The 71,477-nt window shown below is 45.1% G+C and overlaps 2 protein-coding genes and 1 long non-coding RNA gene across 15 annotated transcripts; 1 reads left to right on the forward strand and 2 right to left on the reverse strand.

Annotated features, from left to right (window-relative positions):
* The first annotated feature begins 7,219 nt into the window (after positions 1–7,219).
* Positions 7,220–28,100, forward strand: Ppt1 (palmitoyl-protein thioesterase 1). Its single transcript, NM_022502.3, is given in 9 exon segments — positions 7,220–7,357; positions 12,758–12,867; positions 13,183–13,310; positions 14,615–14,685; positions 17,393–17,495; positions 22,718–22,808; positions 23,496–23,594; positions 24,982–25,053; positions 26,650–28,100. Coding segments are annotated over 9 exon segments (921 nt in total). The 5' UTR covers positions 7,220–7,233; the 3' UTR covers positions 26,773–28,100.
* On the reverse strand, positions 12,446–17,316 carry LOC120102972 (uncharacterized). Its single transcript, XR_015621106.1, has 2 exons — positions 16,659–17,316; positions 12,446–13,393 (listed from the first exon to the last, which is right to left on the reverse strand). It is a non-coding gene; the product is annotated as an uncharacterized LOC120102972 (long non-coding RNA).
* A 63-nt stretch (positions 28,101–28,163) lies between the features above and the next one.
* Cap1 (cyclase associated actin cytoskeleton regulatory protein 1) lies at positions 28,164–54,816 on the reverse strand. Of its 13 annotated transcripts, none has more exon segments than NM_001430086.1 (14): positions 28,164–29,269; positions 30,072–30,215; positions 30,550–30,632; positions 30,744–30,867; positions 31,039–31,223; positions 33,142–33,319; positions 33,746–33,851; positions 36,196–36,281; positions 36,364–36,507; positions 38,144–38,221; positions 39,868–39,968; positions 40,841–40,962; positions 46,787–46,953; positions 54,226–54,267. In NM_001430086.1, coding segments are annotated over 12 exon segments (1,425 nt in total). In that variant the 5' UTR covers positions 40,953–40,962; positions 46,787–46,953; positions 54,226–54,267; the 3' UTR covers positions 28,164–29,185.
* Between the last annotated feature and the right edge of the window lie 16,661 nt (positions 54,817–71,477).

The raw sequence follows: 71,477 nt of genomic DNA on the forward strand, positions 1-71,477 counted from the left end.
TAAGATATGAGCATGAGTTTGAGGCAAACCTGATTGACAGACACAGTAAGACCCAATCTCTAAACAGAATGGGCTAAGGACCTAGCTCAGTGTAACTCAGTAGTGGGGTCTGACTCACAAAACCAGCAGGAATAAAAGTCCTGAAGGGTGAGCTGTGGAGGGGAAGGACAGAGATGAAAAGATAAAGAAGGCAGAGTTAGGACCAGAGGGTCTGGCATAAGCTAATGGCTTATGTCAAGCAAGTTTATTAAGAACCATAGCATCCTATATATTATTTCCAGGGGGAGAATGGAATAGATACAGTAGAAAGCTAATTAAGCAATGTTGGCAAAGAAAACAAAGATACCTCTGACACAGCTACCTCAGGGCTGATAACCACAGCCAAGGAGGAAGAGTCTGGTTCTCAAAAACTATAATATTGATTCTTTTCAGGCTCTGGCCCCAGCCCAAGACTGACCTTGCCAAGCCTGGCCCTAGGCAAAGATACAGAATTAATGTTCACTTTGTCCTTTCATCAGGCCCTCAGAGAAAGCCTTGGATAGGCCTGGCTCCCAACACCTGACAGCTATGCCCAACACCTTGTGTTCAAGCCCCAGTGCTAACAAATAAGTTGTAAGGGCAAAAAACTATCTGTTGCTTAACAGTTTCCTCAAAATTGAAACATCCAGCAGGGAAGTGCCTTATGCAGGAAGGTAAACAACTCAAACTAGCTTTAGGAAGTACCTGAAACTGACCAGATTCACAAGGTCCCTCCCTGCCAAAATAAACAATACTGGTTGCAGATCCTTCTCAGAGGAAGGGAAACTGAGCTGCAAAGAAGACTCTAAGACCAGACCAGCTGCCTGGAAGAAGCAGAAAATCAGCTGAGCTGCCTGGAAGAAGTTTAGTCCAACTGAGGTACCTGGAAAGGACACTCTCCAATCTGTTGAGCTGCCTGCAGGTTGTGCATACATAAGCTCCCAGTTACCAGCTTTCTGATGGGGTGGGCTTTGGTGATGCAGCTATCTGAGTCATTTCCATTCCTGTAAGCAAGCTTTCCCCACATATTCCTGTAAGTGACCCCAGTAAAACTCACCAAGCTTGGCTTTGGTGGTATCTGTACTTTGGTCTGCAGTGAACTTACTCTTTAGGGTAAGTAAACATGTGTTGTGTCTCCTCAGAAAAAGCTTTGTCACACAACACTATGCTATAGGACCATTCAAAAGACACAGATGGTGGTGGTTGTGCATGGCTTTAATCCCAGCTCGGGGGCAGCAGAAGCAGGCAGATCTACAGCCTTGTCTACAGAGCAAATTCCAGGACATCCAGGACTACACAGAGAAACCCTACTGTCTCAAACAAGCAAACAAAGCTAGAAAGCCACCCTTGACTTTAGAGTGTGGCAATCTCAGTAACAAAAAGAGTGAAGGGGGTTTGGAGGCTTGAGGATAGTTGAACTTGCAGCACAAGACATAAGGTGTAATGGTTCATGTTGTGACCCCAGTGCTGGAGAGGCAAAGAGTAGAGTCTACCTGGGACTTACTGACCAGACAGTCTAGCCTAACCAGTGAGCCCAGGGTCCAGGCAGATGGCACATGTACACATACACCTGTAACAGCCCCCCAAACATGTTTATATAGTTGCACATACTACACATCAAAAAAAAAAAAGAAAGAAAGAGAAAGGAAAAGGGAGAGATATATATTCAAACACAAAGGCAATAAAGATGCATTTTGTTCATTACTGCAATAAGGGAGATGGATCCAGGAAAAAGTGAGTTCAACTCCAAAATATACGGAAAACATGGTGAGGCTCGGTGGGTGGAATGTATGGATATAGAGATAGAGACATATGGTTTCTTGTGTGCATGGCTGGGCTTGAATTCGCTATATAGCTAAAGATGACTTTGAACTTCTTCTTTTTTTTTTTTTTTTTTGGTAGCTGGGGACCGAATCTAGGGCCTTGTGCTTGCTAGGCAAGCGCTCTACCATGAGCTAAATCCCCAACCCTGACTTTGAACTTCTAATCCTCTGGCCTCCATCTGTCTAATGCTGGTGTTCAGGCATGCTCCACCATGGCTGGTTTGGAAAAAAACTAAGATCAGACCTTTCTCCTTTCTTTTTCTATTTCTCTCCTTGTGAATGTACTGTGTGCATGTGTCTTGGTTACATGCACTTCCAACTCCTCCCTCCTGTTCCTCTAGACTCCTTGAACATGTGCCCATCACATTTCCTGACTGCTACCGCCTTCTCTTCCTCCTTCTCCTCCTCCTCTCCTCTTCGAAACCTGAGTTGTCTATTCCCTGATCTGCCGAGCTGTAACAAGCTGAACTGCACACTGGGCAGTTGTGGACAGGAGCTGCCCTTAGTACCTACCAGGAGGGCCACCACTCCTTCCATTATCAGACTGAATTACTCTCCCCTCCTCTTCTCCCTCCTTCTTCTCCTGCCCCACCCCCATTCTTTTTCTTTCTCCTCCTTTTCAATAGTCCATTGAATCCAATTAGTGCTGCCTGTGTGAGCATGTGTAACCTAGCAACAGTCACACCAGATAAAAAGTGACTCCCTCTAGCCCCAGCAGCCTTCAGTTGACAACAGCTCCTCGGCTAGGGGCGGAGCCTCATGAGCCGGTCCCTCAAACATGCCGGGATTTTTGATTGCTTGATCTTGTGCGGGTGAGCATTGCTGCCTGTGTTCAGGAGTACAGTGGCCATGCCATATTCAAAAGACAGCTTGGCACAGCAGCCCTCCCCATCCTCCCGCTCTTACTCTTCCCACCCATCTTCTGAGTTACGCCCAGATTTATGGGGTCAATACAGTGTTTCATTTAGGACTGAGCACTCAATAGTCGATCTCAGGACCTTGACGGTCATGAATTTCCACACTGACTGCTGGCCAATGTCGACAGCAGCACTAACTTATGAGCCTAAACATAAGCATTTAGTTTATAGCCAATGCTCGTGTCTGTTTTGCAAAACAACAGTAGTGAGTTCCCCCGTTAGGGCTTATAAGCGCCTATGACCTTACAGCAGTGGTTCTCAACCTTCCTATTGCTAAGACCCTTTAACACAGTTCTTCGTCTGGCGCTGACCCCCAACCGTAACTATTTCATTGCTACTCCATAACTGTAATTTTGGTGCTGTTATAAATTGTAATGGGAATATCTGATTTGGAGGATACCTGATTTGAAAATCCCCGCCCCTGCCCCCGACTCCCCCAAAGGTCATGACCCACAGGTTGAGGACCACTGCTTCGTAGGCTTTTGAGCAGGTTTCAGTACTCCTGATAGCATTCTGCCAAAGACTTAGGCTCTGAGGGCAGGGAACGTGGAACATGGTCAAATAGTATCAAGGCAAGAGGGTGATTCTCATTAAACTGACTCAGTGGGATTCTTGCTCTAAAATTGGACAAGAGATTTGGAGGTTTATGTAAGTGGTAACATTCTTGCCTAGCGTGGAAAAGACCTTGGATTCAATGTCAGGCGGCAGAAATAAGCAAAGGAAACCGGATGTGAGTGGCGCTCAGTCTATACAGAGCTTGCTTAGCATGCACACAGGCCTGAGTACCAACAAGTGACATTAAAATGTTTAAGCTATAAAGTGCTTTTATTTCTTGCGTACAAAAACGAAACCTGAAATTTGAGAGCATTTGGATGCCTCTCAGTTCCCATAATCTCTTGCATGATTCAAATTATTTGGGGAACAGTCAGAGAGCTTAATCGCTTTCGGTTCTATCTGAAGTTAATATGGAAATTCAGGCTTCCAAATGTTGGGGGCTCCTTATTAAAATCACAACTTAAATTGAGAGAACTATACCCATCTTCCACTAAACATTTCCTCCTAAAACCAAATTCAGAGGAAGTAATAACTCTCCTCAGTTCTCCTATAGACAATTTTAACCATTTGATTAAAATATGTGAACATGGGACAGTCAAGAAAAGAGATGGGCCAAAGAGAGAAAAACCCACCGTTATTACTACAAGAAGAGATTTTAGCATGTTTCCTCCAAACTCAAAAATGAAGAACACAAATGTTACATGGAAAATCTGAGAAATAGGAACAACTGACCTCATGGGCATGTGTGGAAACTTCAATCCACCGTACACACAAAACTACCTTCTTCCTCTTTCTCCGTCCCTCTCCAATGCCCCAGATTCAATTGCTCTGCCTTTGAGCTACACTACCAACCCAAGAACATTCTTCTCCTACACAGAACACAAAGTACTTGGGCAGCAAGATGGCTCGGTAAGGAAAGGCACATGCCACCACTGGGCAACCATCTCTGGGACCCACATAGTGGAAGGAGAAAACTGACTCTTGAAAGTAGTCCTCTAACCTCCATATGTGCACCATGGGATATGTACATACACACACACACACACACACACACACACACACACACACACACACACACACACACAAATATACCAAAATTTTATTTTAAAAAACTATACCTGATTTAATGTGATTCTCAAATTATTTCATTTTCTAAACTAATAATTGTTTTTCCTTCCATTACATAGGCTTTGGCCTTTGGAGTGTAGTGTGGCTGCAATTAGGAGGGGGGAAAATGGTGCTTTCCCCCATGTTTGCCAACAGAACAAGCCTCTGCCCTTGCTGCTGAAGCAGCTTACATGCGAGTTTTGATATGTCTATATCACTACGTTCTGATTTTAGAAGTTATGTTTCCAGAGACAGTGGTGAAAATAGTTGTAATTCTAGCAAGGACGCAGAGGCAGGAGAGTTGCCTCAAGCTGAAGGCCAATCATAGTGTCTATAGCAATTTCTAGTCTAGCCAGGACCAACTGTGTGATTCTATTTTTCAAAAGGGGCTTGGGGGCTGGGACATAGCTCAGTCAGTAAGGGGCTGACCTGGAAAGCTTGATTCCCCAGAACCCAGGTAAAATTTTCAGGCGTGGTGGTGAGTGCTTATAATCCCAGCACTGGGCAGGTAGAGACAGGCAGATCCCTGGGGATCTCTGGCCAGGCTACTTGTCAAGTTCTGGGCCAGTGAGACCCTGCCTCAACAAAATAAGTGGATGGCTCCTGGGGAATGACACCTGAGGACATCCTCTGTCCTTAATATGCACTCTGTCACATGACAACACACACACACACACACACACACACACACACATACACACAAACACACACACACACACACAGTGTGAGCTTTGCTATGCATCCACTCTGTAAAAATACAAATCATACAGCAATGTATAAAGTAAAAAAATGGTGGCCCAGGCCTATAATCCCAGCACTTTAGAGGCAGGGACAGGAGAAGCAAGAGTTCAAGGTCATTCACAGCTACATAGAAACATAGAAAATTCCAGGCCAACTCGGGCAACTGAGACCTATCTGGTTTCTTTCTTAATCCCTCTCTTGTCCCACTAAACCTGGAACCTGGTGACCTAATTAGACTGTCTGACCGACAAGCCCCAGGGATCCCCTTGTCTTCACCTCCCCCACATTGGGATTACAGGTGCACTTCCCTACACCTGTGGGTGTGGGCTCCAACCTAGGTTCTCACGTTTATGCAACAAGCACTTTAACGACAGAGCTGTCTCCCTAGCCCTGGGCCTATTTCTTCTTTTCCTTGTTTTTATTATGATTTATTTGTTTACTTTGTGTGCTTTTGTGTCTCTATGGGGACATGTGACTGTCTGTGTGTAGAGCTCAGAAGACAACTTGTACAACTTGTTTTGTTTTTATCTTCAGGCCATCATAGTCTCTGGAGGAAAGGATCAGGAATGGCTTAGTGGCCATTGTTTTATCCAACTGAGCAATCTTGCTGGCCCAAAGCTTATCACTGTGCACTGTATAATGCATCATAAGCCTGTGTTTTAATTGGCTTTTCAATTACTAAGTAACTACTAGTTTCGGTGATGGGGTACAGAAGGGTTTCGTGTGGGTGTGTGACCGGCTATTCTTCTGGAGTTTTCATATGTTGCTCTCTACAAGCTGGTGGCAGAGAGTCCCACTGTGCCATAAATACACCCCATTTAACAGATTCACCTAAACAATCTTAATGTTTTTTTGGGAGGGAAAAATGTTTGACACCGTCAGTGAAACGCTGAGGTTGCACTGAGAGAATCTAGAAAAGATGTAGGGTAAAGGCAAGAGCCTCTGGCTATAATAAACCGGATAGGAAGTGGCTATGTTTCCCCATTTTCCTAGTACACGAAATGCCAAAGAGTCCATGACAGCCTAGAAGGCCTGACTAGATTTTTTTTTAAGATTTATTTATTTTATGTATATGAGTACACTGTAGCTGTCTTCAGACATACCAGAAGAGGACATCAGATCCCATTACAGATGGTTGTGAGCCACCATGTGGTTGCCGGGAACTGAACTCAGGATCTCTGGAAGGGCAATCAGTGCTTCTCCCCCCCCCCCCCCCCCCGGAGCTGGGGACCGAACCCAGGGCCTTGCGCTTCCTAGGCAAGCGCTCCACCACTGAGCTAAATCCCCAACCCCTGCAGTCAGTGCTCTTAACCACTGACCCATTTCTCCATCCTCCCCTGACTAGATCTTCGATAAGATACTTCACCCCCTCGGGAGTTCAAACTTCCTCCTCCCTAATTACATCTTTGTCTGTTGAAACCCCATCTGAGCTTTCTGATCCAAAACAAAACTCACCATGATATAACTTGCCCTGAGTGAAAATCAAGTCTCTCCCTTCCCCAGTCCCAACATTAAGTACTACAGCACAGAGCTGAAGAGTTTTCTGCCTCTGTGGACCTTTCTTAATTTCTCACAGGGATCTACATACACACTAAAATAAAAATAGTCTCCTGGGAGAAAAGTACCTGCAGACAAGACAGATGACCTGAGTTCAATTCCTCAGACTGACAGAGTGGGAGGTGGGAAGCCACTCCTGCAAGCTGCTCTCCTGATCTCCACACAAGCGCTATAGCACGCATGCCACACCCATATGAAACATCCACACACAGAATTAAAATAAGATAACGTGCAAATGACAGATTTGTTAGAGAATAAACAGCTCTTGTCTGCTAATACACAGCTGAAAGAGGAGACACAATTTCGTAGGAAAAAAAATTGTCACCTAGGCGTCCTTGGGTGTAAAATGAGAGCAGCACATAAGATCAGATAAAAGATGGGAAGCCCTTATACAGTTAGTCCGGTGGGTGTTAAGCAAAGCGAACGTCAATGTCAGGCTGCTGAGCCCGGCGGGGGCGTGGCCACCGGAATTGCCTTGGTCCACAGTCCCTGCTCGCGGTCATGTGATTGCTAAGATGGCGTCGCCCGGTTACCGGAGGCTGCTAGCTGCGGCTCTGCTTCCTTGGTGTTGCGCCGCCTGGGCCCTGGGACATCTGGACCCACCTTCTCCACCACCGCTGGTGATCTGGCATGGGATGGGTGAGTGGGTGTGGACGGAGGCATCCTTTTCCCGCCTCGGTTCTTAGACCGGAAGGGATGTAGGGATTCCACAGCATCCTCGTACTCTAGCGTTTTCGGATTTGGGGGCTGTTTTGCGCTGACGGCAAGGGAGACAGGTGTCTTTAGTGAGTGCTCAGGAAGTATCGTGCACTGCTGGGTTTATGCTTTGTTAAAATCCTAGCTGCGGTAGCATCAGCCTGCAACATCGCACAGTCCCGCCAGCCTGTCCCTGCAGAGCTGGGCAGCACACTCAGGCTTTCATTCCTTCACATCTGAATACCAGCACCTGCATGTCCTTCACACAGTTACCTCGCAGCACCAGCTCCACCTGAGCATGAAGCATTCTTCATCTTTCTGGAACTTGCTTTCCAGTGGGGGAAAACCTAACGAAATAAGGGGAACTTGTCAAATGGCCGTGGGTGCAGTGAAAACAGGCATAACACCTGGAAGAAGTTAGAGCCTATATGGATGTGTGGTCAGGGGAGTAGCAGATGCAAAGTCCCCTAGCTTGGTATCTCATTGTCCAGATCAGTGTAGCAGAAGCAGAGGGAGCAAGGGAAGAGAGGGTGCGCACATAGGCTGGGGCTTTTAAGACTAGTGTGAGGTGGAATTGGACTCAAACGGGTGAGGACTTGAATAGCAAGACGTACCTACTTTACATTTGTAAAGAATGTTTCTAAACCCATTGTGCTAACCAGTGACTGCCAAGAGCTTGTTTAGGAAAGTAATTCCCCGGGCTTTCAGGAGGCAGAAGCAGGAGGAACACCCCAAGTTTGAGGCCTGCATGATCTACACGGCAAGTCCCACGTCAGCCAGAGCTACATGGGAAGACCATATAATTAAAATTAAAAGTGAAAGGATCTTTCTATTTGTGACAATAGATGGACATGTAGACCCCTCAAGTGGTCACTGAAACCAAGCTGTGTCTGTGAGGTCTGGGAGAAGTTGTCATTAGAAAGAAAGGGATTGGGAACAGTCAGCTGAGATCAGGAAATTCAGGCTCCTTGTCAACAGAGACAACAACAGGCATGTTTTGGGGGAGCTCAGATTTATTAGCTGTGAAGATGCGTTTTCTTGAAGAGTCTTAGAGAGATTCCCCTATATAAATTCAGCTCAGTGGCCTGTTTGTCCTAGAGAGTCGCTGTCTTTATCCTGTAGCTATTCAGTTGTTTCTTTTTCTCTTGGGATAAGGTGATGAGGGATCAGAGCCAAGGCCAGGCTCGTTCCAGGACTATAGAAAGGGAGGAGGGAGACTGTATACGGTCATACTTTATGGGTTAAAAGCATGAGAACCTGTCTTTTCCCACCAGTGTCCACATTTCTGTTGTAGTTGCTGTGTTGAGAATAGATTGTAGATGTCACGGGACTGGAAGGGGACACTGCAGACCTTAAGCCCGAGATCTGCCTGTGGCTCAGAGCCGTATGGCGACAGCCGTGTGGTAACATGGAGTATGGCACCAAAGGATTAGATGTGGCATTAGAGATGAAAGGGGCAGAGATGACGCCACCAGTTTTGGCTCGGACAATTAGAAAGTGAAGTTGTTTGATGAAGATGGGATTGCATGGAGAGTGAACACACTTGGGATGTGTGTGTGAAGTCATTTTTTTTTAAACCAAAGTAACACACACTGATACTTGCTGCCCTCAAGAAGCTCAGAATAGGATCCTAGCCAGACCCTGTCTCAAAACAAAAGAAATAGAGGTTCTGCTTTTGGACTTAGTAACTTAAAGGGTGCATCGTTATTGTTTTGGTGTGTTGCTAAGTTTAATTTGAGGGTCTTTTTTTATTATTTCTTTGTGTGTGTGTGTGTGTGTGTGTGTGTGTGTGTGTGTGTGTGTGTGTGGCATGTAACCCCTGCACCATTACAGACCTAGATTTTCGGCTGAGACAAGGTCTCATTTGGTGCAAGCTAGCTCATAATTTATATTTGTTGTCTAGACAAGAATGATTTTGAACTTCTGATCTTACCCCTTCTCCCACAGCCCCCAAAGAGCTAGGATTATAGGCATGTGCAAATATGCTGGGCTCACTTGGCCTGTCTGTTTTGTTTTGTTTTTTTGAAACTGTATCTTTTGTAGGCCAAGCTATCAACTATGTAGCCAAGGCCTCCTTTGGTCCTTATTCATCACAACTTGGTGGATGGCATTAGGAGAGAAATAGAAGCTTCTCTAAGGCAGAGTGTTTTCTCCTTAACCTTCCCATTCAAGTGCAAAGTGAACACCATATCAGCCCACATTTCTACTCAGTGGTCCATTGGCTTCCTGTTTTTAGTTCTGGTTGTTCTTGGGAAAGGAAACAATTTAGGACAAGGTTGAGACTCTGAGCTCCAAGGCTCTCACTCCCAAATTTATACAAGTTGGAGGTCAGCAGTTTCCCAAAGTTCACAACAACCGTTTGATTAAATTTTGTGCCTCAGATATTTCTTGAATTTTCATCCTGGTCTCTGACCTTACAGTTGTGTGTCACCAGACCTTCATTCTGATCCCTGATGTTACAGATGTGTGAGACTATGCCTGCCTTCTCTTTTTTCTTTCTATTTCTTTCTTTTTTGCTTTTTTTTTTTAAGATTTATTTATTATATGTAAGTACACTGTAGCTGTCTTCAGACACACCAGAAGAGGGCATCAGAGCTCATTATAGATGGTTGTGAGCCACCATATGGTCACTGGGACTTGAACTTGGGACCTCCGGAAGAGCAGTCAGTGTTCTTAACCACTGAGCCATCTCTCCAGCCCTTTCTTTTGCTTTAAGACAGGGACTCATGCAGCCCAGATTAGCCTCAAACTTTACCAAGAAACTGAGGATGACCTTGAACTCCTAATTCTTCTCTCTCTGCCTTCAACGTGCTAGAACCGTATCTGTACACTTCTTGTCTGGTTTATGCAGTCCTAGGGGGCCTCCCCAGGGCCTAGTGCATCCTGGGCAAACACTCTCTCAGCAGGGCTACTTCTCCAGCCCCACGTGGCCTTCTGAAGCATCTCAGCGCCTGCTAGACAGAGCTTAAACTTGTGTTCTTTTGTCAGTTACCGTTGACTTGAAACTCATGTATCACCAGGTTCACAGTTTTCAGTGCACAATTCTGTGGCATTGGGCCTGTTCACAAGCCGAGGCTTCCTTGTAGTTTCAGAACTTGTCAGCACCCTGGAAACCTTCCATATGGGTTAAGTCATTGTTTTCTTCCCCATCCTCTCGCTCCTAACCTCCAGCCTATTTTCCATGCTTGTGAAGGTGTCTTATTCTGGACAAAACAGGTAAAAGGTATTGGATAATTTGTCTTTTGTGCAGGATTATTTTACGGAACATGCTTTGGGGTTCATCCAAGTTGTAGCATGTGTCAGCCCTTCATTTCTACTTATGAGTGAATAGTGTTCCATTGTATGTCGATTCCACAGATTATTTATCCAGTAATGGACATTTGGCTTTTTTTTTCTGCCTTTAAGCTATTACCAACAACACCGCTTTAGATATCCGTGTAAGGTTTTATCTCTGTGTCTTCACTTTTCTTCGTTGTCTAGTAGGAGTAGAGTAGCTGGGTCGTTTGAAAATTGCATGCTTCATTTTTTGTTTGTTTATTTATTTGTTTTTCAACACAAGGTTTCTCTATGTAGCCCTGGCCACCCTGGAACTCAGTCTGTAGACCAGGCTGTCCTCGCCAACGAACTCACAGAGATCGACCTGCCTCTGCCTCTGCATCTCGAGCGCTAGGATTAAAGGCGTGCACTGCAGCTACCCAGTTGCTAAGCTTTTGTTTTGAGTCATTGCCAGGCTTTTCACAGAGATTGCATTGGTACAGTTCCATAACAGGATACAAGCACACCTCATTCCCCGTGTCCCCACCAACACTTACTTACTAATTTTTGAAATGTTATTTTTTGCCAGATATGGTGGTACACACCTTTAATCTCAGCCCTGAGGAGACAGAGGTAGACAGGTGTCTCTGAGTTCAAGGCCAGACTGGTCTAGGTGGAGAGTTCTAGTTCAGCTAGGATTATGTAGCAATACCCCGCCTAACAACATTGTTGTTTTTTAAGCAGTGTCGGTGGGCATGGATTGTTTTAGCTTGCATTTTGTCAACGGCGAGTCTATTGACCGTTTTCTGTCTTCTTAGAGAAGCGTCTTTGTATCCTTTCCCAATTTATGTTCTAAGGTTAAGAAAAATTGTGTGGGATGTGTGTGTGTGTGTGTGTGTGTGTGTGTGTGTGACACCATATGTGTGTGTGCATGTGTGTAACCTTGTGTATGTATATGACCTTGTGTGTGTGTTTGTGACACCATATGTGTGTGTGTATGTGTGACTGACCGTGTGTATGTGTATGACCGTGTGTGTGTGTGTGTGTGTCACCATATGTGTGACATTGTGTGTGCGTGTGACCGTGTATGTGTGTGATATTGTGTGTGTGTGTCACCATATGTGTGTGTATGTGTGTGACATTGTGTATGTGTGTGTGACATTGTGTGTGTGTGTGACCGTGTGTGTATGTGTGTGTGTGTCACCATATGTGTGTATGTGTGTGACATTGTGTGTGTGACCGTGTGTGTGTGTGTGTGTGTGTGTGTGTGTCACCATATGTGTGCATGTGACATTGTGTGTGTGTATGTGTGTGTGTGTGTCACCATATGTGTGTGCATGCCCATGAAGGCTAGAAGAGGGCATCACTGGATCCCTGGAGCTATAGTTATAGGTAGTTGTGAGGCACCCAACATGGGTTCTGAAACTGAATTGAGAAGCTCTGGAAGTGCTCTGAACTGCAGACCATTCTCTCTAGCCTCTTCTATTTCTTTTATTCTAAAATCATTTATTTTTATTTTTGTGTATATGTGTGTGCCTATGTGAGTGTATATCAAGTACCACCATCCCACTGCCCTCAGTTCTTTTTAAATGTAAAGCTAGGGTTTCAATATGTTGACCTGTCTGGTCTCTCAAATTTACAGACCTCTGCCTGCTTTTGCCTCCTGAGTGCTGGTGTAGACAGTGACCTACCATGCTGAGATGAAGATGTAATTCTTTATGTAAAAATAAACAAGTACAATGTTCATCATTTTGTAAAATTAATTTCACCCTTAAAAATGGTAAAAAATTTATTATATGCCAAAGAGTTATCTTACAGTAAATCTCTTTATGATTCATTATCAGTAAATGTTCGATTTGTATATACACTTTATGCACCCATATAACCAAGGTAGCGTTAAGAATTTCTAAAGTGAGAAGGGTGCTGTGTAGGAAAAGGTGGAGAAGGCCGGCATCAGACCAGTGTTTACAAGTTCTCTCCATTCTCCTTTCTCATTCATTCATGCCCTTCAGTTTGAGACATAAAAGGGTTTTGTTTCTTAAATAATGTTTCCATTCATGAATTTCCACCGTTGTTTTTCTCGGCCAGGGGACAGCTGCTGTAACCCCATGAGCATGGGTAGCATTAAAAAGATGGTTGAAAAGGAAATACCAGGGATTTACGTCCTGTCTCTGGAGATTGGGAAGAACATGGTGGAGGTAAGATCCCAGGCCATTCTCTGAGGGGTTTGAAAGACAGTGCTATTTGAACAGCCCACCTTGCATTTTTAGCAGCAAACCATAGTCCCGCTGGTTTAGTTTTATTTTATTTGGGGTGTAGGCTTTTGCTCTGTAGCACAGGCTGACCTCGAACTTGATCTTCCCAGCTCATCCTCCCGAGTGCTTGGTCTACAGGCTTGTCCCATCCTGCTCAGCTGTGTCTAGTGGCCATGTGAGGGTGTAAGCCCCTGTCTCAGAGAAGATGCTATTCATGTACAAGGTCCTTCTTTTCACTCCTCTCTACTTCTCTTTTAGGATGTGGAGAACAGCTTCTTCTTGAATGTCAACCTCCAAGTCGGAATGGCATGTCAGATTCTGGAAAAGGATCCTAAGTTGCAACACGGATACAATGCTATTGGCTTCTCCCAGGGAGGCCAGTTCCTGTAAGTACCTTCCTGTTCCATGGTACCAGTTACAAGGAATCGGTGTTTCCTCTGTTCAGATGAATTGACTTTGGTATCTTCCCCTGTCAAAGAAAGGAAGTTAGTCTTAAAATGTCGCTATGTAAAAAGCTTTGTGGCACTCTCTTTCTTTCTTTCTGTATGTGTGCGGATGTGTGAGCATGTGTGTGGAGGGCAGAGGTCAGTGTTCAGTGTCTTCAGCTACTCTCCACCTTCGTCTTTTAGAAAAATTTTTAAAGGTTTTACATTTTTATCAATTATGTGCTTGTCGGGGTATGTGCACATGTGAGTGCAGTGCCCACAGAGGCCAGAGAGAGAGCATCAGCTCACCTCGAGCTTTTTACAAGTAGTTATGAGTGACTCATCGTAGGTGCTGGGAGTCAAGCCTGAGTCCTTTGAAAGTAGCCAACACTCTTAACCATCGAATCATCTGTCTCCCGCCCTTATTTTAACTTTTTAACTAATTATTTTTGGGGGGTGGGGAGTTTAAGAGAAAGGGTTTCTGTGTATCCCTGGCTATCATGGAACTTAACTATATAATAGACCAAGCTAGCCTGGATCTCAAGAGATCCACTTGCTTCTGCCTCCCAAGTGCTGGTGTTAAACATGTACGCCACCACCACGTGGCTTAACTTGAAAAAAATTGTGTGTGTGTGTATGTGCGCGTGTGTGCACATGCATGTGTGTGTGTGTGTGTGTGTGTGTGTGTGTGTGTGTGTGTGTGTGTAGGTCAGAAGAGAAGACAGGCAACTTTGAGGAGTCAGTTCTCCCCTTGTACCATGTGGGGCCCAGGAGTCAAAATCTAGTCATCAGGCTTGGCACGGAGTGCTTAACCCTTGCTAGTCAACATTATATTATTGTCGTCCTCATCGTCATCATCACTGAGAAAGGATTTCTCCATGAACCTGGAGCTCAGTATTAAAAGGCTGGCTGTTGGCCAGCCCCAGGGGCGTTCTATCTGTACCCACCATGTGCTGATATTCTGGATTACTGTCGTGCCAAGCCTTTTCTTTTTTTTTTTTTTTTTCTTTCCTAAGGGGGAGCATGCAATCCAGGCTCAGTTCCTCATGCTTGCATGACAAGTCCTTCACAGACTTAGCCATCTCCCCAGCCTCTCTTCATTTATTGTTTATGAAATAAGATATATATTCAGCCTTAGAAGAGGAAGATCCTGTAACTCTGTGGTTTGGAGACCCATGGGGTATTAAATAGCTCAGTCTGTGAAGTGACTATTGAAATAGTCTAACCTGACTATCAGAGCTAACAGCCACCCTTGATTTCTCCAGGAGGGCAGTGGCTCAGAGATGCCCAACACCTCCCATGATGACCCTGATCTCAGTTGGGGGACAACATCAAGGTAACGGTCACCTCTTTATTCCCATGATTCTCTTCCTCTTTCCCAACCCATGTCCATCTGATGTTTTGTATTTCATTTTTCTTTCATTCTTCCTTCTTTATTCCTTCCTTCCTTCCTACCCCCTCTCTCTCTCTTTCTTTCTTTCTTTCTTTCTTTCTTTCTTTCTTTCTTTCTTTCTCTCTTTCCCCCTTGCCCTCCCCACCCCCATCTTGTTAGATAGCCCAGGCTATCCTCAAACTCTAAGCAGTTCTTCTGCTTCAGCCAGCCAGATGCTGAGGTCATAGGCATGCATACCCATCGTGTGTGTATGTGTGCGTGCATGCGTGTGTGTGCGTGTCTATGTATGTGTTTAATTTAGTTACATATATGGGGGATGTGAGGAGAACAGAGGTATTACATTTCCCTGGAGCTGGAGTCATGGGTATTGTGAGCCACCTTGCATGGGTGCTGGGAACGTAACTCAGGTCCTCTGCAAGAGCTGTTCCTGCTCCTAACCATTGAGAAGTCACAGCCTTGCCTACTTGCTTTTTTTAAATGTAGTATTGTCGGGTGGTAGGGGCTCATGCCTTGAACACCAGCACTAAGGAGGCTGAGGCAAGTAGACCTCTGTGAGTTCGAGGTCAGCCTGGTCTACAGATGAAGTTCCAGGACACCCAGGGCTACACAGAAAAACCCTGTCTCGAAAAGGAAAAAGAAAGAAAGAAAAGAAGAAAAGACGTAGGAGTTTGGTTTGTACACTACAGTCTGCCACCCTTGTGACATCCCATTTCTACATAATGGAACAAAGTAACCATCACCAAGGAGGGAGTAGGGATCTGCGGATTGCAAAGCTCTGCAGCACAGGCCAATCATTGATGGCCATCTCTTCTACTTCACTGATAAGATTCATAGAGGAAAGAGTCCCATCCAGCAAGTTAATAGTTGAGGACTTGCAAAAGTTGGGCTGTGCATGCCGCCTGGTGGTGATCCAGTTGTCCAGAATGTGCAAGGTCCTGGGTTCTACCCTAGCACTACCAGAAAAAGGGACAATGGCCTTCTCTGACGTGCTGTACTACTGACATTAACCAGGGTGTAAGCTGTTTGATCTCACCTTTACTGCCACTTAGAAATGCCCATTTGAGAGAACAGGTGTGCCACCGGATTAGAACTCCTCTCATGCTGTATGTTATCGTCAACATGTGTGACAACAAAAATTAAAGCTTGGGTGCAGGCTTTAATGTTCTTTTTATTTTATGTATTTATTTTAGTTTTTTGAGACAGTTTCTCTGGGTAGCCTCCCTGACTGTCCTGGAACTCACTCTGTAGACCAGGCTGGCCTCGAACTCACCTGCCTCCTGACTGCTGAGATTAAAGGTGTGTGTCACTGCCCAGCAATTTTTTTTTTAATTTTTTAAAAGCTTTATTTCATATTTATGTATTATATTCACAGCATTTCCAGTCCTTGACCCCCTGGCCCCTCCTACTTCCTCCCAAATTTATGGCCTCTTCTTTAATTATTATCAGTGTGCACATATATAGATTGTGTGTGTGTTTGTGTGTGTGCGTGTGTGTGTGCATGGCCTGCTGAGGCCATTTAGTGTTGCTCAGATGTACTTAGGATTGGACAACCTACCAGGGCTCATCCCTGAAGTCTCATTCTCTCTTGGTCATAAGTGCCTGTAATTCTTCATTTAGGGGTGGGGCCCCCATGAGATTTCCCCCACCTACACTGGCTTGTCAGTTGGGCACCTCACGAACAGTTGTTCTCTGCATTTTGACCAGTTGTGGTCTACTGTGGTAGTCTCCATCTACTGCAGAGAGAAGCTTCTGTGAGGAGAGTGAGAGGTGCACTTAACAGGAAACGCAGGTGCTGAAGTCACACGTCAAAGAGTGGCCTGTGACTGTGGTGATGGCAAGCTCTCCCTCTCTTCCTCCCTCCCTTTGTGTATGTGTGTGCACGCGCGTGCTCGCACATGTACTGTGCATGTACATACCCATGCGTGTGTGTCTTGCCGGTAATAAAACAGGGTCTCCACATGGTGAGGCAAGAACTGTACCACAGAGCTGCACCCCAGCTCACATTTGGCCTTCTCAACCCAAGGTGCTCCATATCTGTGTGTTCAAAGATCCACAGATGAGAACTATTCTGGGAAAGGCCATGGTGTTTGTGTGTGCCTAGAATCCCAGAATTTAGGGATTGGGGGCAGGAGGATCATCCTCAAAGTTTTGAGTTCAGCTTGGGTTTATTAGCCCCTACCCTATCTTTATAAAAAAAAGAGAAAGGGAAGGGGTGGCAAGGGAGGGCAGAGGTAACGATTCAAGGAACGATTGAATCTGTATTGTTGGTGTACAGATTATTTTCTCTCTCCCTAAACAACACAGGGTAGTAACAATCCATGGAACCTTTGCGCTATACTAGGTATCAAAAGTCATTCGCACAGGAAGAGGAAATGCACCCATGAAAGTATGGCTTGGGAGGGGAATGGGGACATGGAACCATATGATTTCCCCAGAAAGAGGATGAGGCAACCATGTGCTTGCTGTGTGTAACAGCCATAGTTGGGTGAGGCTGGGGCAGAGGTCCCCGGGAGAGTGCCAGGAGGGAGCTGGCAGTGCTGCTAGTTCGCAGCACTTGGACTTCTTTATTTTTCCAGTTCCGCAGTGCCTGCTACAGTCGCATTCAGTATATAATTATTAGAGTAATGCCTGGTTGTCTTTTCCTACACAGGTGTCTTTGGACTCCCTCGATGCCCAGGAGAGAGTTCTCATATCTGTGACTTCATCAGGAAGTCACTTAACGCTGGTGCTTACTCCAAAGTTGTGCAAGAACGGTGAGTGCAGCTAACTGTCAGGTCCAGACTGTAGAGTGCTCTGCTGGCATGCGCACTCCGTAACTCCAGAGCAGTGGCTAAAGGTATCACAGCAGTTTATAACTCTAGTCCCGGGATCCTCTGGCCTCTAGGAGCATTGCCTCCACATGGTTCACAGACATACACACAGGAAAAAAACTTGTACATATAAAAATAAGTAAATGTGGGGCTGGAGAGACAGCTCAGCAGTTAAGAGTCTGTTCTTCTAGAGGACCAGGGTTCAATTGCCAGCAACGGACATGGCAGCTCACAATTGTCTGTACCTCCAGCTCCCTGGGATCTGGCATGCTCATGTATGCAGACACATATGCAGTCAAAACACCAGTGCACATTTAAAAAATAACTTTAAAAAAAATTAAAAATAAACAAATGAACGAATCTTAAAAAAAAAAAAAAAAGAAAGAAAAAAATCAGGCCTGATGTAGTGGTAGGGACAGAGGGACAGAGTCAGGCAAATCTCTGTAAGTTTGAGGCCAGCCTGGTCTACAGAGTGAGTTCCAGGACAGCCAGGGCTACACAGAAAAACCCTGTCTAAAAAAATAAATAATTTAATTAATTAATTAAAACTAAATTAGAAAATAAAGGACTTTAAAAGGCACAGAGAACAAGAGAGGAGTGAAGAAATGTTTTTGAAAGGACAAACAGAGGAACAGCTGTAAGACTATTGTGGCTCAGCTGAAAGGCTTTACCTCCGTAGAAGGCTCACTGCAGTCCTAGAGCCCCAGGAAAGCTTGGAGACTGGGGGATGTATGATAAGTTAGGTTTTGGTAAGTGTGCGGGCCAAACTAGAACCTTTTGAAAACCTGAGGCAGGAGCATTCTGAATCCCCAGTTTCCTGACTCAAACATCCAAGTGAATATTTTTTTCCACCCTGGACCTTGACAGGAGATGCAAAATCTACTCTCTCAGCAATTTAATTGGACAGCCCAGACTTAGGGCTAATGTTATGAACCCCGCAGGAAGAGACTAAGGGAAAATTCTTTTTTCTTTTTTTTTTTTTTTAAGATTTATTTATTATATAGAACTACACTGCAGCTGTCTTCAGACACACCAGAAGAGGGCATCAGATCTCATTACAGATGGTTGTGAGCCACCCTGTGGTTGCTGGGATTTGAACTCAGGACCTCTGGAAGAGCAGTCAGTGCTCTTAACCACTGAGCCATCTCTCCAGCCCCCCTAAGGGAGAATTCTTGATGGAGATGGAGGGAAGGCACCCTCCTTTAATCCCAGCACTTTGGAGGCAGAGGCAACTGGATCTCTGTGAGTTCGAGGCTACCATGCTCTACATTAAAAGTTCCAGGACTGCCAAGGCTACAGAGATCCTGTCTTGAAAAACTTTAAAAAAGAGGAAGTAACCCAAGAAGATACCAAGCCATTATCACACATGAGCTTCCAGACTGAAAGGGCTTGCTGAGTACTGTGTCGAGGACAGGAGAAAATGCATACTACTGTGCATTCCTGATATGCATGAAGAATAGATCCCAACCAGGGTGGGTCTGAAGAGTCCAAATCCTGGGACAGCATGCCCACCCAGAAGGCAGCGACGCAGAGCTCTGTGATCTGAGGGAAGCTGTTAGCTAAGTGCAAACTTGTGTGCCTATACCAAGGAACGATCCAGAGAAGGGGAGGAGGAGAGTCACTGCAGACATGGAAAGGAAAGGGAGATGGCCTCTTGTGTTCTCCTGGGGATTGTTGGAGAGCCCTCATTCTGTCATCGGCTAACTGTGTAGCCCTGAGCACTTTGAACCCTCTGACATGAGGTTAGTAACATGCCTGACTAGAGAGTCATTTTCAAGGTCAAGCAAGTTGAGACTATGCTATTTAGTGCAGCCTGAATTCCTGTTAAATAGAAGGTCTGTCATCGTAGTTGGGCTAGATTTAAAACACCGAGCTTTCTATTTCCCTCCCTGGTGCTGTCGTCTGTTTTCTCTCTTAGTTGCAGTTGTGAAGTCTTTCATTCAGTTTCATCAAATATGAATTCCCCTGGCAGAATCTGGTTGCACGCTTCTTCGATACCACAGAATAGGAAGCAGCTGGGCACCCTGGTCTCAGTCTGTAGGGGAGGGGAAACAGGCACCTTCAATGGAGTCTGCTAAGACGCAGGCAGGCAAGTGAGAGAGGTGTCTCCTACATGAGAACCTCTAATCTGGGCTGTGAGGAGGACATGGAAGGAACGTGGAAGCAGCTAAGAAGAGAATGGCCAGCACCAAGGCAGGGACAAGTCAGGCTTGTTCTGGGCTGGGGTAACTTAACTGATAGTTGGGAGAATTGAAGTCAGGGCCCTACCCTGGAAGGAACTGGCCAGGAAAGGAGCACTGAGAAATGCTGTTCTCCCTCTAACAGCATTTGAAGCTGACGGGGTTTTAAGCTGAAGACTAGCGTGACTTGGTCGTGTTTCCAGAAGGCCTCCAGTGCTTTGTAGAAAGTGAATTCTGAGAGGGCTCAAAGGAAAACAAGAGACTCCTAAGGGTCTGTGCGAGAGAGACAGTAGGTGAGAGACAGTAGTGGCTGAGATGCTAAGGCAGTGACAGCTGGAAGGAGGGACGGCTTGAGGGGTGTTGTGTGACACTGTAGATGAGCTAGGCCTGTGAGCCAACACAGCACAGCACTAAGTCTCCCTGGGTCGTGCGTTCTGAATCCTCAACGGCTGGTAGCACAGACTGACTTTTAGCCACCATTTAATTTTCATAAGGTTGTTTGCTGCTTCTTTTATTTAAATGTGTATGAACAGAGAGAGCCTCGTTTGCACAGGTGGCCAGCATAACACACAATGGGAAAGGGTGGGAAAAGGGAGGTTTCTCCCTGCCATCATGCCAGGTCATCTTTTGGATGGGAGAGGATTCTGATGACCAGAAGGAAACCAAATCTAACCAAACTTAAACAGGCATTCCTGGGTCCCGAGAGGTGGCTGAATGTTTGACATGCTTGCTGTGCAAGCGTAAGGACCTGGGCCCAGCACCTCCATAAAAAGCTGACTGTGGTGGCAAGTATCTATGACCCCAGACCTTGGAGGCAGAGACAAGGTGATTCTGGGAGTTGCTGTCCGGCCAGCCTGTCACACTGTCCCAAGGAATATGGTGCAGAGAAAGAGGACACCCAGTGTCAATCTCCACAAGAATAACAGGATCATCCACACATACACACCTAAACAAACACATACATATACCCACACATACACACTAAAATAAATAAATGGAATTCCCTAACTATTTGGTCCCCAAAGCCTCAAAGAGCATGGTGGTTCACACCCATGATGCCAGAAGAGCTCAGGAGGGTGAGACAAGAGACTCACATTTGCTGCTGCAAGTTTGAGGGCCCCACTGGACCCTCAGTGAGTGAGAACCAGGCCAGTGAGTTACACAGCAAGACCTTTCCTGATAAAAGCAAACCAAGTAAGTGGTGTGGTGGTTTAAGCCTGTAATCCTAGCACTGGGGACACAGAGGCAGGAAGTGTGTTCATTTGAGGATATCCTGGGCTACAGAGTGAAACCCTGTCTCAAAACACCAAAGTGGGTAGACTTTCCTTTGCTGCTGTGGTGTAACTTAGACCAGATAGTCTTTTCCAATCTACCCCTCAGTGGTACAAGTTAGTGTGAGAGTGCACACTGGTTCTCCTCTCTGCTTGACAAACCTCCTCCTCCCAGGCCCCTCTGCTTCTGCCCACCCTCAGGCCTCCGCTGGGCTGTACCACTGACATCAAGCTCCTTACAGTGGAATTTCCCTTGCATCTTCCCGTCCTTTTTGCTTAGCTGTCTCATTTTGGTGGCAAAAGCTTAGGTGGTGGTTGGCCTCATGCTCACCTTTAGTCATCAGTCTCCTGAAATGCTGGGTCCAAAGACCTTCCTCACCATTGCTTTCCATTATTGACTGAGCCATGATCAATCACCCCGGAAAGTTGTGTGGTGTTTTCATCCCCTGCAGTCTTCTCATCACTCCAGCCTCCAGCATAGCTTGTCTCACACCCTGTATGGGCCAGCAGACCCTTAGTATAGAGCATCTTCCTGTCTTATCAAGGGCCTTATAGTCCTATAGGGGAAAAGTAGTGAGCAGGAATGCTGAAGCCATGACGAGGTCAGGACTAGTGGTAGTATTTATAAATGTTCACGATCTGTTGAACTTTTATTTCTATGTTTGCAGTGCTGAGGAACAAACCCAGAGTCGTGTGCAGGTCAGACAAATGCTATTATCTGTGAACTCTACCTTTAACCCTGAATTTACTTACATGCTAGATATTCTTATTCTGTTTGGGTGTTTTGTCTGCATGTATGTATTCACACCATATGCATGCCTGGTACCCAGGAGGCCAGAAGGTGGCACTGTATCCCCAAGAACTGGAGTCACCATGTGAGTAGGGAGAAATCAAACCCAGGTCCTCTGTCTGGCAGAGCAGCCAGTACTCTTTTTTTTTGGGGGGGGGGGGGAGCTGGGGACCGAACCCAGGGCCTTACGCTTGCTAGGCAAGCGCTCTACCACTGAGCTAAATCCCCAACTGAGCCAGTACTCTTAACCACTAAGCCATCTCTTTAGCTCCTAGCACTGAATTTTTAAGTATCAGTGAAATTAAACTTCTTAGAACTTCCAAATCCTTTTTTTTTTTTTTTGGCACGACAAGGTCTCATGTTAGCCCAGGCTGACCTTAAATTTACTCTGTAGCTGAAGATATCCTTGGACGTCTGAACCCTATGCCTCTGCCTCCCGTGCGCTGCTACTGCAGGCGGGTACCACCACATCCGGCTCCAAACACATTTATAAACAGATTGGAGAGGGTCCTTCTGGTAACTCAGTCACTCTGAGATGGCTCAGTCTCCACTGCAGTCTGAGGAAGATGAGGAGAGGGATAACAATAGAGAGGAAGAGGCAAAGCAGCTAAGTCTTATGGGATGAAGAGGAATCAGAGAGGGAAGGAGGGAGGGCTGTGAGAAGGGACAGCCTGGACCACTGTAGTAGGAGGCCAAGTATTGATGAAACTCTTCCCCAAATCTTCGGCCTTTCTGTGTCTGCCAAATGGCCTGTCATTCACTCAGCCAGATGTTTTGTTGACAGGTCTAAAAAGTATTCCCTCGTAGAAGGGAAGGCATGGGACTTGAGGCTTTGGTTTCTCATCCCTCTGAAGTCTCGGTTGCCTAGGCACTGGGGCATGCTGACTGACAGCACCCTTCACCTTCATTCCATTCCTTCCTCAGCCTGGTGCAAGCACAGTACTGGCATGACCCCATCAAGGAGGAAGTGTACCGAAACTGCAGCATCTTCTTGGCAGACATAAATCAAGAGAGGGTAAGCACCCAGCTAGGCCCCCATGGTTAGGCATTCCTTTCTGGTCATCAGAAAGCAGCAGTGGCCATTTACAAAAAGTACCCTGAGCAGAAGCCAAGAACCATGGGTTTTGTTTGTGACACAAGGCAGTCCTCATGAGGTTCAGTTCCTTTTAGGGTGGCTGGGCTGGGACTCAGCTGGCTCTCCTTGTCCCTGAAGTCCTCCCCTTCCTTCATGTTGACAGATGACAGTAGGTGGCCCCCTGGGCAATGTGGAAATTTACAGCTGCTCTCTTCACAAATGACATTCTTCCAGGTGGGGCCCTTCAGGACAGGTTTTCTCAGAAAAGACTTAGTTGAGAGACTCAGGGAAGGGCATAGACTGTGCCCAGGCAAGAGCATGGTTTGGAACATTCTGGTAAACTTAACAGTTCATTTTATATGATGGCCAACTAGAGGGAGTTTGTTGTTTTAGGCAAAAAAGTTGAAGCAGATAACAAACAGAAAAACAGAATCAGATGCCAGAACAACCCAGAATTCTGTTTATTTTGTCATGGTTTGAAGCCTGTGACCTAATGAGTAAAGTACAGAAAGGACAGAACTCATGGCCGAGTCCAGCCCGTGGCTGATGACAGGCCAGTCAGACAGGTTTTAAGGGAAGGCTGAACTAACAGTAGTGACCCTGCATGACTGTCTCCTCTTCTTACAGCATATCAATGAGTCCTATAAGGAGAACCTGATGGCCCTCAAGAAGTTTGTGATGGTGAAATTCTTTAACGATTCCATCGTGGACCCTGTAGACTCTGAGGTGAGATGTGTCCACAGAGCACCAAGAGATAGCAGGAGGTCAATGTACAGACTATAGCTGCTTTCTGGGCAAAACCTGTTCTCACCACCAGCCCTCACCTATGAACAAGGTGTCCCATAAATGAATACCAAATCGGCTGCAATCCCCTAGTTGCACCCAGAATTTTATGAAAAAGTTATGTGGTTACATTCTGTGGGAGAAGAGTTTATAGTTTTAATGAGCTTCTCAAAGAGACCTGTGACCCAAAAAGACTCAGAATCACTAACCCCATCTGTAAACCCTGAGCTTGGCTACCAATCTTTCCAGCTTCCTCACCCCTGTTAATACTTGAATGTCCCAAGCCTCTCTCTCGCATGCCCTGTCTTTTGAGAGCTTTTCACTGGCTTCTCCATCTCACCACTCCTGTTCTTTGTTCAGGCCAAATACAACAGCATTCTTTTAGGACACATCCCTACTCAGATTTTGGATCCCTCCTTTTGGAGGGGTCCTCCTAGTTTGGGCTGGCCTTGAACTCAAAAGTGATCTTTCTCCCTCACCCTCTTGAATGCTGGGATGACAGGAGTGAGAAACTGCCAGCTGCTTCCACTTTTGAAGTCCCCAAGCTCAACTGAATCTCTGTTCGCACTGTCAGACCACAGGGGAAGACAACCTAGAGGCTAAATTATATTTTTTGAGTGGCCTGTGAGCTCAGAAATTCTACATATATAAACAGAGAAACATTTAAAGTATTTTAAGCTGAGAACACTATATGAAAGTCAACTTTCCATGTCCATAGAAGCTTTTCATTAGAGAATCCCTACTCGAGTCTCACACACAGTTGCTCCTTTTGTATCACAATGGCAAGTAGCCACAACCAAGCAGTTGTATCTGGCCTTAGCAGACGTCTACTGACCCAGTGCTAGACAATGAATTGGTTCTGTGCCTGCTAGCCTGGGAGCTTCGTGGGAAAGGGGCTTGTGTATTCCCCCTTGAATGACTGGGGCTGCACAGGGACCTTCAGGGCTGATGCACTCAAGGAAGGAAACACAAGTTACAGGGAAATGGAAAACTTCAGGAGGCTCAGCTCATCCCTCAGGATCAAACCTTAAAATGAGATAACTCAAGGAACATCTTTGTTATGTATGATGGCACTGGCCTATAGCTCTAGCATTCAAAAGGCTCAAACAGATAGATAGCTTGCAGGGTCAAAACCAACCTAGCACACAGATGAGTTCTAGGTCACCCTAACCAAAAACCTGATTCCCACTCTTCCTTCTTGCTTGCTGTGTCAGATACATTACAGTGTTCATTTTGCTGGTAGTTTTAGGTACTAGCTAACCTCAAATGATTTTTGAAAGTGTACAGGGTGCATGATCTGACCTATTTTTTTTTTCCTTCTTTCCTGAAGTGGTTTGGATTTTACAGAAGTGGCCAAGCTAAGGAAACCATTCCCCTCCAGGAGACCACTCTATACACAGAGGTAACACAGATCTGCTTTGGGAGACGGACTATTTCTCTCCACCCTGATTCCTAGAGCTGCTGTGTTCAATGGGGCTATACCCCTGCCTTGTCTGTCCTAGAGCATACTAAGAGCTCACAAGCTATCTGACTTAGGTCACAGTAGGCTGTCTTCACACTAACTTTCTTGGGTGTTGATTTATAGATATATTTACTAGATCCTAAGACCTCTCGCTCATGATTTTTAAACACAAAAGAGAAACATCAACTCTAAGGTTTTATTTTTGAAAAAAAAAAAATTCTGGAACTGGCTTCCCTTACAGAGTTAGTTTACTACAAATCCCAGAAGCCTCTAAGTAAATGCAGACATGGGCGAGGTGTTAATGTCATGGCAGCCTTGAGATGTGGACTTTGGTGGTCTGAGGGTATGCCTCAGTAGCAGGCATGTGCTTAGCATACATGATGGTTTTTGGGTTTGTGCCCCAGCACCAAGGTTAAATCTATCAATCTGGCATTGCAAGGGGAGCTCCTCCGCCAGTCTCTCAACTGGGGCTACTGGGCACTCTGCCTAGCAGAAGCTGCAGTATTTCACCACATCTAGTTACCGCTCGCCGTAAACTATTTAGACTGGAGATAGACTTACAAATGCCCAAGTACCATATCCAACCCACCTTTTATTACAGCCACCTCCACCCCCCAATTTCAGAGATGTATTTCCCTCTGCTTTTTTCATGTGTGTGGTGTCCTGGTTTGGATGAGGTAGAAATAAAGGGAAGCTAGGTTCTGGCAGCTTTTGGAAATTACAGCCAAGATCTTCCTTACCGCGAAATTCAAACCCAGGGTAGACAGGCAGTGGCACTGGCCTAGCATGCTAGATCTTCTCTTCCCAGGAAAAGACTGGCACCTTGGCTATTGGGGATGACACTTTAAGCGTCTAACATGTCCCAAGCTCATTATCCTAAGAATCAGATATGTTGGATCATAAGACACTGTGTGCCTGACTCCTTTGGCTCAGCTGCACCTCACTGGCGTTCCGTGTCAGCTGTGCTCGCCCAGTGCTTTTCAGAAAGCTGACTACAGGCACGGGCGCAGCTCAGGAGCAGGCCTGACCTACTTCTCCCATCTTACTGGGATTGGGAACGGGGCGAACATCAAACAGTCTCAGCAGTATTTTTCTTTCTCCTTTCTTAAAAGACAGCATGTAGCCCTGAATGTCCTGGCTAGCCTTGAGCCCATAGAGGTCCCCCTGCCTGGCTTCCCAGACGGTGAAATTAAAGGGCTGTGACACCACGTTGGCCTTGCACATGTATTTTTAATGCTTAGAAGCGAACTGAAGGAACCAGTTTGAAACATTCTTAAAATCCTGGCACTCAAGAGGCTGTTGCAGGACTGCTACAAGTTCGAGGCCAGCTAGGGTTACGAAGACAGCAAGACTCTGTCTCAAAAAACAAACAACAAAACAAAGATCTGAAAGAAGGTATTTTTTCCTCAACAGTGTACCTCTACTTTAATACAGAGGAAAAGTGTGCATCTTGAGAGTAAATGTTCATATTCTACTGGTTTAGTCTAAAACCTTGCAGTAAACCTCTTGGATTCATTATGGCCTTTCTCTCTACAGGACCGCCTGGGGCTAAAGAAAATGGACAAAGCAGGAAAGCTAGTGTTTCTGGCTAAGGAAGGAGACCACCTTCAAATATCTAAAGAGTGGTTTACAGCCCACATCATACCTTTTCTTAAGTGAAGCCCTTGCACTTTGCAGCAGAGTTTATGACACCACAGCTCTTCCAAACTCCAGTTTGCAACCAGTCCTTCTCTCGTGTTATCATCTAACATGCCCTGCTTGGAAAGATCTAAGATCTGAATCTTATCCTTTGCCGCCTGCTATCACCATATGGTGTTGAATTCAAGTTTAATTAGCTAGTAACCGTGCAGACTGCTTTACAACCATGTGATATGGTCAAGCTCTCTTTTACGGAAGGGGAGTCTGCTATTGCAGATCAGCAATTGTGCCTAAGTGAAGTGAAGTGAAGCAGAGAGACAAGCTCTGAGGGTAAAACCCATACAAATTTGGAGCAAATAAAAGCCTCATGGTATCCAGTCCTGAGATGTTCACACAAGCAATTTCTCAACATTGCTGTGGGGGCCATGCATGTTTCTACATCATTTCTTAAAGCTGTTTTCCTATTTTAGTGTTGCCCTCTAGTGGCACCTAGCAGTCACTCCACAAGCCTACCAACATGCCCCCTCAGAGCTCACCTTCTATCCTTAATCCTCAGTCACCAAAAGGGGGATCCACCAGCAGGGTTGCTTAGGAGAGGAAATGTCCTTTTTCTTTTCTTCCCTTTTTTGAGACAGGGTTTCACTCACTTTTTAACCCTAGCTGGCCTGCAATTCACTATGTAGAGCAGACTGGCCTTGAACTCAGTCACAGAAATCACCTGCCCCTCTGCCTTCTGAGTGCTGGGATTAAAGGCATGCACCCCCACCCCCTACAGCAATGTGTGTCTTAGACACCATGGATAGTGCGGGAGTGGAGAAGTGAAAACTAGGTGGCTGGTCTTGCCACTGCACTCTTGGCTAACTGTCCTTAATATTACAAGTAGCGTAAATGTCACTTACACTACTGCAAACAATGGGAGGAACAGTCTGAAAAGATGGACCTTGACGATCCTACCCTACGTCCTATTTGCCAGCATGCGTCCAACTGCTACTGACTGGGTTCAAGAAAATGACTAAAGAGTAAAAATCAACACATATTAAACTGATGATGATTCTGACAGTTAAAGAAAAACAACACTGATCCACCATTTCCTACATTTGAACATGGACTCCTTAGCCCCCATCCTGAAAAGATCCCAGCATGTTCTAGATGATTCCTATAGAGACTGGTTTGGAGAAATGACTGTTTTCGTCAAAGTACCATTAGCCCTGCAGAATCCACCCACTGCTGGTTTTTCCTTTTCCTTTCTCAAACCTAGTGAAATAAAAGGATGAGGGTTATGGGGAGGAAGTGGGAGGATCTGAAAATAGCTTTGAGGTTGTCTTAAAAAAATAAAGAATAGTTTCTTATCCTCGGTGTCATTTTCAGTATTTTTACATCTCAGTACAGAAAACATCAGGAGAATAACTAAACAAGTTTGGTATTAACTTTATTCTATTTTCTGTATAACTTTAAGTACATAAAGGTTTATTTCCACAGGCCTCAGGTAATGGGCAGAAGTCACAGGACAATCTCTCTTCCTCTTTTCCCACAAAAAAAAAAAAAAAGGTTGCATATTTTGGTCAGTGTGTCCTAGAGAGAATTCTGGGTTTGCGATACCAATGCTGTGCAAGACTCTGGTGTAAACCAAGCCCCAAACAGCTGCAGTGGAGGTCTTAGCCCTATCCAGGTCCCTACGAGGAGGCCTCAGCTGCTGAGCGTGACAAGCAGGAGGAGTGGACACGGTGACAGTCATCTGGCAGGAAGGAGGACCGCCAGACTCCTTGGAATGCTGTGTTTTTCTTCCCCCCTTTTTTCTAAGTTGTTCCCCCATGGGAATCGGGGCGGGGGAGGGGGTTAAGACTTTTTGGGAACTGCTACTGTCCTGCAGCTGCAAGAGGAATGCCTGCTGTGTGTGGTAGATGCCGACCCAGGATGGAATGCAGAATGAAGGATGCTTCTAGGAAACAAGTCTGCTTGGAATGCTGGGTGGCAATGCTTAGCTTTTGGTCAAGAGCAACCCTGGCCTCACTTGTCAACGCTGAAAACTAGGTTGGCTAGAACCTCATGGAATCACTGGCTCCCGCTACCTCCATGCTCACTGTTAGAACAGCATGCATTCCAGGGTGTCTTGAACCCTCAAGGACTGTTTGTTGGTAGAATGACCCCAGAGCTGAAAGCTTCAGTGTCCCAGTCTGGGCCGGAAGCTCCATAAGCTCGGACTGCGGTGCAGCCGCGCTGATGTGGAGAAGCTGCACCTTCCGGTGAAAATCCACTGACCTGCTGTCCCGCCCGTCTCAGCCTGAGGTATATTCAGTGAAGGCAGGTAGCTGGGCTTCTCAGAGCAGAGAAGCAGTTTAAGAGCAGAAAGGTAGAGGAAATCTAGAAAAGAACCGTCTCCATACAGATGTATCCCATGGTGTGAAGGGAGAGGGCACAGGACCCATGCATTCACTTATCCAGCGATTTCTGTCACTGTGGTGACCAACTTCTGTCCGTTCCACAAGGTCTTGAACTGCTCAGGGACTGGGAACTCGTTCTGCAAAATAGAAGTAACAGGTTGATGGGGCTGGAGAGGACTCGGTGGTTAAGAGCACTACCCATGGAGTGGCTTAGCACCCTTTGTAATTCCAGTTCCAGGTGACCCAGTGCTCTCCTCTGACCTTAGGCAGGTGCACACATGGAGTGAGACAAACACCCTCCCCAGCCATGCTGTTCTGCATCTGCACCGTTGACTGTTTAGTGCTCTGTGGTCCTGGACACTTAGCTCTACACAACAGCCTGGGTTTTTTTTGGTGGGGGCGGGCAGTACTCTTACTCTTAGTGAACTAGAATGGCAGGGTCACTCTGGAACCCCCTTTATAGGACTGTCTGGCTTCTGTGTACACTGATGTTGGGATTTACCTGCAGACATAGGATATCCATCAATGAGTTTTCTCTAATTCAGTAAGTATTTGGTCCTGTCTCAGTTGTCTGAGACAGAGTAGGAAGATTTTGAGTTTGAGGCCAAACTGAGTTGTGTGCTAAGACCCTACAGGGAATTCAGGTGTATGCAACAGTCCCAGCGTATTCCTTGTTTTTAATGTCCTATTCCTCAGAGATGCAGTTCAGTGGGAAGAATGTTTGCCCAGCATGCACAAGCTGGTTCAATCTCATATAGCCCTGTGCTATACGACTGTATCTCAGCACTTAGGAGGTGGAGGCAGTAGGATCACCAATGAGCTCCAGACCAGCCAGAATACAAGAGACACTGTGGAAGGAAGGATGGAAAGGAAAGGAAAGGAAAGGAAAGGAAAGGAAAGGAAAGGAAAGGAAAGGAAAGGAAAGGAAAGGAAACTTACAAAATCACCGCCTTCTGTAGGAATGAGGACGTTCATCTCAGAAGATTTGGCACTGACTATCTCGCAGTCCAGGGAGTTCTTACTCAGGTAAGCGTGGCAGCCATCTGTTTTGTTAATGGAAATGGTTGGCACTTTTCCCATCACCTGCAAGGGGAAAAAACCAAGACAACTGAGTCCCAGCTCATATGAGCGACTCAGCTGCACAGGGTACTCACTGTTTTAATGAGTACACTACTTCACAAAAGCCCCCAGTGCACACCAGACATTAGAGACTGGGGGTGGTCCAGGGCCACCAGGAAAGAGCTGGGCCAGGTCCTGGAAAGAGCTCCCTTAAAGAGCCAAGTTCTGCCACATCCAAAGTAGCTCAGCTTACAGACTTTGGAGAATCAGATTCCTGCCCAAGGAACATCTGTGAGTCTGCTGTGTCTCTCAATTAATTCTTCAGGGACCAAAAGGAGAAGCCAAGACATCAGGTTACCTGAACTTTGACATCCCTACTATTGATTATCTCCACAATGCCCACCACGTCATCAAACACCAGGCCAAGCTTCTTACAGTTATCTAGAAGAAAGGAAGCAGATGAACAGTGGCATGAAAAGGACTGTAATCCAGGACTGGACAAAGAAAGACGCAGAAAGTGGCTCTAGCCCTAGGGCAGCAAGGGGGACTCACCTACTGTAATGGAATTGATTTTGCCCTTGATTTGCAATGTCGTGTTGACACACTTGTAGATGTAAGCCACCTGCTTCAGCTCAGTGTCATCGATCACCAGGTTGGAAACATTCTCCTGGTTTTCCTGATGAAGACACATCCCAGGATTCTTAGCACGAAGCACACATCAGCAAAAACAATGCCTCATCCCAAACCTTTGTTCTCCCACCAAAGCCAGAACCCCGCACTCTTCAGCTAAACTCTGCTTAAAGACTTCTTCCTAGTCCCTTCCCGGAGTCCAGGCTCCGTAACTCACCACTCTCCATTTCTTGCCTTCCAGTTCCAGCAGAGCTGGCTCCTTCTTTGTGGCTGGTTTGGGGGAGGGGCTAGTTTGGGGTTTAGGTGCAGAGAATGGTTTGGGGCCACTCCGAACTGGACCACTCTGAGCTTTCAGGGCAGGGTTCTTGTGAGTCTTCATGTCATCAGATACATGTTTCAGGGCTGTAAGAACACACCACAGCTGCCTCGTCCCTGCTCTTCATGACAGAGCTTTGGGCTGAGGCAATAAACAAGGTCTGCTATTACTAGTCCTTAGCAGAAACTTAAAACTCAAGCTCTTGAGAGGCCATCTTGCAAATCAGCTTTGGAGAACTGCTTTTATGGTTTCTCTTGTCCTCTAAGTTATATGGTTTTATTTAAAAAAAAAAAAAAAAGTGTGTGTTGAAGGTAAAGAAGGAGCAAGGATAATGTGTGAGGCACTAAAACAGATCTAGAAAGGTATGCACTACAAACACGGAATGCATGTAATAATAAAAAGGGGAAAGTATGTCATGGTGAAGAAAATCAGTGAAAAAACTAACCCTCCTCATCAATGCTGGCATTTGAAACTGCCTACCTTTCTCTTAGTGTGTGTTACACACAGAAATGTGTTCCACTGTGGTTTTTCATACATGTATGGAATGTGTTTTTCTCATATTCACCCCCATTACCTTCCTTGCTCCCCCTTCACTCCTGCTGGTTCCTTCCTCTCCCCACAAGTTCCCTTCTACTTCCTGTCTCTGTGAGACACAGTGAGTTTCATCAGGCATACTTTTAGGAGCATGGGTAAGAGGTTATTTACTGGATTTCTTCTGTCGTCTAGTCTCTACTCATGCTGTGTTCTTTGGTTACAGCCATACTGAGTGTTAGCAAATCTGATCTAGTTAATTCATACTCAATTAAAAAAAGCTCTCTCGTTTTTCTAACTTTTTTTTTTGGAAAAGATTACATAGTAAACAGGCTGGCCCAAAGTATACTGACTGCATAAAGCAAGAATGAGTGCCAGTTTTTGTTCTACCACTGCTTCTGGCTGTAATGTATTTGATTTTGGAGGTAAAGCTGTTTTATGAGGGGGGACAGTGAGATCCTCCTTATTCCATGGGGCTGGAGATCCATAGTGCTCTAAGAGGTAGTAATGATACCTGCTACTGCCTTAACCATTACATGGTTCCTTTGTTGGAAAATGTGTTTCTCATGGCTGTACAGTATTCTATCAAGAGGACACACCACAGTTAACAGCCATTTCCCTTAACGCCTCATATTTCCCTAATTATACTACTACTGGCTACTATAAATAACAGTGTACATAAAAATATTTTTCTATTTTTTATATGTACATTCTTAGTCAATAAGTCAAGTAAGAATTCCACTGGCTAGGTATAGAAGTGTCTACTTTCTCTGTAACGGTAGGTCCCTATTTGGCAAGCTTCCCATGTGACAAGTACACATCTTGAGAAGTTAGCATCCCAACACGATGACTACAGAGACCATGGAACCGTGCCACAGGCTCTGGGAAAACTGCCAACACCAAGAGCTGGCCAACGAGGTGCCCTGTACATGCTACTTAGTGACTTCACTGTCATTACCCTGTTCAATGTCTACTTCTTAAAATTATGTACTTGGTTATGAACTTACTGCAGGGAGGGAGGGCAGTCGGGACAACTCGCAGGAGTTGGATCCCTCCTTCCTCCAAGTGGATCTCAGGAGTCAAATTCAAATCATCAATCAGGCTTGGGGTGTGCACCCGAGTCTGTCAGCTGCTCTTTTACTGAAAGTTATTATTGTGGACAGGAGGAATCATGCTAGTGTGCATACAGTAGAGTCAATTTTTCGTCATTTTTGTGGCTTCTAGGGGCTGAATTCAGAGACTACCAGGCTTGGCCTACAAACATCTTTTTACCTTCTGAGCCATCTTACTGGTCCATTGGTCACCAAACTTAAATTCAAGTTTGATGTCCTTTTGAGTAACCTGAAGGCAAGTGACCCCCCCAAATGAATGTTCCCAACACACAAGCCAGGATTCTGGTTTGGACTAGTATTTGGTTGATGAAGTCTAATGTGAGCCATTTGCTTTAACAACTGCCCATGCCAAAATACTCACCATGTGTGATGCTTTCCCCCTGATTAATCTGTGCAAACAGTGCTGAGCGTGAAGCAGAGTCGTCAGAGCCAGAACTGGTAGGAACTGGGGGAGGAGGAGGGCCTGGTGGGGGAGGAGGTGGGCCTGATCCCACAGAGGGTCCAGATGGCAATCCACTCAGTTCTTTTGCCACAGGCCCCTGAACAGAAATGCAAGAATATAGTCATACACACCTTATTCTTGGTATTTTTCTTTATTTGCTATGGGCTGTGTATTTATTATAGCATCTAACTTGTTAATTTATAATAGGGGTCTGTCTTTGTATTTTTAAATTTAACTTACTCTTTTATTTTAATGTCTAGGAGTGTTTTGCCTACATGCATGTCTGTGTTCCACATGTGCTCCTGGTAGTTGAGGACAGAAGAGGGTGTTGGAATTATAGACAATTGTGAGCTGCCCTGTGGGCAGAATTGAAACCAGGTCTGCGAACTGCTGATCAGCCAGAGCTCTTAACTGCCGGACCATCTCCACAGCATCCCTTTTCTGGCCTTGGTGACTTAAGTGTGAGAAGCCAGTAGATCCTATCCTGGGGAGAGGAAGAGGGAAAGAAGGAAGACTCACTAACCGTCTTGCTCCAGGCCAGGCCAGTGGTATGGAACTCCTTGATGTAAGCCTGCAGTTCTGTCCATATACTCAAGTAAGCTCTAACCCAGTCCACATGCTTTTTATCCCTGTGAAAATTTAAAAAGAAGTTTAGAGTATGGTAGCAGCTCCAGAACCCCGCCTGCCCACTGGCTCGCATCCTCCTACTGTGGCATTTCTTAGGCTCTGCTCAGTGGCAGCTTCCCTACCATCAATAATATCCTTTTAATTAGTTAATGTGTATGGGCATCCTGCCTACAAGTATACCTATATGCCACATGTTTGCCTGATGTCCAAGGAGGCCAGGATAGGGTGTTGGATCCTGACTGGAGTTATAGATGTTTGTGGGTGTTAGGAATCAAAGCAGGGTCCTCCCCAGGAGCAGCCATCTCTCTAGCCTCTCATCAGTGATGTTTTTAAAAGAAAAAAGCAAACTGGCCATAATGGTGCACACCTTTTTTCCAGATAGAGGAGGTGGATCTCTGAGTTTAAAGCCTGGTCTACAGAGTAAGTTCCAGGACAACCAGGGCTCAAACAAGCAAACAAGCAAACAAGCAAACAAACAAACAAAAAATAAACAACAAAAAAAAAGAACCAAAACCGAACCTTACCTCTTACCCTAATTAGACCAAACTCTAGCAGAACAGGGACACTGGGTTACATGTTCATCTTTGACAACAGTGTTTATCAATGTTTTTGTTAGGACCAATTTTTCCCCCCAAAATATACCACAGGCAGAACCTAATAGCAAAGTTGTTAAAAACACATTTCTGTAGGAAGCCACAGCACAGCCAAGATTAGTGAAGCATTGCCATGGGACTAAGGGATCCATGAGTGCAGTGCACATGTCAAAATATGCTCCCAACTACAGTGCTTCTTTCAGAGGAAACAATCAGCTGGGCAGAGGTGGTGCAAGCCTTTAATCACAGCACTCATGAGACTCTTTGAGTTCAAAGCCAGCCTGGTCTACAGATCGAGTTCCAGGACAGCCAAGGCTACACACAGAGAAAAACCTGTCTCAAAAAATAAAAATAAACAAACAAAACCAAAAAGAAAGAAAACGGGGTGTGTGTGTGTGTGTGTGTGTGTGTGTGTGTGTGTGCGCGCGCGCGTGCGCGCAACAATCAGCATTTATTATAAAAGACACACTGCATTGTGTCTAGAACAATCCTTCTCTTTCTAAACGTTAGCTGGAAGGTTCTGTGATTACTTAGCCCAACACCTAGTTTCTTCAGCGATAGAATTATAGAATGATACGGGAGGGCTGGAGAGATGATGGCTCAGTGGTTAAGAGCACTTCCAGAGGTCCTGAGTTCAAATCCCAGCAACCACATGGTGGTTCACAACCATCTGTAATGAGACCTGATGCCCTCTTCTGGTGTGTCTGAAGATAGCTACACTGTACTTGTACATAATAAATAAGTCTTTTATAAAAAAATGATAGGGTAAGTTCCAAACAGGGTATATGTAATTCCAGGCATCTAGAAGGAATTTTAAAAGTATGTGGAGTTGTGGGACACATTTCACACAAATGAAGGCTTTTTTCTTACACACATTCAACAAGTGTCTGCTGACTGATGATGTCTGGATAGTTATAGAGCTAAGAAACTGCAGTCACTCCAGTTCAAAATTAGCAATGGAGAAGTCACTTAGGACTAGCAGGTTATGCGGTTAGTGAGAACACAATGACTCCTTTCTTCATACTGGTGTTGGCTAGGCAGCCTCACTGTCAGTTTACTTGAATACATGAATATACAAGGTAATTTTCTAGTTAAGTTCAACTGACCCCTTTGTCATAGCACCACTGAGACAGCAACAGAAGAAAAAAATCTGATACAAACAAGCAACGTAACGATCTGGAGAGATGGCTAAGTAGTTTAGAGCAGTGGCTGCTCTTACATGGACCCAGCATCAACTCCTAGCACCCACATGATGTCTCATAAGATCTGTAATTCCAGTTCCACAGGATCCAAAGCTCTCTTCTGGCTTCTGAAGACACCAGACACGCACAGGATACATAGATTTACACAGATGTGAAAAACCCATACACATAAATAAATAAATAAATAAATAAATAAATAAATAAATAAATAAATAAATAAACAAACCAACCAACCAACCAACCAACCAACCAACCAACCAACCAACCAACCAGTAATTTGAAAATAGTAACTTAAAGGGCACTAATCCATGTTACCTCCAGTATAACCCCTTAAACCTGGAGGGTAAGGACTAGGAAACTAAAGAGCGCCTGACATTCAGAGTGAAAAAAAAAAAAAAACGCAAACAGAAATATTTCCTGCTTGCAAATGCAGTTTCTCTCAGCTGGGATCTACCAAGCTTCCAAGGAACAGCCTTGAAGTGAGAAGACCAATACACAGCTCACTCCAGAAGGTAACAGCTGCATTCGCCCTGCCCCCTGGCTAGACTCACACATCTCTGTACTCCTTGAGGACTCGGTTTGTGTAAAACATGGCGGCATCATTCATCTCTTTCACAAAGGGGCCGGGTTTCGCAGCCTGTGGAGGAAGAAGCAGCCAGTGACAGAGAGCCTCTGCAGCCATTTCTCCTTCCCTGCTTACACCTGCCCTTCCCTCTTACCAGAGCCACCCAGCCCAGGGCCTGGATGCTTTCACTGACAGCTGATAGATGATTGAAAAACTTGCTGCCTCGGTTCTTCTCCCGGAAGGTTATAACTTCCTGGATCTGCTCCGAGATAGGGGCCAACAAATCCGAGAGTTTATTCTAGGAGATGGGAAACAACTGTGGTAAGTATTTCTAAAAAACCGACACATGAGAATCAACTCTTGACTCTGAAGGCAAACTCTTCAGTTTTTAGACTATACTCTACATAGCCTAGAATCCAGAATACTCCCGCCACTAAGGTAAACTTTGTATCAACCCCACCTTGGCTCAGATGGCTGAGATACTGCTCACATCAGGTTCCTCTGCACAAAGTTTCAAGTCCTCAGGAGAGACTTAGTGCTTGGACCTACATTCTATACCAGAAGAGCACCTCCCTCCATTCAGGTCATTTGTCTCTTTTCTGACCCCCTAAGAGAAGACATGGCTTATTTTGTGTTCCCTGCGTTCTCTTTTCCACTTATCTAAACACTTCATGAGCTTTCGGCTTTTAGCCTCATGTGGCAGCCTTTTTACCCCAGCTGCCATAAGCTTCTGTATCGTATGTCAACACAACCAATCTGATACCTTACCATACAACTCTGCGAACTATCCCAGATCCGTGTGTGTCCTGCCTCTCCTTCCCCTTGCCTCTCTGTAAAACAGGGTCTCGTGCATTCCAGGCCGCCCTTCACTCCTCCTGATTTCTGTCTCCACGTCCCAAATGCTAGAATTAAAGGTATACTACCAAACCTGCTGCTGCTGCTTCTGTTAATTTTTCAAAGGCCAGGGCTTTGTCTGAGTTCTCCTTTGTCCTCAACGCACCCTGAGCTACACAGCAGATGCTGAGTAGAGAGCTGGTGATTCAAATGCCACCGTGATGCTACCATTCAAAGCCACTTAGTGAAATGGATGAGCCCTGCGTTCCCATTTTTTGATCCTCCCTTCAAAAACCTGGTTTTTGTGTCAGTTCTCAGGTCCTGTGTGCACACAGTCTACCAAGAAGTGTGAAAACTTCTCTAAAGTACTAATCAGTGAATATTTGTTCCCCAAAAAAAACTCATTTCCATACATAGGTGGAAGATAAGATTGGCCTGCAGTCTGTGGTTTTGCTAACCTTGGTCTAAACATGGCAATGTCTCAGCTGCTTTATTCATCTGGGAAAGTATGAACTTGGAGAAAAGACTGAGGTAAAACACTCTCGTCACTCAAGACAGATATTTAAATTATCTGCACTGTTTTCATAGACTTAGGCATGACAAGATCAACGGTTTTATTTATTTCAGCCTTAGCAGGAAAACTTGTTTTAGCATCCTCTGTGACCAGGAAAGCCTAAGACAAGTTAATAATCTTTCCTTCTGAGAAAGCTCTCGATTCTCTAACTTAATTTTCCATATCAGGTAGCAGAAAATGCTGAAGTAAGAGTCGAGTTAAAGGGAGGGTAAAGGATGAAGGGAGACCCAGTTTCAAAGGCTTAGGATCCCCACCACAGCCTTGCCGCCCGTCAAACACCAGAGCTGCCTCCATTTCCTGACAAAAGTAGCAACGTCCCAGGGGCAACTAAAGTAATGGACAAAATGACAGAAAACAAAAAGTCACTGGGGACCAGTAACTACCCACGGCACAGTCCCAAGGGGCACCTGAAGTTGCTTTTACGTCTGTACATTACTGTGTATTACCGTAGCATGTTGTGACAGCCTCTTGGAAATTTCTGTTTGCCATGAGCATCAGACCAAACTAAACTACCTAATAAACTTACACCGGCTGGCTGCTGGCACTGAGAAGCTGTAACCAGGAGAGCTCGCTCCAACTTCAGGCCTGTGTGGACCATCTCCGCCTGCAGGAAAAAACAATCTGCTGTTCATGACACTCGACATGTAAGTATAACATCCACATCCATAGACCCTGGATACCAAACCCGCCATCCACACATCTGCTTCATGTATTCCAGAGTTCAAGGACTGGTACCAGAATCACATTCACTTCTGTTCCTGTTGGAACTGTCAATGACAAATAGCCAGGACTGGAAATGAGGATAACCCGTCTGAGGTGAAGGCAAGTTAGTAAGCTCATGTGAAGTACTCTGGGATCTATCTGTTTGGGTTCTTTGTCCATTCATCTGTTCGTTTGTTTGTTTGTTTGTTTGTTTGTTTTCTGAGATGCTAGGGATAGAATCCAAGGCTCAGTAAATGGTATAAAAATATTCTACCTCTGAGGTAATAATATATCCCAGCCCCAAGAAAACTTGCTTAAATTTACTTTTATTTTTATTCATGTGTCTCTGTGCAGTTCCCAACACAGGCCAGAAGAGGGTGTGAGACCCGTGAAGTGGAGCTGGGAATTGCTGTGAAGCGCCTGAAGTGGGTGCTGGGAAGAGAGTTCAAGCCATCTGCAAGGGCATCTCTCTAGCTCCTTTTTTTTTTGATGTTTTGAGACAGGAACTTAAAAGTGTGACATCCTCCTGCTGTAGTCTCCCAGGACTAGGCAGACAGTCAGGAACTACCACACTGCAACTAGATTTGTACTTTCAGAGATAAAAGTGACATAAGTTTTTAAAAAAAAATGCTTTCAAGGGGCTGGAGAGAGCTCAATAGTTAAGAGCACCAGCTGTTCTTCCAAGGGACCCAGAGTTAGTTCCCAGCACCCATCATGGCTTACCCACATCATCTGTAACTCTGCTTCTAGGGGGTTCAGTGCCCTCGTCTGGCCTCTCTGGGCACAATGCACACAACTGGTATATGGACATGCGTGCAGGGAAAACACCCGGACACATAGGATTTTTTTTAAAGGTTGCTTAAGTTCTTTCTCAAATGCTACACAATTGTCTGAAGTAAAACCACCATTCCCCCACCAGTGGAAAGTCCCAGCACTGCTCCACAGAGCTCACTCCTCTCAAACCCTGCCAACAGCTAGTGTATAAGGGACGCAGGGCCAGTTAGAGAGATCCTAAATACGGTTACTGTTTAGAAATGATCATTCAGTGCACCAGCAAAAAGGTGCCAGGCCTCAGAAGAGTGGCAGAGTGTCTGAGTGTGGGATGCAGGTGGTGGTGACCGTGTAGGAGGCAGAGCATGATGGGAAGTGGGAGGACAGGCATCTGTCATTGCCTACTTCACAGAGGGCTAAATGAGAAAGTAATCCATGTTAGCACAGCTAATAACTACATGCATGGTTTGACAGATGCTAAGTCATCAAAGTGACTCTTTCTCCACTCGGTTACACAACGTTAGAATAAGACCGCAAGGGCCTTCTCCACCACAAAGATGAGCACAGCTGTATTTCATGACCAAACAAGCCGTGTCATAAAAGAAACACATAGAGTATGTAGTAAAACAGGAGGCCTAGAAAAATGGACCCCATTTCTGTTCTGGACCAACAAAGGTAGAAGAAAAGGAGTCAGGAGGCTCCCAGGGGCCCCTACACTGAGGGTGAAGAAAGCATCCAGTCATTAAATAGGAAGGAAAAGAAGGCCCACATCCTTACGTGTTTCTGCACATCTCCCCCAATCTCCTTACTCATCTTCAAGTACTCCGCCACGGGATTGGCAAGCAGCGAGTCAAATGCTTGCACATATGGAACTGCTCCTGGGAAAGGCAAACACAAACAATAGGAAGACCTAGTCATGCACCAGAAGGACTAAAAAAATAGACATGAGTGATGTGTACTGGCACTTATGTGGTCAACAGAGGACAACTTCAGATATCGGTCCTTCCTGCCTTCTACTTGACAGAGCATCCCTTCTTGTTCACTACTGCACGCACCTGGCTAACTGGCCTACAAGCTTCCAGGATGTCCTTTCCTCCCAACTTGACACAGGAGCACTGGGATTGTAGACACATACTACTGTGTTCAGCGTTAAGAGGGTTCTGTGGATCTGAACTCAGGTCTTCAAGCATGTACGGCAAGCACTTAACCCCAGTGAGCCACATCCCCAGACAGATGTTCCTTGCAAGTGGAGAGCCAATGAGACACAATGCACAGAAAACTAGAGCAGGAGTCAGGCAACAGAGCTCTCTCTCTAACCCCATCACTAACTGAATCTGTGACATCCTTACTGTCTGGGCTTAATGTTACTTATCTATAAATTGAAATAAACATGGAGATTCTCTAAGATCCCTTTCATCTCTTAACAGCCTGTGTCTGGCTAGTGTAAAGGCAAAATGGATAACTGGCCAAATCACTTAGAAAGAAGAAACTAGTATCACTTGTCATTTGACAGAATGACTAGAATCATTCTGCTAAAGAAAGGACAGGAAACATCACACAAGCAGGAAGTTCTTGCGTTAAAATTACTTAACCACAGGGAGGTCTGTACCAAGTCACTTCCTTCCGTATCTGTTCACAGGAGATGAACTACCTACATTTAGTCTGGGAGGTAAGTTCCAAAGAAGAAGGTTCACCAGGACAGAAAAATTAGGCCAGGCTCACACAGAGCACCCAAGTGGGTCTGGCTTACCTTTTGAAGGACTGTCTCCATATCCACAGTGCATGTCAGAAGTATGTGACACCGCCTCCAGGCGGCCCACTGCCCTCTCCAATCTTTCTACAAGATTTTGCATGTCAGCCATAATGTTCCACCTGCTGAAACAGATCAAGTGTCTGATGTTATTTTAATATTATACCCACATGAGGTGGGGAGGATACCAATTTTGTGGAACAGGATAATTTAGTAATAAAATACAGGGGGAAAGTCATCTAGAACATTTGCAAAACCATGCAGACTTCATTAAGTAAGAAAACTACTCAGGAAAAAGTGTTCACTGATGCAAATCTTATTCAAATGCTTGAGGACTTAGTATATACTAACAGGTATTTATGTAGGAGTTTAGAATTTACAAAGTAGGCCACACATGCTTTCTCAGGTTAAACCGCCCTACAACTATTTGGGATAATTAACTATACTCCTTTTGGGGGATGAGAGGTTTAGCCCAGGTCTTCATCAATATTAGATAAGCGCTCTACCACTGAGTCACACCCTCAATCAATAACCATACACTTAAAGATAGATATTTAATTTTTAGCAATATTTAATGACTTGCCTCTAGTAACACACTAATCACCACAGAAGCCAACATTCAAACCTCCGAGCTATATGTTCAATGTGGTTTCCACCCCACCCCCAACTTCCTGTCTGCAGTGGGACATCACATACCAGGAAAAATGCCATCCTCACTAACTTCTTACTGAAGGTGGGGAGAGGGTGTTTAACTTATATACTAATAGACATCAAACAGACAGGGAAAAAGCTAAAGGTGACAGAAGCTGCAGACAGAGTGGCATAGAGTTTCAGAGATGGGCTGAATACATCAGCTGGGAGATCAGATAAGGGTATCATGAAGCTGCCATCTGACCCAAGCTCAAAAGAGAACGGGTGGGGTCTGGATATGCAGCCAAGGAGACCACAGACTGAAAGCTTGCCATACACTTTTCAGAGAACCTTTCCTGAACCAGCGTCACTCACTGTCTTAAGACGCTGGAGAGTAAGCCCCAAGAGGGGAGAAAAGGCTGCTTATCTCAGTTGCCCCTTTACTTCACTCGTCCTTCTAGACCACTGACTACCAGGCTGCTTAGGCTCAAGGCCAAAGGTGTGCAGTGTTTATTTAGGACTCATAACATTATAAAACCACACTATACACATATACACATTATAAAACCACATTATACACATCATACACATCATACACATTATACACATTATAAAACCACATTATATACATTATACACATTATACACATCATACACATCATACACATTATACACATTATAAAACCACAGGAGAACAAGCGTTCTGACCGTTGCCTGGTCTACACATCCAAGTGGGAAACATTACCTGTCTGCACCTGGACAAGGTAACTGTGATTGTAGAACTTCAGTTAAAGCCTTGACTTATATTCTGTTCATCAAAGCATTAGGTAATTCAAGTAACTGAAGATGAGTAGACTCAGTGACTCCACGACAATCAGAATCTTCCCCAAAATGATAGCTACCATGCCAGAGTATCTCACTCTTCCACATTAGCCTCCCCGCGCAGGAGATAAGCAGCTCACCGACAATACAATCTCTGTTCATTCTTCTCTATGTGCGGGTCCTATCTCTCTGATCCAGTTCCTTGTTACCAAATGTTATTTACGAGTGCCGGGAGCGGGGAAAATAGTAAAAATAATCATGAGAAACCAACTTTTCTGTTTCCTGAACTGAAGCAGCAGCAGGAACCTCTGGGTCTCACAGGGAACAGACCTGGACCTGGGGCAGCAGAACCACCAAGCAACTTCATACTGCTCCTTTGATCCACTCTGGGTACTGCCCAGGGCAGACTCACATGTAACCCACACTATAAATCTAGGGGAATAAACTAAATCCCAAAGCTGCCATCCATGCAAAGCACTCAGTTCTGCTATACAACATGCTCTGTCACACATAAGGTGGGCAGTGAGGCCAGTGCTAACACAGAAAATACAGTAATGGAAAATGCAATACAAACTGTAGATCGGTACATGCTACCATAGCCGTGAAAACTAATGTCATTTTATCTTAAGATTTATCTTTATTTTACATGAGTGGGTTTTTGCTTACAAGTATGTCTGTCCATTTTATATATACGAATGGCCCACAGAAGCCAGAAGAGGGGATCAGATTTCCTGGAACTGAAGCTACAGACATCTGTGAGCTGCCGTATGGGTGGTTAAATTGAACCCAGGTCTTCAGGTAGTGCAGCCAATGCTCTTAACCACTAAGAGCAGAGCTGGGGAGGAAGAGGCATTGCATTTCAGTCTAAGGTGCCTTTGGGACAGCCAGGTTTAGATGTCTAAATGGACGCTGGATCTGATTCTGAATCCCAGGAGAATGGCCTGACTTGAATATGCTGCTCAGGTCTCCATCTCTCCAGCCCTGACATCTAATTTACAAGGTTTAATAATAATAATAGTATTAGGGGCTGAAAACATGGATCAATGGTTTAAAAAAAAAAGTGTGTACTCCTCTCAGAGGACCCGAGTTCTGTTCCTAGCACCCACTTCAGCGAATTCACAACCACCTAGAATTCCAACTTCAGGGGATATAATGACTCTGGCCTCTGGGAACACTTATATTTACATGTAGATACACAAATATACATAATTTTAAAAAATAAATCTTCCTCTAACTTCCAAGTTGCGCAAGATGATGAACTCCAAATCTTCCTGTTTCTACCTCCCACATGCTAAAAATACAGGTATGAACCACCTTTCCTGGTTATAAAACTACCATTTATAGCTAATCTCCTCCTACCACTAGCCAAATAGAGAGCAGTAACCAGGGCTTTGGGGTTGCTTTGTTTTGTGGGAATAGAGTGTGACTTGATAGGTTGTGAGAAAGAATGCCCAAAAGCAAAGGGACCAAAAAGACAAACCAAATGACCTGCCTCTTTCCTCCCAGGTGCTCAGATTACAAGTGTGAGCCACCACTTCCAGCAAGACACACCTCTTCCTACCCTACACACTCTCTCAGACGGATCAGGTCCACCTCTCCCAGCCCTCAACTGCCGTTACTATAGAAACACATCCAACCTGCTTGCAAGCACCTATCTATTAAAGACCTCAGAGCAGCATATTCAAGTCAAGCCATTCTTCTGTGATTCAGAATCTTAGATCCAGCTTCCATGTAAACCTGGCTGTCCCAAACATACCTCAAACTGAAATGCAATTCCTCACCTTCCCCAGTATGGCTATCCCAAGCCCTCTCCACACTGTCTCAGTGATCCGGCACTGCTGGCAGTCACAAAATTGCCCAAAATAATAACCTGGAAACTGTTAGCCATAATACAGTGAACCAGAGTGGTCTTTCTGTTGTGTTGTTTGTTTTGTAGAAACAGGACAGGAAGGGCTCAAAACTCCTGCTTCTCCTGCCTACACCTCCCAAATGCTACATGAAACACTATCTTAAACACATCTACAGGGCTGGGGATTTAGCTCAGTGGTAGAGCACTTACCTAGGAAGCGCAAAGCCCTGGGTTCGGTCCCCAGCTCAAAAAAAAAAAAACACATCTACAGGCTTCACTCTGCACACCTCAAGAATAGATGTCCCTCGCCTTCATCATGACCTTAACAAAAAAAAAAAAAAAAAAAAAAAACCTATAGGGGGGGGGGGGGGGGGGAGAAAATCACTTAGACTTTGCCTTGGTTACTGCCGTAAGTTCCTAGCTAGTCTCCCCTAAATTCAGCAATATATCCTTTCTTCAGCCACGTCAAATGCAAATATAATTAGGATGTTTTGGTTTTTTTTTTAAATCTTGTGTAGATGTGTGTGGATATGGGGGGTAGAGGGAAGGCGCCGAGAACAACTTTTCATGTTTTCATGTGTTGATTCTCCCCTTCTGCCTTGTTTTGGGGCAGGGTCTCTCAGTGTTTCTTGAGGTAGCACTGTGTATGTGATCTTTGGTTGATTCTGTCTCTGCCTCCCATCTTGCTAGAAGAATGTGTGGATTATACACGCCCCAACATCCACCTGGGTTATTTTTCCAACATGGGTTCCAGAATCAAACTCAAATCAATAGATTTGCACAGCATGAGCTTCCCCTTACTGTGCTATTGCCCTGGCCCACAACAGTACCATGTTTTGATTTAATACCGTTCGGTATTCCCCAAAGCATTCAGGATAAAGTCCAAATTGCCTTTCCATGATCTGGCCCTGTGTTATCACTTACAGTCACTTGGTCTGACCTCCTACTCCACCTATCTTAACCACGTCAGCAACCAACTTACTTGCACTTCCATAAAAAGCCATGTCTTCTTTCACTCACTAAACTAATCACCCTGCGTGGTTACACTTTGCCCCAGCTCAGGAACTCTTACTGTCCTTGGAGTCTCAGGTAAGAGACTGCCTACCTCAAAAGCACCTCCATTCATGTACTTTCATGATACTGCGCACTGATCTCTACCACACACAGAGGCTCAAAATCACTAATAACCAACAAACAGGGCTGGGTGAGCTAGCTCATCATACAAGGGTACCTGCTAAGCATAGTTAGAGCCCAGGAACCCTCCTGCAAGGGGAAAAACTCCTGCAAGTTGTCCTTTCACCTCCATGCTTCTGCACAGATGTACAGTGACACAGACAGATGGATGAACAGATGGATAAACATATACAATAGATCAGCAGATCAGTAGAGAGATGAGATGGATGGATGGATGGATGGATGGATGGATGGATGGATGGATGGATAAATGTAAAAGAACCAACAGGCAATTTGCCACCCTAGGGCAGGGATCATGCCTTGTCCTTGTAAGTCCAACATTAGAAAATTAACAGGGGTAAAACTACAGTAGGTTACAGTGGACCTTTGGACAGACGAACAAATATGAGTGGGACCCTAATCCACCAACATCTATAACGGACCTGGCCTCTCTCCTTTCTGTCAACTCTGTGGGAAAAATTTCTTCTTCCTTCTCAAAATTTTCTGCTTGTTTTTATAAAATCTTACAAATAATGTTCACCTAAAAGTAAATGCTGCCTTCTTAGGCACAAATTACTGTGTAGTATCTTGAAACTAAGTAACACAGGAAAATAGTTTTGCTTATTTGAATATATCATTTTAGGGCAGGCAAGATGGCACAGAAGGTAAAAGTACACGCTACCAAGCCTGACAACCTGAGTTCAATACCCAGGACCCACAAGGCAGGAAGAGAACCAATTCCAGCAACCCATCCTTGTCTAGAAATACTATACAGAAACACTATAAACACTATAAAGAAAACACTATAAAGTCTTTGATCTCAGCACTTGGAAAGCAGAGGCAGAGGAAGGTAGATCTCTGAGTTCAAGGTCAACCTGGTCTACAGAGTGAGTTCTCAAAGAGCCAGGGCTACACAGAGAAACCCTGTCTCAATAAATAAATAAATAAATAAATAAATAAATAAATAAATAAATAAATAAATAAATAGTGAGAGAGAGAGAGAGAGAGAGAGAGTGAGTGTGTGTGTGTGTGTGTGTGTGTGTGTGTGTGTGTGTGTGTTGTGTAGGGGGAATAAACTGAGCCATTTCTCCAAGTCCACTTACAAGCCCCCACACACACAAATACATAAATTTTTTTGTGTGTTGGATCTATGTGAGTTTGAAGTAGCCTGGTCTACATAGTGAGTTCCAGGCCAGCAAGAGCTACAGAGTAAGGCCTTTTCTCAAAAATAATAAAATTTTAAAAAATAGACTATGTTTTAAAAAAAAAAAGTCAAGAATGCATACAGTGTGGAAATAAGGCTGGCTAAGCAGGCAAGCTGGGTCAGATATCCTAGAAAATGCAGCCAGTGTCACGCTGGTTTGCTATAATGATGGGAATGAGCGATGGGATCAGATCAAAGGAAGCAAAGCATTAACAAACAGAACAGGATTTGAGTGAAAGGGAAATATCAGGGTCTGTATGGCTGCTCACCTATCTAGCTGCTCCAAAATGCTCAGGGAAAGACGAAGGCTACTGAAGACTCTGGGGGTTGGTGGAGCAGGGACTTACTGAACAGCACTGGTTGGCACAGAATTAATTCACTGTGTACACCTGCTGGCCTCAAGTTTATGGAGATCTGCTTGCTTCTGCCTGGAGTGCTGGGATTAAAGACAGGCTATCTATCATGCCCAACTCAACAAAATGACATTTCAAATAAAAGACAAAAAACCTACAATAATTGGCACCTGAAAACCATCAATGAGCCTACAATCAATCCCCTTTTAAGCAACTGAGGACCTGGCACCTGAATTAAGTGCCGGGATTATTCTTTAAAGATGAAATAGTTTCCCTGCCCAAAAGGGGAGGGGCAGAGCTACCTTCCATAGAACCAGCTTCTCAGGATTAAAAGTAACTGGAGAAATCACCTTACAAAAACTCCATTCGGTGCCACAGTGGTCCCTTCAACATTCTTAGCAATTAGCTGGGCAGCCTGTGATCAAGCACCTTCAGGGACAGAGAATCCTAGACTTCTGAGACAGCCCACTCTACTCAGACAGCTCAAAGTATTCCTTATATGGAGGCAAACTTGCCTCCCTGCAACTTCCACCCACTGCTCTCAGCTCTGCCCTTGGAGGGCACACACGAGTGTGAACCAGACAGAACAAGGGCAACTGTGTGGTCCTGACTGAAAGCACTACAGCATTCAGAAGGGAGAGGAGGGCAAGTCTAGAGTTACAAGTATGGGGCCCTTACGAGAATGACGTTAGGGCAGTAGCAGGTTATAGTTACAGAAGAAAAAAAAAAAAGGATGTCTGCTTCAGATGTACAGAGTCTGAAGAGAAAATGAAGATTCTAAATAAAAATGTCCAATAGGTATTTAGACAGAGAGCCTGGGAAAGGATCAAGACTGGAGATAATGTTTATAAGTCACTGGCAAGAAAAGCTTCATGACATCACCATGCAGGGTAGAAGGAAACTATGAGCCTGATTCCCCAGCAATTTCTTTTGCAGTCTGAAACCAAGAAAAACTAGAAGTGGCTTGCCAAAACTGCTCCGTGTGCATCATTCTGTATTTTGTGGTACTAGAGACAGAGCCCAGAGCCTGGCCTCGTACGCACTACACTGAGCCACTGAGCTACGTAGGCAACTAGGAACCTCTGGATCTCTTCATCCCAACAACTTCTTACTATTCATTAACTCATGCACAAGGCCACGGGCTGGGTCACCACAGCAGCTCTGCTCACAACTCAAGAGGCCATTAAACCAATAGTGAGAAATGGTTTCTACTTTATCCCATGGGAGGTCTAAGTCATCAGTTCATATAAAACGGAAATGAAAACAATTGTCCAAGTCAGCCTATATTCTTAATAAGCCAACTGCCCTTAAAATTCTTCTCTTGTCCTGGCAGTGGTGGTGCACACCTTTAATTCCAGCACTCGGGAGGCAGAGGCAGGTAAGTCTCTGAGTTCAAGACCAGCATGGCCTACAGAATGAAATCTAGGACAGCCAGGGCTACGCAAAGAAACCCTGTCCCAAAAACAAAAACAAAACAAAACCTAAACAAAAAAATGAGAGAGAACGAAGAAAGAAAAAAAAATGCTTTCTTGGTCTTGTCTTTTAAGCCTGTTGAGATTTCATCCTAAGAAAGTAAACTGTTACAATGTACTGAAAGGGATAACACCAAGATGTTCAGTGCAATGTTACCTATCTACCCATCTACAGTCAATGTACCTGGGGCTCCTGGTTTTGGGGAACAGCTAAATGGTCTAAGGAGGGAAAAATTTTTGAAAATAAGATTTACAATAGCTAGTACATTACCGAGTTTTCAGCAAATTACCCTTTTTTGCTTAACATTGACATAGAAGTATAGTGTTTAAGAAATAAAGAAAGTCTTTAATCCAGTACCCAGGAAGCAGAGGCCGCTGGTCTACATACTGAGATCCTATTTCAAAAAAAGACTGGGGAATGAGGGAGACCACTAGCTCCTGGGTTGTCTCTTTCGAGCCAGCACAGCGCTATAATGCATTAGTTAGTTCTATCCCTAATGATACATAGAAATTCTTAGTGCTAGGTTCTGGACATGCTAATAGGAAAGGCCTACATGCAGACTGATGTTCTGGTTGGTTTTTTTATCAACCGGACACAAGCTAGAGCTATCAGAGAGAAAGGAGACCCTAAACGGAGAAAAATGCCTCCGTAAGATCCAGCTGTAAGGCATCTTAATTAGTGATCAATGGGGGAAGCCCAGGCCATTTGTGACAGTGCCATCCCTGGGCAGGTAGTCCTGGGTTGGATAAGAAGGGGACTGCACAAGGCGTGGGAAGCCAGCCAGTAAACAGCACTCCTCCTTATTTCTGTCTAAGCTCCTGCCCTGTTCCTGTCCTGACCTCCTTCAATGATGAACAGTGTTGTGGAAGTGTAAGCCAAATAAACCCTTTCCTCCCCAACCTGCTTTTTGGTCACGGTGTTTGTTGCAACAACAGAAATTCTAAGACAGCTGACTTAACCCAGAAACCAAAGAATCAACTCTGTAAAGATGTCATCTAAATCTAACCCGGATCAGGAGCCACTCTTCTTCCCTAAGATTTTGGTTTCACCGATGAAACCAATGACATTTAGTGCCCAAGTCACTGCCACCTGAGGATTAGATTAAAAGAGAAAAGAAAAGCCTATCTTCTACGGAGGGAAGGAATCCAAGTCAATATCAGGGCTGGTCTCCTATTCCCTCCTGCTGCGGTCCTCTATCTGAGACTCCAGGCGTGGCGTGTGAGGTGAAAGGAGTAATATGGCCTAAGCTGAAGTCAGACTTGGGAACTAGCTGTTTCAATGGTTTGGGGCTAACAGATAACTGTGTGGCTATGAATCCTCTCTCCCTTAGACTGAAAAGAGTACAATGAACATTCAGCAGGCCCTTCTTACTTCACTGTGTCTATATTGAGTAGCGAACAACTGCACTGCTGATTTCAGCCTGGGTGGGTGCTTTAATAGAACAGCCTTTCCAACTCACAAACATAAAGATATTTCCAAAGATGATATCCATCCTTAGCCATGATTCAGCTACAGCTATAGATATGAAAAGATCTGTGATTCTAAGTCTATAATTAATTTAAATATAGAAGTTGTAATGGCCTCTGGAGGAAGAAAAGAGCTAAAAACACTCCCCCACCCCCAAAAAAAACCTCAAACAAAAATAGCAAGGCTGTTTATTCCTTCCATTAAACATTTCAGCCATTTTCCAGCCAAATGGAAAAGTTTGGCACATGTCTGGTAATAGAAGGCAGACAAAGCTGCACTGTAGCAGAGGAATATTTTTAGAGCTTTGACTTTTTTTTAGTTGGGTTTACATAACGGTATATCAAGAAGAAAGTTTTATGGTGAAAAAGTTATGTTAATTTAAAGGAAGAAACTACAAGACTATCAACTCTGCGATCCCCATCCGCTAAACCCAAGCGAGCTAACTGCTAGCAATCCGAACATGACCAAAGCGGAGTCTACGTATCCATACCATCAGGGAGAGGCAACTCTGCTAGCCTTCCAGGTAACCAACACAAACCTGCAGCCAATCACCGGCCTTTCTCTATTAAAGGACTGCAAGCCAGGCCGCCGGAGCCCCGACTCAGTGGTTATGGGCAGCTGCTTTCAGAAAAGACCCTGAGGTTCCCAGTTCCATACCAGGCAGTTACAGCCATTTGTAACTCCAGTTTCTTCTTCTGGCCTCCATGATAACCAACATGAACATGGTGTACATACATACACTTGGGACACAAATACACATAAAATAAAAAATGAGTGTTAAAAAAACTAAGTAAGTGAAACAGGGGTCTTAGGAGGGTGGTGAGGACTTCCTTGAAAGCACAATAACTTCCCAGTATCTTAATGAAAACAAATGATTTATCCATCAAGAGTATGATGCTTATAATGTGCCATACGCTGTGCTGAATCCAGCTCAGAGTCTCCGCGGAGGCATTAGCTGAGGAAATAAGACCCTGTAGGAACACAGCTATGTTTTCTATTACTCTTGTTTATTGTGTGTGGATGCCTACATGCTACAGGGCGTGGGCAGAGGTCAGAGGACAACTTGCAGGAGTCAGATCTCTCCTTCCACCATGTGAGTCCCAAGGAGAGAACTCAAGGGCTGTGTTTAGCAGCAGGGGTCTTTATATTATAAGCCATTGCCCCAGCCCACCTACGAAGTTTTCTTAAGCAGTTCTCCACCAGGAAAAATTCTTTCCTCCAGGAAACATTTAACAATATCTCAAGACGTTTTTGGCTATCACAACTGAGGAAGTGATACCAGCATCCAATGGATAGAGGCCAGGGATGCCGCCAAGCATCTTACAGGACAGCCCCGAATGTCAACTGTGCCAAAGTTGGGGGGGAAAAAGCTGGTCTAATATAAGAAGCATAAGGGGAGAACAAATGACTCACATAAAATGCTAATCTAAATTAGAAAGTCAAGTCTGAAAATTAATTTAGACAAGTGTCTGAGTGGGGCTGTGCCACAGCTCATTGGTAGACAGGCAAGCACAAAGCCCTGGGTTGAATAGCGAACACTTCTAGAACAAAATAAAATACAATACAACGAAGCACAACACATCAAAGTCTAATTGTAGAGGGCTGGTAAGCTGGAAAAGAAATTTAGACTTGGTTCTTTGGGACTATGAAGTCCGTGAGAATAATGGACAAAAGGTGCAAAAAAATTTTTCAAGAACTTTAAAAGATTCACTATGGTACAGAAGCTGGAGTGTTAGGTTCAGAAGACAGGTTAATGACAGATAAACTGATGATGGTATTTAAAGAAATAATCACAACCCTTGGTAAGACACAATGTATGGTCCTCGGGTTTCAAATCTCAGCGTTAAATTTCAAGCCAAAGGGTTTTACTTCCAATAAGGCTTTGTATTTGCTTTTTTTAAGCAAAATGAACCTTGTACTTATAGTTTCACAGAAAACCAAAATGAAGAAGTCGTTCTTTTAAACCAGTCTCCAGTTTAAAAAAAAAAAAAAAAAAAAAAAAAACAACAAAAACTCATGCACTATCATGAACGTGGTTGAAAAAAATCCCCCCTCAGGATGGAAACATTGCACCAACAATGCCTCCTCAGAGCCAGCTGCACTCGAGAAGTCTCCTGTCCCTACCTACCACTTGGTCTGCAGACTTAAGTTATACTTTAACATGCTTTCAATGCCACCAATTTTATTAAACTTCTCTGCACCATTAATATGCTCAGTTGACCTACGGAGTATTTCTGCAAGGTAGGAAGTACCCACAGAGAGCTTTACATGCTGGGCTACAGCAACTCGATTGGTAAACCAACAACTACAAGATAAAATCCAGACACATTCAGATGAAGACATCCAAAGCCCCTGACAGCCTGCCAGACACCCCACCCCACTCCCAGTTTCTACCAAACTCCAGGCCTGAGTATTCCTCTGAGCAGTACAGGTCACACCCTCTTCTCCACACCTTTACAATCTGCCCTGGCTAGACCAGCACGTTCACATCTGTGCTTAGGGGTACTGATACCCAGAAGGCTCCAGACTTTGTTTTTCTTTGTCACTTCATGGTTTTACTTCTCTTTCCAAAGAGCCTTTTATATTCCTTATCTAAATGGTACCATCAGTATCTGAGGCCAGAAGAGCAGCAATTTCTAGACTACAACTATTTCTTTACTCCTGAAAATAACAACCTCCAGTTCCTTGGATTCCAGCCTTCGTATTTGCCCCAGGCTTCAGCTCGTGACTCTCCTGCCTCAAACCCCAGGTGCTGACATTACAGACACACACGACCACATATGGCCAAGACTCCAGTTTAATACTGCTCTAACACGACCCCTCTCGGTCATTTCCACTGCCCCTCTCTAGCTCAAGCCATGACACAGCAACAGCTTTCAACTATTGACCTACTCCAGTAGCTGGTCCCTTCCCATTCTGCCAAGTGGGAAAACCCTTCAAAGTATCCACATAGCTTCCAGGCTAAAATCCAAATTCATTAGCATGCTTCCAAGGGCCTCCCTATTTGACTCCACAACCTCTCATTTTCTCCACTTCTCCAAGTAATACCGAAACCGCAACAAAACTGACTAGTCACTGTCTTTCACGTGCCTAGGTCTCTATGCCTTTCCATCTACAGTACTCTGCCTAGAAATTCGTTTCTCAGGCTTATTATATGCCTAAGGAAATCTTGAAACACTCAAGTCCCTCATTTCTGCCTACAAGTGTGGCTCTGATATTTCTCCTGTTCTCAGTGCCTCTGTGCTCGCACAGTGCACACACTCAGCCACCGTTGATTTGTTGGCTCCTCCCATACTGCACATCCCACAAGAGAACAAGTGTATTCCTAAGCCACAAGGGCTAAGTGCCTAATCTCATGCTTTTTCACACATACTGAGGTCCAATAAATGCTTGGCAAATGATGAAATGTGCTGTCCTAACCCTGGATTTTCACTTCGAGGGAAAGCAAGACAAAGAGCTTCACCGGACAGTTCTGATACTAACCTCTATCTAATGTATTCTCACCCCCCCACGCCCCTGATCTTTCAAAAAGGTTCCTGACTCCCTTGCTGCATCCTTCCTCAGCATCCTCACCACCTTTAAAACTATTTAACTGTCTTCCACTGTTAACTTAATAGGGTCAAGGACTAGACTTTTCAAAACTGTATTCAATGAAATCTTCCATATTGCCAACACAGAATAAACACAGCAATCCTATGGCCACAGGCACTTGGCAACTGTGCCAGACCCAACCTGAATCATCTGACTTCAGACCCAGAAGTGGCCAGCACCTCCCATAAAGTTAGCTTGGATTTCTAGTTAACAGTGGCAGTCTAAGTGTAAGGGGAGCTCGCCGATTGCAAACGCAGGGCTTACTAGCCTACCTTAAATTTAACAGGCATTCCAAATTTTTAACTTTTTTTTTTAATTCTACAAACCAGATAGCCTTTAACCTGCAGCTGCCCAGATCGAAAGTTAGAGAGGTTCCAAGGAAATGACTGTGGAAAGGATCTGGGTCTGGAAACCTCTCTCTAAAACCAGATCTTTTCTTCTCCGAGATCAAGTTACCCATCCAAGCAATGGGAACAAGACCTGGTCAGAAGGAAATTCTAAGGTCTCACAGGTTCCATTCAGTTAGTTAGGATACCTTTAGGAATCAGGCCTCCGCGGAGGCTGATAGGCAGAGCTGCGAAATGAAGGGGAAAGTGGCTTCCTCAGGACTTCCCGGCTCAATGTGGTACCCCAGCCTCACCTCAAGAGACCGCACCCAGGAGCCCCGGATGGCCGAAGGGCTCCAACCCCGACCCTTTCAGCAGGACTCCCCAATTGCGCGTAAGCTAACAAGGCCGTTAGGAACGGCCAGGACCCGGTGGGCCCCAAAGACCACCCCAATCCTTAACCAACCACCAACCCTCACCTTAAGAGTTCCGCCTCACCTCCGGACTGCGATCAGCCGCTCTCCACTTCCGGCAAGAACCGCCCAGCGGTCTTAGCGCGACCCACTTCCGGGCCCTCACTGGGCGCGGCACCCCCACCGGAAATGAGCCACCGGCTGTAACGCTAGCCCGAGAGAGAGGAAGAAGTTTGGCCGCTCGGCTCGTGACTCCGCCCTCATTCCCCGCCACCGGAGAGAGAATCTGGCCTAGGAGCGCTTGAAAAAGGGTTCCGCCCCCAAGGAAGCGGGGAGGGAGGAAGATGCGGGGGGAAAGGGCGTGTCCACAGTTGGGCACGCCCCGGAACCCAGACCAATAAGAAACTGGAGTTCCTAGCCAAGTCTTACCTCCGCAAAAGAGGACTGATGAGTGGCTACTTCTCCTGTCAGTTTGTGCTCAGTGACTGAGGTCGGTCCGTTTTTGGTTTTTTGTTTGGTTTTTTTTTAGTCTCAGTCCGGAAGAGATTCAGGGAACAACAGTGAGGCTAGAAGGCTCTGAGACCCAGTGTCTGATGGTGGCGGGGGACCGGTGCCAAACTTCGTCTCTCGCTAGGCGTGCAAGCCTTGGTTTCCCTGTCTGTGGTTACAGAAAAGCAATGGACTCGGTCGCGGGGGCTAATAGAGTAGGCCGGGCTTTGAGCATCTGGGCATGCTCGCCCTCGCTCGATTCCGTGGCTAGGGCTGGGAAGGTGGAGAAAATCTTCCACTCGCGCCCTACTTCCTGTTTGCTCTATGCGTTTTGTGACCATAGATGGTCAGATCCGTGGCCGCGGCAAAGCTTCCGCCTCAGGCTTCGGTGTTCTTCCTCCCATCCAGCAGGGTGTGGTCCCTGAGAACGAAGTGAGCAAAATTAAAGGAGATTCTGTCCCATTCCTCAAAAATCTTGCTATTGAGGCTTCCTCGCCCCAGGCTATGTATGCCCAGCTGGCTGCTAATGAGCCGGTGTGCGATTCAGAACTGTAACCGCAGCCTGCAGGGCAGTCTTCGCCTCCCTGCTTCTTAGACGGGGGACCGCGTCTTTGTTTCCTCTGGACTTAACACTTACCAACCGGTCATTATCCTCCCACAGAGATTTATTTCTAGAAAAAAAATTGGCGAGTGCTGTGCTATGGTTCCTACCCCTTCGACTGAATGACTGACAGTTCCGTGTTCGAGTTGAATGCAGGTGTTATATGCCAGAGTCAATCATTCAACAAATACAGTTCATGTAATAATAGCTACCATTTACTGTGCGCTGACTACATGCCAGGCTTGTGCTGAGCGCTCAAACCATTTTCATTTAATCCTAATAGCAACTCTCTGCGGTAGGTACCATTACATCCTCGCAGCTTCAAATGAGGAAGCAGAATAACTTGCTAAGGTCACAAAGTAGATGTTGAAACTTTAAAGAGAACACACATTTGACTGTCTTAGAACCAATGAATCTAATTAACCCCAGTGATAGATTGATCTGAAAACATTTTGTAAGTTGGTTCTGTTCCTGGCCGGACTTTGGTCAAGTCGCTTTGGACAATTTACTGGTCTCTCCCAATTTATCACTCCCAGTTTGTTTAAAACAGAAATAGCAACATACCAAGTTATGACACAAAAATCTTACATTAAAAATATGTTTATTTTGTGGTAATGTTCACTTTTAGTTCCAGCACTGGGGAGGCAGAGGTAGGTAGATCTTTGTGAGTTCAAGGTCAGCCTGGTCTACATAGTGAGTTCCAGACTATCTAGGGATATACAGTGAGACCCTGCCTCAAACAAACAAATACATTTGGGCTGAAAAGATAATTCAACTGGGTAAAGACATCTGCTTGCAAATCCTGACAACTTGAGTTTGATTCCCCAAGACCTACATGATAGAAGGAGAAAAGACTTCAGAAATTCATTCATGGTCTATGCAGGTTCAATCTCCCACACAACAAATAGAGTTTTTGTTTTGTTTTGAGACAACTTCTCATACCCTTGGATAGCCTGGAGTCAAGACCAGACTAGCTTTGAACACAGGGATCTGCCTGCCTTTGCTTCCTGAGTGCTGGATTTAAAGGTATGGACCAACATGCCTAGTCAATAAATAAAGTACGTTTAAAATTTAAAAGTATATGCCTACATTTAACCAAAAAATACTGTCTTACCATCAAATCATTATATAGTTGTGGTGCACACCTATGATCTCACCTCTTGCAAGGCAGGAGTAGGAAGAATCTGAGTTTGAGGCCAGCCTGGGCTGCATAGCAACAATTTGCCTTAAAACAAACAAAAGGGGGAATATGGGGAGCAGGGCAATAAGGGGGATGTATATGGGGAATACCCATATGGGGGAGGGGGAGGGGAGGGGATGGGGACTTATGGTCAGGAAACCGGGAAGGGGAATAACGTTTGAAATATAAGTAAAGAAATATAGCTAATAAAACATTTTTTAAAAGAACAAAACAACAAAAAACAAAACAAAAGAAAAAATCAAAAGGTTGAATTTAAGTATGTGTGCGGCTCAGAACGGACAGCCCCTCCCCCTACTCAGTTTTACCATCCTAAATCTCAGACATCCAAGAGCAATGAAAGACAGAGGAGATGAGAAGGAGCCAGTGAGATGGTTCCTGGGTTAAAAGTGAGAACCACATAAGCCTGAAGAGCCCTGTAATACACATCAAGGTGGAAGGACCTCCACACGTTTGAAATGGCATGCATGCCCACATACATGTATACATAATACATAGATTAAAGACCATTTCCTCACCTATAAAACTGGGATGATAATTTATGGGACTCCAGCTACAGACCGAATAAAAACATTACCTGGGGCATATTTGTCTGTATACTGCAAGAAATACATTTGGCCTTTCCCGTGTACCAAGCAGTATGCTACCTTATTCCAGTTCCACAGCCGTGACAAAACAGCAGCTCCCAGCTTTTATTTTTCCTTTGCTGATACTGTCCTGTGCCCAGAGCACACTGCTTCCTCTACAGTTGTCTCACATCTAGCACACACTCAGCAAGGGCCTTGAATTCAGAATAACCATTTCCTGGGCTAAGGTAGATGGGTAAAACAGTAGAGATAGGAATTTGGCCAACATGAGGTGAGTAGTGCCTGTAGAAGACGTTGACATTGGCTGGACAGAGAGGAGAATCCTCAAGAGGAGAAGCAGACCTGCTGCAGTGGCATGCTCTGCCCCTGGGCTCTACCCCCACAGGAGAGGTGGATTGTAACAGAACAGCTATTAGATTGCCTTTTAGACATGTGCTGTAGAGCATAGACTTGAGTGGGCAAGGCAAAGAGACAGGAAGACTCATTAAAATATAGAAAGAGGGCCCGCACCACGGCTCAGTGAGTAAAGGCACTTGCTGGAAAGCCTAGTGACCTGAGTTCTATCTCTGGAACCTACATAAAACTGGAAGGAAAGAACCAATTCCACAAAGTTGTTCTTTGACCTCCACATAACATATGCCATTCTCTCTCTCTCTCTCTCTCTCTCTCTCTCTCTCTCTCTCTCTCTCTCTCCCTCCCTCCCTCCCTCTCTCCCTCCCTCTCTGGGAGGGGGTTGTTTGTGTATATGTGATACAACTAGTAATAATTTGATAATCTATTTTTTAAGAGAACAGGCACTGGAGAGATAGTTCAGCAGTTAAGGTGTGTGTGTGTACTGCTCTGTGGAGGACCCAAGTTCAGTTCCCAGCACCCATGTCTGGTGACTCACAATTGCCCATAACTCCAGCTCCAGGGGGATTTGATGCCTCTGGCCTCCAAGAGCATGTGCACCCATATGCACGTACCTACACAGAGATATACACACATGCACATGCTTTTTAAATACATAAATGCATCTTTGTTTAGGAGAGAGACGATGGAAATAGATGGTCCAAGATAAGAGAAACTGTCCTTATGGCGGTAACAAAGATGGTGAGTATAGAAGGAAAACAAACGCTGTGATCACTTAGAGCACATCTGGTCCTGTGGGACTACAACTGGGTACAGCTGTGTTCCCCTAAAACTTATATAGAAACAACCCTAATCAGTAGCAAGTGAGGGGACTTTTAAAAAGAAGTGATTAAGAGGGACTGGCTCAGCAGTTAAGAGCACGGACTTCAATTCCCAGCACCCACACAGTTGCTCACAACCACTGATCTGCAACGAGATCTCATGCCTTCTTCTTGTGTGTCTAAAGACAGCTACAGTGTACTCACAAACATAAACTAAGTAAATAAAACCTTAGAAAGGAGGAGGAGGAGGGGGAGGAGGAGGAGGAGGAGGAGGAGGAGGAGGAGGAGGGGTGATTAGGCTGTGAGGACTCTACCCTTATGCATAGCTAGCACTGATACCTTTAAAGAGCTTGAGAGCTCTATGCCCTTTGCCCTCCGACCTTTTCTACCCTGTAAAAACTTGGCAACAAGAAACTATCTCAGAAACTCAGAGCAGGACCTTATCAGACACCTTGAGGACTTCCGACTTCCAGAACTGTGAGAAATAAATTTATATGCTTTACAAACTATCCAGTCCGAGGCGTTTTGCAACAGTAGCAGGAAGAGCTGACAGCAGGTATAGATTTCCAATGTTGCTGCTTTTCCACCTCAGTGAGTGGGATGTGGCTTGCTTGCTTGCTCACTGTGTAGCACTGGATAACCTGGAAATCACTACGTTGACCAGACTGGCCTCAAACTCAGAGAGAGCCACCTGCCACTGCCTCCCAAGTGCTGGGCGCAACTATCTTTTCACGTGTTTCTCCCCTTATCACTTTCTTTCTCTCTATAGTTCCTGTGTTTCTGGCACAGAATTGATAATAAGTGTTTATGGAAAATTTTTCAACTAAATGAAAAAGTTAGGAAGGTGGCTCTGGGACTTGGGGGTATAGGAGATGGGAAGTTGAGAGGGGGATGGGATTTTGGTTTGGGGGCTTTGAGTTTCAGACCCCAAACTGTAGCTGGTAAGAGAAAAGGAGGACAGACTTAGTAGGCAATCAGTTTGTAAGCAGGAGTTGCAGCAATCTTTGCATATGTTATCTCCTCTCTCTCTCTCTCTCTCTCTCTCTCTCTCTCTCTCTCTCTCTCTCTCTCTGAGGGGGAGGAGGGGCTGGGTTTCAGCACATTCTAGATCTGCAGAATCGCTTTGTCTCAAGAAGTGCTACCCAAGCCTCCTCCCTTATCTCTCAGGGTTTCAGACACAGAATTCTGGCAGTTCCTCTGGAGCACTTCCCAGCCTGGCTGGGAGGACAGCATGGATTCCTGCAGCCTGGCTCAGAGAACTGTGTGCATCTGTGCAGCCTGGCTCAGAGCCTACGTGCATCCGGGCAGATCCTGTATCCTCTGCCAGGAGGGGCTGATGGCAGACAATGGCCTTTGGGAGACTGTCTTCTTTCTCCCCCTCCTGAGGCAGGGGCCCCAGGCTACATCTGAATCAGGGTTCCAGGTCGCATTTAGGAGTTGCCAAAAGAAATAGCAAGGATGGGTTAAAAGATCTGACTCTGGGGTCACGCTGACCCAAAAATGAATCCCAAATCTGCCACTTACTGTGTGATCTTGGAATTATCCTCAGTTAACCTCCAAGAACAAAACTAATACCCAACTGAAACAGTTGATATAAATTAAGAAAAAAAATTACACAGCTTATAAAAACACTTGGCTCTTAAGAAACAATGGTTAACAGTTATTACTCAAAACAAAGACGCCATTGTCTGTGCCCCTGATGAAGGCCACCAGAGAGCAAAATAAGATCTGAAGTGTCAGCACACTGGCTGGGGTCACCAGAACTGCCACTGCTCTCTCACCAGAGTCTCCACAGTCCCTACTTACTTCATGGCTGTCTTCTGAGTCAGGGTCAGAGGCCGTTTCCTTGACTACAAGCGAGACTAAAGTAAACCAGTTCGGAATCTGGAGGCCTTTGCCTACAAATAACAGAGAACCTGACTGCAATGACATTTTTTTAAAAAATGTTTTAATAGCTCAAAATCAAAGCCAGTATCTTCTGACTGCCGGCCCCCATCCCTGCTCCTTTTTTTTTGTAACAGAGTCTCATTATGTAGCCTGAGCTGATCTGGAATTCATCCACCTGCCTCTGCCTCCTGCGTGCTGGGGTTAAAGGTATGTGTCTCCATGCCCCCCTGACTTCTATCTTACCCTCACAGCAGTAAGTTTGGTGCTGCAGCCGAAGCTGTCTCATCATATTTAAGGAAAGAGGAAAGGGAAGAGGCAGTGTCTGAAACTGGAAAGCTGAAGTTTTCTCAAGAACCCACAAAGCCTACCCTGCTTCCTGTCACAAAGCTAGATCTCACAGTGAAGTGAGATCAACTTCCCTGTCTCTTAGGGGGACCTTTCTAAGCTTCATTTCACGTTCATTTCATACCATCTTTGTTGGGGATTCTATAGTTGCAATGAAACACCAGACCGAAAAGCAAGCTGGGGAGGAAAAGGTTTATTTGGCTTACAATCCCATATTGCTGTTCATCACTGAAGGAAGTCAGGACAGGAAGTCAAGCAGGACAGAAACCTGAAGGCAGGAGCTGATGCAGAGGCCATAAAGGAATGCTACTGGCTGCCTTGCTTCCCAGGGCTTTGCTTAGCCTGCTTTCTTATAGAACCCAGGACCACCGGCTCACAGATGAGGCCAATCACAGTGGGTTGGACTATTCCTACTAAGTAAGTAAGAAAGTGCCTTTCGGCTGGGTCTTATGGAAGCATTTTCTCAATTAGGTTTCCCTCATATCGGATAACTCTAGTTTGTACAAGGTGACATAAGATCAACCAACACACAAATTCTGTATTGGCTTTTCTCCTTTAATGTGTCAGGCTGGAGATATAACCCAGTTGATAGAGTGCTTGCCTAACAAGTCTGAAGCCCTGTACTCATAAGTACTGATTCTCAATACTACATAAGCCAGATGTAGTGACACATACTATAATCTTCTCATAAGAGAGTTGGGGGCAGGAGAATCAGACATTCAAGGTCATCTTGGGCTACCAAATGAGTCCCATGCCAACGTGAGATGCATGACACTTTGCCTGGAAAAAAGAAATCGTTTGAATTCACTTGTCTTTGGGAATTCAGAGATGGTTCAGGGAGTAAATGTACTTGCTACAGAAGGCTGGTGCTCTATGTGAGTTTGATATCTAGACCCTATGTAAGGAGGAAGGAGAGAACTGACTCCACAAAACTCTTCTGATCTCCACACATAGACTGTGGCATGCGCCATGTCCCTCCAACCCCCAATAAACACGCCACTATAATAACAGGAATTATAATTAACTTTTTAAAGAGAAAAAGGAAGGACTAAAGGGATGGCTCAGTGGTTAAAGGTACTTGCTGGTTCTTGCAGAGGACCTGGGTTTGGTTCCAAGCACCCACACCAGGTATCACAGCCACCTATAATTAGTTCCAGGGGATCCAACATCCTCTTCTGGCTTTCATGGGCACCTGCACATGTGGTGTACCTACAGAAAAACAGGCACACATAGATACATGTAAATTAATTTTAAAAGAAAATGGGACTGGTTGGGCCTAATACACTAGGAAGCATTGTTAGCTTTGGTAGTAGAAAGTGTTCTCTCCCACATGTGGGATAATGCCTGCTATCATTTAAATCTGGAACGTGCCCCCCAAGAGGTGCATGCTTTGAGCATGTTTGGTCCCCACTCGTGGCACTATTTTGAAGGCTGTGGAGCCTTTCAGAAGTGGGTCCTGACTGGTAGAAATAGGTGACCAGAGGTTTGGCCTTTCAACGTTATGCTCACTCGGGATTCTAATTTGCCTCTTCTGTTTCCTGGGTGGCTGTCATGTGAGCAGCTCTGCTACATGCTCCCTACTCTGTGGTGGCCACAACATGCTCCTGTCCCTTTCTCTCTGAGGGGCTGAGATCCCTCTGAAACTGTGAGCTAAAATGAATTGTTGTTCTGTCAAGTTGTTTCAGGCAAGCAGTCTGTGACGGTGACACACATTGCCCAAGCATATGAAGGTGGTGCTGATGGCAACTGTCCGTTTTGGGTGCTCAATCTCAACAGATATCGTTCTCTCTATTCTTGCCCTTCAAAAGCTAAAACAATCCCTCAAACAATTATTTTATAACCTAAAGAGTAAGCACCACATCCACTTTCTACCCTGAAAATGGAATCCTTTCAACTAGCAAGGAGTCCAGGATCACCAGATAACATTCATGCTTCCTTCAGTTCCATAATGACTTCACCTCTGTGCTCTGTCGCTGTGGTAGTTTGAATAAAAAATGACTCCATAAGCACATGGTGACTGGCACTGTTGGGAAGGGTGGCTCTGTGTAATCTTGTTGGGCTCTCGGGTCTCAAATGTTCAAGCCTGGCCAGTGTGTCACTGTCTCTTCCTGCTGCCCGCAGATCCAAATGTAGAACTCTCAGCTCCTCTCCAGCACCATGTCTGCCTGCAGGCTGCCATGCTTCCCTCCATGGTGATAGTGGACTAAACCTCTGAACTGTAAGCCAGCCCCAATTAAATGTTTTCCTATACAAAAATTGCCATGGCCGGGCAGTGGGGGTGGGGTACGGGGGCACACCTTTAATTCCAGCACTTGGGAGGCAGGCAGGTGGATCTCAGAGTTCAAGGACAGCCTGGTCTATAGAGCGAGTTCTAAGACAGCCAAGGCTACACGGGGAAACCCTGTCTCAAAAAACAAACAAACAAACGAGCAAGCAAGCAAAAGTGTTGCCATGGTCATGGTGTCTCTTCACAGCAATAGAACACTGACTAAAACAACTGTCTACGAATTTAACTTCACAGTTAGCCACTACAATATGCCACCTCTGTTATATCGGAGTGGAAAGGGGAAGGAAAGGAGAAGAGAATAGGGTATAAGGTGTAAATAAGAAGTAGATATCAAGAGCCCTTCCTGTTGCTGACCCCTTCCTCTTGGTAGCTTTTTAGTGTATGTACTCTGCATTTAGAACTTTAGTCTGCATTTTCTTCATCTTCAGTGAACACGTCAGTTCACTGGGGCCATAGCAATGAAGAGAGGAAGAAGGCTCAAAATCTTAAAAGCCCCAGTCCTGGGGTAGCACATAGTTCTCATGTTCATGTGCATCAAGGAGAACTTGTTCTACAAAGCTTTCAGTTGGAACAATAGCTGCGCCTTTTTTTTTTTAATATGGACCAGATTGATTTTTCAATTTTTATCCATTCCTCCCTTCTGTCTGCCTGTCTGTCTCTCTCTCTCTCTCTCTCTCTCTCTCTCTCTCTCTCTCGTGTGTGTGTGTGTGTGTGTGTGTGTGTGTGTGTGTGTGTGTGTGTGTGTGTGTAGGAGGGAGAGGTCAAGGTCATGAATTACTCTCCATTTTATTATTTACCTCTCGATTAATTACTTTGGTCTATTGTATGTGTATGTGTATTTTGCCCGCATACGTGTGGGTGAACTGCCTCCGTGCCAGGTGCCAGAAGAGGGCACTGGACCCCTGCCATGTGGGTGCTGGAAACCAAATTCCAGTATTCTGAGAGAGTATTGGTGTTCAAATGCTCTCAACTGCTGGGCCACCTCCCCAGCTCTTGCACCTTATGTTTTGACACTGGGTCCCCCACTGAACCTGGAGTTAGCCATTTCAGCTAGGCTGTCTGACCAGTAAGCCCTGAAACCTTCCTATATCCAGCTCTGGGATTACAGACACACAACACTGTGTCCAGCTTTTACCCGAGTGCTAAGGAGTCTGGGACTTTACCCATTAAAGCAGCTCCTCAACCCTGAATCTTCTTTCTCCTGATATTGAAGAGCTTGGTGGCCTATCCTATATAATATTCTCATATTTTTCCATTCACTTTTCTTGAGACAAGGTCTCACTATGTAGCCTAGACTAATTTCATACTTACTATATAGCTCCTGGTTGGAACTCATGGCGGTCCCCTGGCCAGGCTTCCCAGGTGTTGGAATTGTAGGTGTTAGCCAGCACATCCATTTACAATTCTCTTCGTTTGCTAATAAGCCTGTCATTGTAACTAGAGATATGTATGCAAGAAAGGTTTAACAGAGGGGAGAATAAACCCTGATTTGTGGCATATTTTTAGGTTTTTTGGGTTTCTAGTTTTCCTGGATTTTTTTTTCTTCTCAACATGGCTAGTTTTAACCCATCAAAGTCACATCGCTAAATATAAAGCCAAGAGAAATCCAACGTGGTAAAGCAGAATAATGGCTCTCCAAAAATGCCCACATCCTAACCTCTGGAAGTTGTGAGCCTGTGACCTTTGGTGGAAAAACAGACCTTGCTGATATGATCGGATTAAGGACAGCAGGTGGGAGAGCATTCTGGATTATCTGGACAGACAATCATAATCACATGGAGCCATAAAAGGGACGGAGGGAAGACAGAGTCAAACGGTAGACAGCACTAGAGGTACAGCTCTGTGGTTCCCCGAGTAAGGCCCCGAGTTCAGTCCTCAGCAGAAAATGAGGGATGGAGAGTGAATTAAACAACGATATTGATCAAAACAAGAAAAGGCAAAGGTTTGAGCAGGTGATAACAGTCGTCATCTTGGTGATGCCACTAAGTATGGGGACGGAGCTCCTGAGAGGCTGGAAAAGTAAAGAGGCCAAGCTGAGGCTGTAAATATACTAGCCTCAGGTATACTAGCCTAGCCTACTCCAGGGTCTAAATTCAATCCTCAATGTTGGTGGGTGGGGAGTAGCACAGCTGACTGGTTGGTTAGGGAAAAGAGTTGACACATAATTACCCTTCAGGAATTTGCTTTATTAGGAGAAGGGGACTGGTCCATGGTTTCAGGACAGGTGCAGAGGTGGGACAGCATTAGAAAGGAAAGTACAAGGTGTGGAAACAGGGTAACAAATAAAGAACAGAAGAGCCTTCCCCTTAAAACCTGGAGCTTTATTAAGACAGCTTAAAGGAAGCATAAAAGAGACAGCCATCATAACTGAAGGGGATGGAGGATCGGGGGCCGGGGACGCATCCCAGAGAAGGTATCCTTTCCAGAAATCCCCAGAACAAAGGAAACATTTGATTTTTATATCCCTTCTGGGGGAGCAAGACGTTTCATGCCAAGGATAGCCTATGTGACAAGGAAGATGGAGGAGTCTTTAATGGGCAGGACCATATATTAGGAGTTGTAAAAACAAGCTTAGGGCTGTGGGGATGACTAAGCAGTTAAGAGCACTTGCTACTCTTCTAGAAGACCCCAGTTCGATTCCCAACATTGGGGTGGGGGGAGGCTTTAAGCCCTGGAGCAGGGATCTGACACCTCTAGTCTCTGCACTTGCATGCACACTACATGAACACACACACACACACACACACACACACACACACACACACACACACACACACTGGAAAATAAAATAAATTAAAACAAACCAACAAATAGCACAGGACGACGACTTGCTTAACTCTCTGTTCCAAGGAGGGACCTGCAGGAGAGATCTGGCCAGCTCCTTAAGAGGACAGGTCCATAATCTAACTCTTAAGTAGAAAGCAGAGGAGCGGGAGGAGGGAAGAGGGACAGATTTCCCTATAGACCTTCAAAAGGAGCACAGTGGAAGCTGTGGTTTGGAGACAGGGTAACACAGATCGTCATAGTGATCAAATTTGCTAACGAGCTTTAAAAAGGAGGATGGCTTTAGTTATCTCAATCACGTGAAGCAGCCTTGCCTAATGCACTGGTTTGGTTTCCCTTCATCGCTCCTTTCATTTTTCAGATTTTTTATTTTATGTGTAGGAGTATTTTGCTGGGATTTTGTGTGTGCACCACATGTGTGTCTGGGACCCATGGAGGCCAGAAGAGGGCACAGACGCCTCTGGAACTGGAGTTACAGGTGAAGGTGCTCTTCTGGAATGTACTATCGTATATCGGCAATTTCTGTTTTCCCAATGCTCAAAGTTAGAGAGGCTCCCAAGTGACTGGGTGTCCTAGGTATGCATGCTCACTCCTGGCAGAGGTCCTTTGCTGACTGTGTAATCCAGCGTGTGAACTGCCACGTGGGTGCTGGGAGTCAAACGTAGGTCCTCCAAAAGAGCAGAAAGTGTTCTTAAACTTTAAGCCATCTCTCCAGCCAAAATCGGCTGTTTCTTCCCCTTTTCGGAGTTCCCTACTAGATATAAGTGTATTGGTGCTGAAGGCAGTAGGGTTTCATTTTGTTTGAGTGTTGTTTGGTTTGGGTTGGGTTTTGTGAGGTTGTTTTCAGAGTAAACAATCAAAGTTTATTCCAACACGTGAGAAAGTAAAAGCAGATAAGGAGTATACAGCAGAGCCGAGGGCAGAGACAGTCAAGAAACTGGCTCTGTAGACCAGGCGCCCTTGAGCTCACAGAGACGGGGCTGCCTCTGCCTCCCCGAGGGTCGGAATCAAAAGCGAGCGTCAGCACCACCCGGCTTGGAGTTAATTCGTAAAGGTTCCTTCCTAGGCCTCAGTTCTTGCTCTTTCCAGGAATGATACAACCTTGTTGTTAACTATTATTTTCATCCCAACGTCTCTCTGGCGTGTCTGGCTTACTTGGATATAGCTTTACTTTTTTAACTTTTACTTCTTGGGAATGACATTAGCAGCACACATTTAAATGACCACAAGATGGCAGTCTTGCCAGTTCTGGCTTCAGGAAGTCCTGTAACAGGCTCCTTCAAAAGTATCTGATTACGATTTAAATCTTAAGACTTCTTGAGATCCTGTTCAATCCTGATTCTTTTAATATATCGGAGTGGATTTTTTTTAATTTTTGCAAAAGTCAGCTTTATCCCCTTTTCAGATAAGGAAACAAAAATCGACCTTAGTTAGTTTGCTCAGTCTGGGGCTGAATTTGAAACCAGAGTTTTCTCCTGACTCCAAAGATGGGTAGTAATCTCAGTGAGTAAATGTCATTTGGAAGCAGTGTTATTTAAGTTTCACTTTTAAACTGCAAGTTAGGGAAAATTAATTTTGGCCAGTCTGACAGAGCAATGTAACTTAGCCTAAGGAGAATGAAGATGAGCTAAAGACTCACTTGTGGACCTGGAGAGATGGCTCGGGGTTTGAGAGCACAAGAGGCTCCTCCAGAGGACCTGGGTTCAATTCTCAGCAAGAGGCGAGAACAGAAGGATGAGGATCTCTGTGTGGCAGGCAAACCTAGGCTACATAGCAGATCCTAGGACAGCCAGGGCTATGTAGCAAGACCAAGTCTGAAAAGAAAAAGAAAGAATGAGAGAGAGAGAGAGAGAGAGAGAGAGAGAGAGAGAGAGAGAGAGAATGAGAATATGAATGGCCCAAGTGTTAACCTCTAGGAGTTATTGACTTTCTTTTCTTTTCTCTGCTGATTAAAGAATTAAAAGGCGAGGGGGGAGTGGGGAGCGGAATCTCAGACACAAGAGGCAGCAGCAGGTAACAGACTTTATTACACTAAAGAAGCATAGAGATGACCCAAAATCTATTTCCCCCTGTAGTGCTGGAGAAGGTAAATGTTTCCAGCCTAGACAAGTCCCCTTCCTTGAATTTTAGCTTAGTCAACTTAAGAGGAGCCGACAGGCCCACAAACTTGGATAAACAAGTTAAGGACCTGTCTTGAAGGGTGTGACCAACCTGGACTCATCAGCCAAAAACATGGCTGTCGGGAGAAAGGAATATGAAAGGAGAAAAAGGAATTAAATATGACTCACAATCTTCTTTGACTCCCGTTTTGTTTTGTTTTGTTTTGTTTTGTTTCTGGTTGTCCTGGAAATCATTCTGTAGACCAGGCTGGCCTTGAACTTACAGAGCTCGTCCTACCTCTGCTTCCAGCGTGCTGGGATTCCGAGGTGCTGCTTCCAATGGTGCAACATCACCGCCTGGCTCTTAAATAATTAATTCTCTTCGATGTTCCAGAAGGCTGTAAGGGCACAAAGTACTTCCATTCCTCTGGGCCTTACAACTTCCCTGAGAGGAGTCAGAGGTGTAATTTCAGACGCTTGGAGCCTAAGCCTGAAGATCAGTGATTCTTAAGCCTTCTCTGTTTCTCGAATGGTCCAGAAATGCTCAGCAATATGCCACACGCTAGTGAGCATTGTGGAAACAAAGGTGAGTCCAAATGGGCAGAGTCTGCCAAAGAGCGATCAAAGATGAGGCCAGACAGAAAACAAACCCTAAGGAATGACAGGACTCACTAAGTGTTGCCAATCGAAGTTCGGGAGATGAAGAAAGCACAACTCACAGACATGACTTCATGGCGCTGATCTCCTAGGAATACCCTGAGGAAACCCTACTTCCTGTGAGGCTTGAAATGGGTGTGAGGTAGCAGGTGACTGGATCTGAAGAGAGCTGCACAGAGCAGGAGCGCAGCACCAGACTCAGAAAGCGACAGGATGAAGAAAGCACACTGAAAGATGTAAGAAGAGGTCAGTGTGGCTGAGCTCAGGAATAGAGGGGAATGACAGGAAATGACGAGGTAGGGGGAGCTGGACCTGGTGGTGCAGTCTTTAATCCCAGCTACAGGTGAGGCTGAGGCAAAAGGAGTGCAAGTTGAAGGACTGCCTTGGCTTCAAGAGTGGGTTCAAGATCAGCCTGAGCAACTCTGTGAAACCCTCTCTTAAATTTTTAAAAAAGCAGCGCTGGAGAGATGGCTCAGCAGTTAGGAGCACTGGCTGCCCTTACAGAGAGAGGTCCTGAGTTCAATTCTCAACAACCACATGGTGGCTCACAGCCATCTCTTATGGAATCTGCTGCCCTCTTCTGGGACACAAGCATGCATGCAGGTAGAACACTTACATACCTAAAGTAAATAAATAAATCTTTTTTTTTTTTAAATTCTTTTAAAAAGTAAAAGCAGGGGGCTGGAGAGATGGCTCAGCGGTTAAGAGCACCCGACAGCTCTTCCAGAGTTCAATTCCCAGCAACCACATGGTGGCTCACAACCATCTGTAAAGAGATCTGATGCCCTCTTCTGGTGTGTCTGAAGACAGCTACAGTGTACTTATATATAATAAATGAATAAATCTTTAAAAAAAAAAAGTAAAAGCAAGGATGGGCAGTCGTGGCGCAAGCCTCTAATCCCAACATTCGGGAGGCAGAGGCAGGCAGATCTCTGTAAATTCAAGGCCAGCTTGGTCTACAGAGTGAGTTCCAGGACAGCCAGAGCTATACCAAGAAACCCTGTCTCAAACAAACAAACAAACAAAACAACAACAACAACAAAAACTCAGTGGTGAAACCCTTTACTAGCACGAGTGAGACTCTAGGCTCAATTCTTAAGACTAATAAACAGACAAAACAGGAAAATTTTAAAAGCAGACTGAAGTCAAAGGACCAGAAGGAAAGAGATAGTACAGTCTCGAGTGCTAGACTAAGGATATTGAACTATCTTGAAAGGAAGACCATTAACTTAACATGGTGTGTCTTTACTTTTCAAATAAACATTTGTATAGAGCCCTGAAATATAAAGGTATTAAAACAGGATAATTTTCGTGGAATGGCAAATGAACGGACATATCTTAGGCTTCCTTGTCTCCCCCCCCCCCACTTTTCTGCCTCTCTTTAGTCCTGAAGGGGGTCTAACTTCTGGCTCTATTTATTCTCTTTTCTAAAGCCATACCATGGCGAAGGGGGAAATAAACACACGGAGATCAGAAAAGGAAGCCGATGCAGAAGTCAGGGGCAGGAGATGGCGATGGCTTGGCTTGTGATACAACAGTAGGAATGAGAAGAAACAAAGGGGTGTGGTGAGGAGTAAGGGTGGGCGGGAACCGTGATCCACCTGTGGGCACAGACCTGAGGAGGCTGGGTCATGGCGTATCTAGTTTTCTGGATTACACAGCTAGACTGATATTTTCTTAGGCAGACTGGGTCTCCTGAGCGCGGAGTAAGCCATGACTTTTGTGAATGTTCCATTCGAGGCAATATGGGGTTTCCTGAATGTGTGAGGAGGGGCTGGACCTCGGAAGACATCCGGCCAGCAGACATGGATTTAGGAGTTCTGGGCTTGAAAGAGTGAAAGGAAAGGATCATCCTGAGCTAGTCAACAGGAAGTTAGAAGAGAAGACAGGGACTAGAGAGATGGCTCAGGGGTTAAGAGCACTGACTGCTCTTCCAGAGGTCCTGAGTTCAATATCCCAGCACTAAGTTCTTGAGATAATGCCGTTCAGATGGATTAATGATTTTATGGAATTCCTAATTTAAGTAGCTTTAGAAAGTTAGCCTGAGGGGTTGGGGATTTAGCTCAGTGGTAGAGCGCTTGCCTAGGAAGCGCAAGGCCCTGGGTTCGGTCCCCAGCTCCAAAAAAAAAAGAACCAAAAAAAAAAAAAAAAAAAAAAAAGAAAGAAAGTTAGCCTGATTTAAATAATTTGGGGGAAGTTAGGGTAGTTGAGAGAAAGTTTAAAGTTAGAATCAAGAATAGAAGATGCCCCTTCCTCACAGCCAGGCAAGAACTGCATGAGTACGAGAACGGAGCACAGTGAGCGCTCAAGCGTTACAAGCAGGTAATTGTAGCAGCAAGAAAAATAGGCTTGGGACTTGGTCTCGTGATCGAGGGATGGGGTAATAGGTTTCGGTGTGCATGGTGAAATAGAAAGGTTCTGAATAAAGAATAAACAATTCAATTACGAGCATAAGAACAGAGAACAAATGAATGGCTGATCAAGACATCAAAACTAAGGCATAAGACAGACAACCTGTTCCTTAGTAAATCCAGATTGTCTTCAGCCAGGTATAGGGAGAAACTTGCTACTGTAGGGAGACTTGGCCTGCTTAAACTTTGTTAATCTATGACTGGAGAGTTATCAAGTTGGCGTTACAGTGAGCTTGTGGAAAGAAAGATCGATGACAATGGTTTAGTTAGATGTAACTAAAAGAAATAACAATCCCATTGTAATCGCCTCTTGTGCAATGTTTTAATCTGTTTTTGAAGACTGTGTATTGGTGGGGACTATTTAGCTCGTGGCTATGAGGTAACTTTCTTTCTAAATAGAAAAGCTTTGTCTTATGGGTATAAGAAGGGTTAAGAAAAAAGTAAAATGCTAGAACCTGTCATTGCTTCAACCACTCTGTGGTGTGTGTGTGTGTGTGTGTGTGTGTGTGTGTGTGTGTGTGTGTGTGTGCTCTCCCTCCTTTCTTTTTTCTAATAGCAGGCTGCCATCAGCAGCAGCCCCCTGTCAGTTGCTACTAGCACTGACCACGATCATTAATGCCACACTTCACTGCCTGCCTGCCTTAGTTTACCCTGTGGTGTCAAAGCTGGCCTTTGACAGAGAGCCAGAGAGATGGCCCGACTGTTAAGGACACTTGATGATCTTTCAGAGGACCCAAGTTCAGTTCCCAGCACCATGTTCACCCATCGCTCACAAGTGCCTGTAACCTCAGCTTCAGGAGATCTGATGTCCTCTTCTGGC

The sequence above is a fragment of the Rattus norvegicus genome, chromosome 5 (genome assembly GCF_021556685.1).
Source record: "Rattus norvegicus strain SHRSP/BbbUtx chromosome 5, alternate assembly SHRSP_T2T, whole genome shotgun sequence".
In the NCBI taxonomy this organism is placed as follows: Eukaryota; Metazoa; Chordata; class Mammalia; order Rodentia; family Muridae; genus Rattus; species Rattus norvegicus.

What these genes read in the sequence shown, in the direction of transcription:
- Cap1 (XM_087550911.1), bottom strand. Translation starts at nt 40,952, where the DNA reads ATGGCTGACATGCAAAATCTTGTAGAAAGATTGGAGAGGGCAGTGGGC. An exon ending in CTCAAGGAGTACAGAGATGT is followed by an intron (nt 33,852 to 36,195) that starts GTGAGTCTAGCC and finishes AAATTTTCACAG; the next exon opens with GGATAAAAAGCATGTGGACT. An exon ending in GCCTGGCCTGGAGCAAGACG is followed by an intron (nt 33,320 to 33,745) that starts GTTAGTGAGTCT and finishes ATTTCTGTTCAG; the next exon opens with GGGCCTGTGGCAAAAGAACT.